The sequence below is a fragment of the Porites lutea genome, chromosome 11, assembly GCF_958299795.1.
Source record: "Porites lutea chromosome 11, jaPorLute2.1, whole genome shotgun sequence".
Classification (NCBI taxonomy): Eukaryota; Metazoa; Cnidaria; class Anthozoa; order Scleractinia; family Poritidae; genus Porites; species Porites lutea.
Genome location: NC_133211.1, coordinates 23,321,453 through 23,380,687, shown reverse-complemented (window position 1 = coordinate 23,380,687; position 59,235 = coordinate 23,321,453). Strand labels below are relative to the sequence as shown.

At 38.9% G+C, this 59,235-nt stretch overlaps 2 protein-coding genes across 2 annotated transcripts; one reads left to right on the top strand and one right to left on the bottom strand.

Moving 5' to 3' along the window:
- The first annotated feature begins 18,321 nt into the window (after positions 1–18,321).
- Positions 18,322–23,781, top strand: LOC140953351 (nucleolar protein 10-like). Its single transcript, XM_073402838.1, has 10 exons — positions 18,322–18,447; positions 18,677–18,826; positions 19,369–19,435; positions 19,978–20,175; positions 20,887–20,979; positions 21,399–21,478; positions 21,635–21,733; positions 21,883–21,960; positions 22,684–22,770; positions 23,593–23,781. Exons 1-10 carry the CDS (start codon positions 18,322–18,324, stop codon positions 23,779–23,781), a joined length of 1,167 nt encoding a protein of 388 aa, XP_073258939.1.
- Positions 23,782–29,296: 5,515 nt separating this feature from the next.
- Positions 29,297–44,992, bottom strand: LOC140953350 (uncharacterized). The gene is made up of 8 exons (XM_073402836.1): positions 44,657–44,992; positions 39,742–39,790; positions 38,212–38,460; positions 37,347–37,619; positions 35,860–36,135; positions 33,563–33,835; positions 32,869–33,045; positions 29,297–29,917 (listed from the first exon to the last, which is right to left on the bottom strand). The coding sequence occupies exons 1-8, from the start codon at positions 44,990–44,992 to the stop codon at positions 29,523–29,525; spliced, it is 2,028 nt and encodes a 675-aa protein (XP_073258937.1). The 3' UTR covers positions 29,297–29,522.
- Between the last annotated feature and the right edge of the window lie 14,243 nt (positions 44,993–59,235).

Below are 59,235 nucleotides of genomic sequence, written 5' to 3'. Positions count from 1 at the left end.
GCCCAGCCGGCCTCAGACGTACAACACACTATAAAATATAAAGCAATTGGATACTCTGTGGTTGGGTTTGATCGGCAGGGAGAACATCAAAAAGGCAACAGGTTTTACTCCGCCGTCGCCGTCGTCGTTGCTAAAGCTCCCAGTATCAGGGACTTTAAGATCCAACGACGCGGACGGCAAAAAGAACGTTTAATGAGCAAAACAACAACTTTGCACGTGTATCACACTTTTTTGTACATTTCTTTCCCGTTTTTGCACGACTACGGCGTGAAAATGCCTAATTTCGCGTTTAACAGAGAACTTCGACTTCAACTTTATTTAATAAAAATATTGATTACAATAGACTGGCCCGCAAAATAGCAATTGCTAATCTAGTTGGATCAGTTAAAAGAAAAATAAAGTGTAAGGAGGAAAGGAAAGGAAAGAAAAGAGAACGTAAACAAGCAACGACGAAATTTTATTTCTGTCATGAGGGGACACAAAGGGCTTGCACTGTAAGTATCCCGGAGAGCTCCATACAATTCCTTATAATTTTGTTATAAGGAATTGTATGGAGCTTTCGAGGAGACTTTTCTTAATTAGCTTAGGCGCGGCGGATTTTGTCACGTATGATCAGCGCGAGGTGTTTTTCCCGACACCCTTCTGTCAGGAAAATGTCATCATATGAAAGCAAAACAGACACGATCGCGTCGGTAGGCCGAAGCCGGCAAAAGTAAAAGGCTTTTCTTCTTTCATTTCAGAGGTCAGTTTTGTTTCGATCTGGTCAAAAATCAGGTTTTTAGGTTGTAGGTAATAAAATATTGTCTTATTCTGTTCTCAAGGACCTTTAGAAAACGAGACAAACGAGATAACTAACTAGAGAAAGAAGCGTGAAAACGCTTTTTTGGAAGAAAATATTTTTTTAATTCCCGCAGCGATTTTGCGAAATCGCGAAGCGCAATATATTCAGTTTCTTCTAAAGCCGTCATGATTAAGCAGTGTAATGCCATCACAACTAAAAATGAATTTAGTTTGTATCGCAAAAGCTGTGAAAATAGAGATGAAAAAAAAATGGATCGGAAAAATTAATTAAATCACCAAGAAACTGTCTCGCGGGAGCTTTGTTAAACAAACCGTTGGTACGGTTTATTTAACCTAACCTGGAAAAGGAGACGTCTGCACGCAAAATACATTTCATCCTACGTGTAGTTGTGATTTCCAGAACGGACTTCGGGAGCCTCATTGCCGTAATATCTTCCACACTACAGAAACCACAGCAGAATCGCCCTCCTCGCGTGCTAACTTTCCGCTCCAATTATGACTATACAGTACCAGTGAAATGTTTCAAAATTTAAAGCGGCCGAAACTTATTTCCATTAGCGCGTAGTTAGTTAAGCAATAATAATGCACAGCACTGTAAATAACACGGTTCTAGAATATCTGACCGCTTCGCATCGGCTTTGTTCGTCGCTGCATGCGATTTAATCGCTTATAACCTAACAGAAAATGTAAATGTACCTGAAGGAAATACCGTGTATTACCTTACCTTAACGCTGTGATGTGTGTTAATTTGTCTTTTGCAATGGTTTTAGACAATACGACTTCTCCTGGCTATCAATTGTGCGTCAAAACAAGCGCAATAATGAAATAGTCGAAGTGCCATGGTATAGTACTTTATGACAAAGTTTTAACTGGAAAACTTGTTACCATCTGATGTACACCTGTATAGTCTATGTTTGTAAGCTCTGCCTAAAGAATCCCTGGGTTACACTGCACCCATGGGTGTGCCACCTAAAGTGCAGCCGATGTTTGTTAGCTCTACCTAAAGAATCACTGGGTTACACTGCACCCATGGGTGTGCCACCTAAAGTGCAGCCGATGTTTGTTAGCTCTACCTAAAGAATCACTGGGTTACACTGCACCCATGGGTGTGCCACCTAAAGTGCAGCCTATGTTTGTTAGCTCTACCTAAAGAATCACTGGGTTACACTGCACCCATGGGTGTGCCACCTAAAGTGCAGCCGATGTTTGTTAGCTCTACCTAAAGAATCACTGGCTTACACTGTACTCACGGGTGTGCCACCTAAAGTGCAGCCTATGTTTGTTAGCTCTACCTAAAGAATCACTGGGTTACACTGCACCCATGGGTGGCCACCTAAAGTGCAGCCTATGTTTGTTAGCTCTACCTAAAGAATCACTGGGTTACACTGCACCCATGGGTGGCCACCTAAAGTGCAGCCTATGTTTGTTAGCTCTACCTAAAGAATCACTGGGTTACACTGCACCCATGGGTGTGCCACCTAAAGTGCAGCCGATGTTTGTTAGCTCTACCTAAAGAATCACTGGGTTACACTGCACCCATGGGTGTGCCACCTAAAGTGCAGCCTATGTTTGTTAGCTCTGCCTAAACAATCACTGGGTTACACTGCACCCACGGGTGTGCCACCTAAAGTGCAGCCTATGTTTGTTAGTTCTACCTAAAGAATCACTTGGTTACACTGCACCCATGGGTGTGCCACCTAAAGTGCAGCCTATGTTTGTTAGCTCTACCTAAAGAATCACTGGCTTACACTGTACTCACGGACGTTTGCCTCGCCCTCCCTTCCCCTAAAAATTTGACACCATATTAGGGCCCCGAAAGACGTTAAAAGTTCCTCCATAACAGAAGAGTGTTTTGCTAGAGTTAATAAACGTTTGGTTTTACATGAGTTTCAATATAAAGGTGCAAAAACTTATCAGCATAATTATAGCACACAAACATTGTCATCAAACTCCTGGCATGTAGCCTAAATAAGCCAAGCAAAAATGAATAAAGCATAAAACAAGAAATATTCGTCAAATGGTCTCGTTAAGTAAATTATACTTCACTTTGCGAAGGAAATTTATCGCTTGTATCCGTGTTACGCATCGAAAAAGCGAGGAGTCATCGCATGACATTAGGTAACAGAGGTAATACTCACGAGTTTCACGAATTCCAATTCCACGATTTTTCGCCGAGTAACAAATTCAAAACTTCAATTCTTACCTTACAGTGGTCGGTTCATTTACCTTACATTTGCCAACACTAATAAACATGAACAAAACGATGAAATCCGGCACTCTTCTTTCAGAAGTAGCAAGCCGCATGAAGTAAAATCCATCGATATGCGCTGCATTCTCACTACAAATATAAACATTTGTCGTGAAGAAAACACGACGAGGAGGAAAAAATGCCAGATCTTCGCCTCGGCAATGTATTCCAGCTACCAAGCCGGCGTATCTCCAGAAGGTGGACTCGAAGTGGGACAAACCTTGTGATTTTTTTAGGAGCCCTTTGCGCGCAAACTAATTTATTCTGGCGCGAAATGAAGATTAAGAAAATGTATCTGAAATCTAATACACGACAAGAAAATTTTCGCACTTTCGAGGAGCGCGACATATTAAATGGGATTAAGTCGGATTAGCTGCCCGCCGAGAAAACATCGCTGCGTGGGATGGTACTTCCAGTAAAAAGCCTCTGTGTCCTCTCATGTCTGAGCTTAAATATGGTCCCTTGAAATTCAGCTTTAGGAGGGTTCGTCTCCAATTGACAAAGTAAGTGGGTAGGAATAATCGCCATAAAGACTGAAAGAACGCAAATTGACTTTTTAAGCGACGTTCTTGTTGCCGTTGCGTCGTTGGACCTTAAAGTCCCTATTATCATTGCTGATGATCCGTTTTCGGACTTTCCGTTTAGTCACCGAAACTAATCCAATGAAATCTAGACAATACAAATTATCTCATCTTGGATTCCCCCAAAGAACTAACACATCCGTATAATCAAAAGGACTCAGATGGATAAAGTATGTTTCGCTGATTGAATAAGCCCGTTTTTCTATCTTTTCTCCTTTTCGTATATTCTTGCATCATCAAATTCACTTACAAGTTGGTACATATCCACTCCATTTACCGCTGGGCAAGCATCTTCTGACCGCAGGACCAACCATAGTATATCCCGGATTGCATAGGTACCTAACGTATTCTCCTGCCCAGTAATTCTTGCTTTGGCTGACAACAGTTGCATTGTCTGGTTTGCCTGGGTTACCGCACCTGATCAAAGCTTCAAAAAGGATATTACAATGAAGGAACGTTTATAATGCTGATGGCCTACACTTGTAATAATTTAAACATTCCTGGATGCTTGGATATTTAAGGCAATAAAGAGAGAAAAAATATTGAGGTCTCTTTGTCCCACCAAGAAAAAAAAAGGATATATTTAATAGGCAAGAAAGAGTGTAGAAAGTCTTATATGAGTTTAAATATTTATTTTGAAAGTATTCGAGAGAGAGCGGCGGCATTTTCTGAAGGGTGATATACTTCTGGAAGATTTGATTAAACCTACGTTCTTTGGTTTATTTTTATTTGTGTGAATACCGCTTCAACAGTGGAAATTAAAAGAAGTTATTTTAGTCTAGCCTGCGTTAGCAAGCGTTTCCGTTCTTCGAGAAAGTTGGATAATCAGCGTCTACTGTGTTTTTTAAATAATAGGGCCAAATTAATTGCCGGTTTTTGGAGATTCTCTAGACCCGAAGGTTGAAATGAGTCCCAGAGCCTGGGGTGAAATAGATGAATTGATAAACGCATTACCTATATTTGTGCTTGTCTTCTCTTCATCGTTGTACATGTTACGAGCAACGCACGTATACGTAGCCTGGTCTGAGGGCTTGAACTGACCAATCACAAGCTCGCTAGTTACTTCATCTGTGGTGACGTTATTGAAGACGGGTATGCTGACGTTATTCTTATACCAAAGGATTTTAGGTAATGGCGACCCTGTAGCTGAACAGTTAACACGGATCGAAGCCCCAATACTTGATACCTTAAACGAAGCGGAGGGTTTTGATACAAATGAAGGTGATTCTAAGTCAAGGAAGAATTAAAAAAAACATCGTGTTAATGTCCGTGTTCACACCAGAAATTATTTTACTTTAATTAGTACATATATGTCGCGTTGCACAGTTTTAACTTACGAGTTTTTTTTCCCCCAAACGTTACGTTAGTCCGGGATGCTCAATCCTAAAAGAATTGTAAACTCGTGACATTCTCCCAACCTTTGCCTTGGAAAAGAAGGTCACCTTCCCAGCCGAGTTCGCCTAATCCTTTAAATCCTAAGATCAAAATTTGAATTCTCATTTTGTTGCCCCTATTCATTTCCTAGAAAAGTAACTGGAAGAAGTTGATAAAATATCTAGCAAATTCATCCTGTGTGATAATGTCCGTAATTCTCATGACCACTCTGTTTTACAAAGCATTGATATTAGAAGGAGAAATTTGATGATGGTCACTCTTCGGGTTAATGGAGGGTTAAGAAAAAACAGTTGACTTTTTGCCCTTTGCCCACGCGAACACGGCTCGCGCATACTCTGATTTTCTCGCCTGGACCTGAGTTTACCCGACTGGTATAAAGAAGAGTTAGCCCGGCCAGGAGGGTGACTCTACCATCTAGAAAAAGTAAATAACAATTAGGGAACTCATGCATATTCAGTATATTGTAAAAATTATTTAAAGACTGAAATCGATTTGGTGTGTGACCTAATAGGGTAGGCTTAAGTAGCTATTTCAGCTGGAAAGCATGCGTACTGAGGTTACGCAAAATACTTTCATCTGTCAAAATTCTATTGTTTTTAACGATTGGATTTCTCTGTCATGTTCAGAGCAACAGAGCGCCGAAACTTACGTACAGCCGTGTTAACAAGAGCAGAGGGTTTGGATAAGGGATATTTTGATAGAAATTTACCATAGGGAACGCTTCTTCTCAGGTTATGCTAGATCAAGTTCCCTCAATTTCGTCCTGTCGTCGTCCAGAATAAACAGTGTTAAGATAATTTTATTTCTAGTTTTCAATTAAAACGTATGCCATTCCAAAGAATAGCGCGCAAACAAAAATCAAACAACACAGTAGTAACAAATCAAAGTTTTAGTTTAAAAACGACTTACAAAAAAACTACCAAGCCTGTTTCAAATCTTTAACACTAAAACTAATGTTTGTCGCCACCTATTTTAAAATTAACTTTTATGCTGACAAAACAAAGACAAAACAAAAGCGACGGGGTTTTTGATGTCTTTGTTTTGATCCTTGGGTTAAACACCCTGTAAACATGGGTTAAAAAACGGGTGTATACGAAACCTGGGCTAGGCCATGGCCCACCCTTAATTTTGTACTTTTGGGGATTGAAATAACACATACAATGCAAAATGAATGCGAAAAGCCAGAGAAAAGAGAAAAAAAAATACAAAACATACAAAAATAAGCAGAGAGTTTGACAGATACTATACCCAGTGGATACTAGACATTCTACCAAGGGTAAAACTGAGGTAAAAGCATGGAACCTAATTCCTTCTGACATGAGAGATACTACTAACAACACTCTAATTCAAAGACAACACATGGAATGCCATCATCACTGTTATTAGCACACAGGTAATCGCTCGGGGGTTATGTTTCAGAGAATAAGAAAGCCCGCGAAGAGCAGAATATATAATGCCAAAGGATTAACTCTATTAATAACAACTCAATTCCCATAATTCCTTCCTAATGTGCTTAAACAAATTTATTTGAAATCAGCGCGCGCGATAGAAGTTGTTTTCCGCGGTCGGGTAATTTTTTTGGCCGCCTGGAGCAAAGTTTTCCAAAGATTTTTTTGGCAAAGTCTGCCGTCGTTCAATACGTTACCTGACGTATCATTTGTAGTAGGCGAACAGCAGTGCAAAACAAGACAATCGCTCGTTAAACTGTTAAGTATACATACTCAAGTGAGTACTGAATTTTAACGGGATTTCTCAAAGCCAACTACAAGTTACAACAGTAGATTTACTGGAAACTGTTTTTGCTTCAGCGGAAGTAGTGGATTAATTGAACAAACTTCCTTACCTATACCTACCTACGGATTTCACTTTAAGAAAAGTTCCATGAAGTTTAATTCCATAATCATTCCTTGCAAAGCAACTGTAAACACCTCCGTCTTCTCCTCCAGTGCTGTTGATATACAGTCCGTCTTTTCTCACTTCACTGCGTCCCTGAGGGAGAGGTTTTGCAGGAGATCTTGTCCATGTTACCTCAGGGGTTGGGTTTCCAAGGAAATCACATCGTACCTTTGTTTCTTTACCCAAAAAACCAGTCATTTCCCCTGGAGGAGACTTGGAAAATCTCGGTGCACCTGCAAAATAAAATAACTGAAACTGTAGTATTGCTATTAATGATCCTTGATAGATTGATGGTCTTTTGTTATGGTGCAATACGCTTTAAAAGCAAAGAAAAGTTTTCATTTTTACAGAGAGAATGTATAACAACAGTTTGAGAAATAGAATATTGTTTTTTTTTTTTAAACTCTGATCATTCTGATCATTGTAAAAGGGCATTCCTTGTGATTAAAGCTACTAACCATGCAATCATAACAGTTTCAAACAATAGCCAAGAAAAGATGGTCAGAGTTTCACATGTTCCTTGCACACGTAGGATTTCTTTGATTATGAACCGGAACATTACTAAAAAGCTTTTCAAGCTACAACCACCAAACTAAGCGACTAAAATTTATCTGGAAACATTTTAAAGTCTTCGTGACGTGTACGTCAACGTTAGCACGCCAACCAAGTTTTGAAAGCAATTTTTTTCAAAATTTGCCTTTTTTCTAAAAAAAAAAGGTTTTATTTCCTTTTCTACTTAATTTGATATTAATTTGAGGAGGACTCGGAAAAAAAATCCGAGTCCCAGATGAGATTTGAACCCACGACTCTCCGTGATCTAGTCCGATGCTCTAACCACTTGAGCTACTGGAGACTCTATGGTGAGCAAGGGCCAATTTGTGGGTCTCGACTGGAACCGCATCACGCGGCTACACAGCCAAGTAATGATAGGCACACAAGAAGTGAAGTACTCACTAACAGCATCGCGCTGTCACCTTAAAGCATATCCAAGATGCGGCCAACCAACCTCCAAAGTGAGTATATTAAAGATGAAACAACAACAACATGATATTAATTTGAGGAGGACTCGGAAAAAAAATCCGAGTCCCAGATGGGATTTGAACCCACGACCCTCCGTGATCTAGTCGGATGCTCTAACCACTTGAGCTACTGGAGACTCTATGGTGAGCAAGGGCCAATTTGTGGGTCTCGACTGGAACCGCATCACGCGGCTACACAGCCAAGTAATGATAGGCACACAAGAAGTGAAGAACTCACTAACAGCATCGCGCTGTCACCTTAAAGCATATCCAAGATGCGGCCAACCAACCTCCAAAGTGAGTATATTAAAGATGAAACAACAACAACATGATATTAATTTGAGGAGGACTCGGAAAAAAAATCCGAGTCCCAGATGGGATTTGAACCCACGACCCTCCGTGATCTAGTCGGATGCTCTAACCACAAATTGGCCCTTGCTCACCATAGAGTCTCCAGTAGCTCAAGTGGTTAGAGCATCCGACTAGATCACGGAGGGTCGTGGGTTCAAATCCCATCTGGGACTCGGATTTTTTTTCCGAGTCCTCCTCAAATTAATATCATGTTGTTGTTGTTTCATCTTTAATATACTCACTTTGGAGGTTGGTTGGCCGCATCTTGGATATGCTTTAAGGTGACAGCGCGATGCTGTTAGTGAGTTCTTCACTTCTTGTGTGCCTATCATTACTTGGCTGTGTAGCCGCGTGATGCGGTTCCAGTCGAGACCCACAAATTGGCCCTTGCTCACCATAGAGTCTCCAGTAGCTCAAGTGGTTAGAGCATCGGACTAGATCACGGAGAGTCGTGGGTTCAAATCCCATCTGGGACTCGGATTTTTTTTTCCGAGTCCTCCTCAAATTAATATCATGTTGTTGTTGTTTCATCTTTAATATTGTACTTAATTGAATTTTTAGTCCACTCCATTAAACATTATTTTATCAACACTTTGAGGGGTAGTTTGGTCTCACCGTGGCTTCGGTCTTGCGCTTAGCAAAACTTTTGTCGTCACGTCTTCTTCGGACCTGACTCCTGAACCTTCGGGGAAGTAATTCTTATTCATTTTCAACTGCACTTATTTCAAGAATATCTGGACGGGATTTTCTTTTGGAATTTTGCTGAGAAGTTCTAGAACAGAACAATAGAGAGGAATACCGCATATTTACTCCAAACCCCTAAACACACCGTCCTCGATAAAGAGGTTCTCTTCGTCTCGCCCGTTGGGACGAGTGTGGAAGACCCCTGAAACGCCAATATAACTACAACATTTCAAAACTAAAGAGGCCAATAGAGTTCGCTAAACAAAAACTTAGACGGATTTAATGGTGGATTCATTTAATAAGTACCCCCGAGCCAATGGAACTATGAAAAAAAAAAAAGTGGCAAAAAGACAAAGACTATAAAATAAGGTAAAAATGCAGCATCAGTAAACTTAAAATTATGACAAAAGAGGGAAATGATTTTAAAAATATAAATAATAACAAACACAACAGATATAATAGAATAATATAATAACGAGTTTTCGTTTAGCCTGCGAAACTAAATGAATGTTCTCTTTACTTAAATGACACATTCTGCCGGAAAAAAATATTAATAATAATAAACTTACCTAATACTATAAGTTCTACTTCGGTCTCTTGAACACCAAACACATTCTCGGCGCGGCACGTGATCACTCCCTCGTTTTCAAACCGAATATAATTTAGCTCAAACTTCTCGTCACCGGTACTGTTGACTCTACTTTCGTTTTCGTGTATTTTAAGACGTACAGACCAAGTGATTTTAGGTTGTGGATTCCCAGATACGGAAATACTTAGTGTCAGATTACCGCCTTCCTTAATGAAGATGAGTGGTGGGGGCTTGCTTGTGAATCGAGGAGGGGCTGTTGAACAATTGCATTCATTATAATAAGCTATTAAATACTAATGTGATATCCAACTAAAATAAAATAATAATAACAATAATAATAATAATAATGTTAAAACTAACGAGATAATGTTCCGACGTTTCGTAACCTCATCTGTGTCAGCTGTGTTGTGAGACCAAACCACAGCTAGTAGTGCGATGATGTACCAGTCTTAATGTAACCTGCGCATGACTTTACACGCGCGTCTACTGGATGGCCACAACAGTACGCTACTGTTCTGAAAGTAAACACCACGCGGGCAACATCCCTGACGAACTCCTGAGATGCTTTAAAGCAGCGCAAGTGTTGAAAAAATACAGGAACAACTTTTACTGTCTTGTCAAAGAAATGCTGTTCATGGAACAATTCTGAAGATCTCGCTTGACTGCGCAAACGGATTCAATCCCTGCTGCTTAAGTCTTAGTCTAGCTTTTTCATTTTTTAAACGCAAATTAAGAGTTCTTTCAAATCTTTTTGATCTCGCATTTATTTCCAAAAAAAAAAAACTACAACAACAGTCATACGATTAATTTAGTATAGTGTAATGACAGTAGATATCACAATTTTACTCACCAAACATTGCTACATCTGCTTGATTAGATGTTTGTAATTGTTCCACAAGGTTTTGAAGCACTGTAACATTAACGTCTGGGTTCTTTCCTGGTTTTCCTCGAGGGCCCTTTCTACCTGCAGCGCCGTTTTTTCCTGGTGTTCCTGGACGACCTCGACGGCCACGAGGTCCCGGTGCTCCTGTTTGTCCTCGCGGACCCGGTGCCCCTGGCTGCCCAGGGGGTCCTGGTTGTCCTGGTGGACCCTGTGGACCTGAAGTATGGATATTTTCATCGGCTGATCATTAGTCATTCACTTACCGTTAAAAATGCGAACTACGATCGAATTTTATTCTACCCTTTTTATTAACAGCTTATTCATGGTAGTCAGTCATTTACATAAGAGGCAGCTTGACCAAGCGCTAAGAGCGCTGGAGAATGTCCAATATGCCCCGCCATGAAAGCTAGCCGAATTTGTTCTCGGTGGCCATGGTCCCGAGTTTTTCTAACTCTTAGTTCACCCAAGCCCTGATGTAAATAGCGAACAGGTTTGCCTCCGGTTTAGTGGGATCATGACCTTGTGGGGCACAATGAAAATTCATGTGCCGCATTCTCATTAGGACGTTCACCCGCATACCAGCTTTCTTGCAAGCTACTCCTGCCGAGATGGCTTATCTATAAGAATAGTGCCTTTGTAGAATGGGCTGTGCCAAGACGACGTGTTCTTATTTCTTTTGGCAGACTGTATCTGCATGTATATTGCACTTTGTTTGTCAAGTCCGTGACTTCGGGTATCAATTTTTAAAAATACCCCGCAAACAGTATTTAAAATCTGTTTGAAAATAAATTTGGTTGACTTTTTTTCCTTAGAAGTATATTTTTTACCATTGAGGACAGCCGGGTTTTTCCAAAACAGCCTGTTTAAATTAGGTTTGGAAACAGGTTTCCATTTAAATACCTTTTAAATGAGGATAGTTTGTGAAAATACTGTAAAAACAGCTAGTTTTAATCCTGTTTGGAGAGATTTCAAGGTGTTCGTCATTTCAAATCACAATTTAAATTGAACTGCCTCTTACACCTTCTTCAAACATGTTTTAACTGTGCTATTTATGAGCTGTTTAAGGTCGTAGACGAGGAAGTATATTCAAAATAGTCTTTAAACATCATAATTAAAACCTGATTTTAAACTTTACTTGTACAAACTACTTTTTAAATCTTTGATTTTAGGTTCTTCTTTTCAAAATGCAGTTTAAATACGGTATTTAAAAAATTTTTAGCAACTCGTCAGTACTCTTTTTCCGAAAATATAGTTTAAATAGTGTATTTAAAATGTAGTTTTGATAGCAAATATGTTTCAAATACAAGGAAAACCTGGGAAAATGTTATATATATATTTTAAATAGATGTCAAATACAATTCAAACTTCTAACGCTATTTTGGTTTTAGTCGTAGAATATGATAAAAATAGTTTTTAAATCGTTTAAATTGGTGCGGGTGGTTACTAAACAACAAGTTCCTGTCAATTAAAACGCCTAAAAGATTAAGTTCATCCATTGGCTGTACTATGAAAGTGTCAATTCCGACATCACGCCGAGTGGAGTCGGTCGATATAATCAGTTGCTTGATATTTCCTTGGGTTTCCCGGCAGGAAATTCTCACTGTACCATCTCGACGCTTGTCTTCCATCACCTGTTGATCACCATTACCGCCTCATAAGGGCTTTTAAGTGCGTAGTAACATTATGGTCATCTTCGTATACTGATAAGTGACTGTCGCGCTGAATATAGAACAGATCATTCTGGTAGATATTCCATAGCATGGGCCCTAGTGAGGATCCCTGAGGACATCGAATTGTCAAAGATAGTTTCGAACTTATCCCTAAATTGATAGCAGAGCAATTGCTCAAAGATCTTATCCAGTGCCGGTAACAAAGTCACTGGTCTGTAATTGGCTACATTTTGCGGATCCTCTTTCTTGTACACTGGTACCCATTCTCCCCTTTTCCACTCCTTTATAGGCCATTCGCTCTCCTGAATTACCTTATTAAATATCACCGTTAGAGGTTCTGCAATCTCATCTGCTACCGGCTTAAGCAATTCTTAGGGACAGCCCATCAAACTCTGTTGCTTTATGAGGGTTAATAGCCCGAAGGGCGTCCAAAGCGTCTATATTTATTTGATCCAAGATTATGGATCATTTTGGTAAACAAACAGTAGTCATTAACCAAATTACGCAGCAATTAAGTAAGAAACTACCCTTACCAAATTCAACACTGTTTAACTAATTATGAAAGATTATATTACAATAACAATTAGAACAGTTATATTTCCCCGTTCCAAACTATTCAGCTAAACAATTACTAAAAGCTAATAGCTATTAATAGCTGTAAGTTTCCGTGACGGAACTGAGCAAAGCTAACACATCTAGGTCAAGAGAAAAGAAAAACAATTTAAGCCCAACATGCAGGCACTGACCTTTCATACAGATGACTTTTCCACTTCCATTGACCACGTCATTAGAAACCTTACAAAAGATTAGGTAAGAAAAAAAAAGAAAGAATGAAAGAAAGAAACAACACGTGAAAAAAAAAAATGATGTAGCTTCTTACAAATTATAATCAATTCGACGAGTCTTTTCTCCCCGCACCAGCCCCCACGCAAGTAAACCATTTTGTTTTCCATCCCTTCCTTATCATGAAGAAATAAACGACATGTCAAGCCAGTTGCTAAACTGAAGCATGGAGTTAACAACTTAACACCAAGAGCACAATATAACCTTTGATCAAACTAAGAAATAGGCAAAACAACAACAAACAAAATGAATTCCCAAGATTCTAAAACAGAAACTTCCAGTATAAGGTATATACCGTTCTCTTATGCTACGAGTGCGCGTAAAAATTCCCAGCTGCCGGTGACCCTCTCCTAACCCGAGGCGAATTTCCCAATCTCTCTAAAGACCATCAAATTCCTCCTCAACTACAAGAGAATGGATTGAGGAAAGTAAAGTAAGTAGTAAGGAGTTGTGTTGACGTCTATGCCAGCATTACTGGATTCTCGGACTGCTTGCGTACTAGGCACTTCTCTTCGAATTAATGAAAGTTCATTCTCCAAGTAAAAAACTTTGTAGGAGAGAAAAGTGACTGATGTGAGTGTAAAAATCAGATGAAGTCCTGAAATAACGGTGGAGAGGTTCGTCGAATCACGACCTGACGCCATACTCGCACCAGCGAGACTCGACTGATAAGCGGTGGGATAACTGCTAGTTTTAACACATCAATTTGACAGCATGACACGAAATCCTAGATGTGTTTTTTAGCCTTGTTTATCAGGCTGTAAAATGTCTGCAACATTTTTTTACATCCATGCTACCCAAACTGATATCTTTAATTTGCATAAGCAATAAAAGCAGTCAAGCGACATTTTTGCCCTTTTATACATTTCCGAAAACATTATGAACTGCTTTTAGTTTGGCCAAGGTTGCGCTAAACTTATGTTATTTTATTAAGGATTATTCTAGAAACTGACCTTTAGGGCCAACTCTCTAAGATTTGGATCGGAATCGAATACTTTGATCTCATGCAGTTACTATTTTTAAATTTAAATAGCAATGTAGGAGTTTTGTGACCGGTACCGTACGGGAGAGCGGGAGGTCAGTGCCGTATCTGCGAGAGTTGGCATATATGTGTTACAATAATCTATAATTGATACTGAATAATATTTCCTGAAGCCGGAGTCACCACAGTATCAAATGGTGGCCACATGCTCTCCTCTTCCATCCGGCTGGAATTAATGGGCCAATGCTCCCACTTGAAAGTTTGCCTTTCTTTTACATGTACATAATGTCATTACCTCTTTTTGAACCAGGAATTTCTATTTTCATTTAACGGTTAAGCAGTCCGTTTATTTAGTAAAAACCGTAAATTAAAATTGCAATCTATTTTTAAATGGTCTCATCCTCAAAGATGTTCTATCACCCTAGACCTGGTTAATGTCCGCAGGCCTCTCTCCAGCTCTCTGTGCTCTCTTTATTATGATTCTCATGACAATACTGCAATAGACATTTTTAGCTTGTATTTTTGGCATGTGATGTGCCTGTCACTCTAGAGATTTTGCCTTATTCGAGGGTCCACAATAGGGTTCTCAAAGCCCGCCTTCCCGCTTAAGCTTGTTTTTCCTTCTCAATCCCGTTATCCCGCCTGTTTTTACGTCCGAATCCCGATACTGCCCTAATTTTTTTTACGAGTTTCTTGCTTTCATTATTGAAATATTTAAAATGTCATACAATGTACTGAAGACTTGCCTTCTTGCAATAGGCAGCTTTGATGTTTAAGATTCTTGACTTAACCATTAATATTAACCATTAACCATTAATAGCCCATTTACCCCCCATGTGGAGCCCGTGGTCCTAGGCTAACCCATTAACTGTAACTTTATTTTCTTCTTTTTTTTTTTCGTGTAAGCGCATCAGTGCAAAAAAAAAGGTTTACTTCGATCTGAGTTCTGGCCATTTGGAAACAGCCAGTTGAGTTGGGTAGATGGATGTTTCTATTGTTTTACTGCTAGATTGCATTAGGCGATGAAGCCACACTGAATTGTCTACGCTGACTACGGGTCATGGCAAATGTGTATGAACACACTGGTTGTACAATTGATAAAATGTTCTCTCTTATCGAAACACAAACCTCTTACGGAATCGAACAACACAATCAAATGCAGACAACCCCCAAAAGTTTACTTTTCCACCCTTCTTGGACTTGGTCCCCGATTTCTTCCTCTTTTGTACTGCTACTTGTACTCATTCCTGTTTAAAATTTTTTTATTTTCTTCCATTCTTGAATCCGCACAAAAATAGGTGCACTTGACCTGGAATAGTTTGCAAAACAGTCTTTTTTTTCTCACAATAGGTTTTAAAAGATGCGAAGTACGGGCGAAGACTATAAAATTACGCGCGTATTTTTCGCGTCTCAGTGCATAGTCTAATTCGTTTTTTGGCCTCACTCCGGACCTCTCCTTTGACCGTTTGCGCACGCCGTCTTTACAAAGTACCGGAATAAGACGAAAACACGCAAAGGTAATAATGGATAAATTTGACAGGCTTCATTTCCTTGACGACAAATAGATCCTCGCACAAGGGCTGTGTACAAAAAAGAGTCAAAATGTGGTCACGACAAAACTTAATTCCCGTATTCCGCTACTTTTCCCTTACGATTCCCGCATCCCAACCCAATAAAAATAGGAGATCCCGCTCCCGCTTGTTATTAAAATTCCTGCTTCCCGATCTCTTTTTTAGCTTGCATCCCGAGTATCGCCACAAAAAATAGCCAAATCCCGTATCCCGCCAAACCTATTGTGAACCCTCGGATGCCGAGCGATTTTACAAACGAAACGCTGCACGTCACCAAAATCAATTTATCTTTATTAATTACAGCTAAAGTCCCTCATGAAAAGTTCCTTAGAATGAGGGACTATCGAGCTTCTTCAAACCCGCGAATTCGTTTTGTTTTTTTGCAACAATGCACCACTAAGCAAAGCTGTCACAGTATAACAAAAGACAAATCTTTTCCCTCCTGACCCTTCCGAGCTGACGCGTCCATTTCGTCAGTTTCGCGTCTGCGTTGTTCACTTAGTTCTGGCGTGCACTGTATTGGCTGAAAATCGATATCGGTCAATTATTTACCAATCAGACTGTCCATACCAACAGCTCTCTTCCTCCCCTAGTTTCTAGGTCTACAGTCAAGTTTGTACTTGCATGACTCTACATGACTGTACATATGTATTAGCGGAGCTCTGGCGCGCGAAGCGCGCCTGCGGAGCACCATGGGTAAGTAAATCTACCCATCCCAGAAAATTTGGTAATCACGTGACCGTACACCGCCCTCAGCCCGCCCGCCCGTCCGTCCGCACCACAGGGCAACCACTGTTCAGTCTCACACTTTCTAGCTAGTTTGGGAGCACAGGAAGACTGATATTGCAGACATATTACACATCAATCTTGTGATCAACTGACAGCTGTCAAAACAGGGTATCCGCTGACCGGTATCACCTGATCGTATCGCGGGCTCAGGTGTCGACCCATCGAGGTCGAGTATCTTTTTGAAGTTATCCGCTGACAAGTTACTAATTTTCAAATGATTGCAGGCTCAAGTTTAATTTTTAAATTCATATGAATTATGTTGTGTTTTATATGTGCCGCACAATTAAAATTTTGATTTCAAACTGACCTCGGAAGCTAAAAATTAAGCCAGTTTTTACAGGCAGGGAGGACATGCTAGTTGCTTTTGACTTTTCTCACCAAGGTCACGCGTTGGTCACGCTCTACGTCCAATTTTTATACTCTGATTGGTCAAAATTTGACAGGTGAGTTCACGCGGAAAATTTATGCAGCATCTTGAAACTTGTTTACTTTGACAGCTGAAGCTGACAGAGTTTTGTGTCAACTTGTGATGTTTTTAACTGTCTTTTTCCACTGAATGTACAAAGTGAAATTCAGCTGCTATCAAGAGTCTTCTGTTATTCATGGCTAGTTTGTTTATCGGGTTTTTGGTTGAGAAATACGTCGCTTTGGCAAAGTCGGAAATCCGATTTCGGATGGCATCGTTTTCGTTTTTCACCTTGCTTGATGCGTGAGAGGGTTGAAAAGTCTGAAGCGATTCTGGCCTTACTTGATAGTTTTTAGTGCATCTCGAAAGGTAAGCCTGAGTAATTATTGAATTTGATGTTTGTTTTTTATATCTAATTTAATGAAGTCGAGCGTAGTTTACGCGGCTATTTGGTTTATGCACGTTTGTAAGATTTAAGACAATGATCTGACCGAGAGTGACCGAGTATCAGGGTTGATTATGAGCTTATGGAACTTTAAAAAGCCTTTAGACATTTTCTCACCGCAAATAGAAAGAAAACGTTCCAAAGAATATTTGGTTATAATCTGGCTGCAAAAGTAAGCTTTGAGCGATTTTCTTGCCTCGAGTTCATCTTTGAAAAAAGCAAACACCGGGAAGCCGGCTTAAAACGTAAACAAGGATTTTCAGAGACACTTTAATACTTGTCTTTGTGAATGAAAATTGTTGTCTCTGTATATGTTTCACCGAATTATTTTCCCTTTCTTTATTGATTGTTAGTAGTCTCTTTTGCAATTTTAATCGCTGTGCCGTTTGTTTTCAGTCGCTCATGAACATCGCTTGCAGGAGTAGTCAAAATGCCGCGCGTATCAAACGCTTTTGAAGATTACAGATCGTTATAGAATCATTAAATCAAAAATAATTACATAATAAATTCTTTATTGTGTTGAAGCGTATAACTATATTAATCTTAATTTAAACAGTCAACTTGTCAAAAGTGAGAACCGGCTAGCCGTATAGGTGATTTTGGAAATTTTTTTTGACGGTTTCGCTAAAAGCCCACGCGTGCTTCGATCGTCCTGAATATTGAATGAGTGCAATTTGTATTGCAAAAGTGTGAAACACTGCATTCTGTCCGAGGTCTGCTGTACGATGAAAACGGCGCCTCATGGTACTGTTTCACCTCAGATGTGATGTACAAAAAGTATAAAAGGTTGGTTTACACGTCCCCAGACTTGTTGGCAAGATTTTGTAAAGTAAACATGTCGAACGCAAAAAATTCGGCCTGATTTGTTTTCCAGGCCTAATCTACTGTGATCAAGAGCCACTATGGCTCTTAAATGTGATCGAAGATGATTGCTATTTTTGGGTGTACGTATAAAGGCTATCAACTCGATGTAAGATTAAGTTCACTCTTAGCTTGGACTGTTTGCAAATTATTTTTCTCGAAAGTCACGTAGTCTTCCCTCAAAAGTCACATGAATGTGCTCTAAAGTTAACTGATTTGTGGAAGACAAGTTTACTATTTGATTTGAATTATAAATTCGAGTTAATAGGAGCTTCGCTTTTAGCCCTGGCTAAATCTATATATTACAATGTGTAACTGTAGTTATAACAGAACTTTTTCTAATGATTATTTCAGTTTGGACAATGTTCCTGCTGTGACGGCACTCTTTTTCAGGGATGGTCTGACCATGGGATTAGGAACCAGTACAGGACATGTGAGTTCTAAAACCACACACTGCTTTCTGTTATTGTACCAGGCTTGGACAAAATTATGCCTTTGTTTTAATTTCTTGTTTAATTTTTGGCTGGGATCATGGTGGCCTAGCTTCTACCAAAAAGCACTCCCACAATCTTATCCTGCCAGCTTTGCGGCAGGCGATTTGAAGCGTGTAAAAGAAATGTTTTGCCTTTTGTCATCACACAAACATCTGTTATTTTTGGCAGGTTCTGCTGTATGATCTTCGCTCCACCAAGCCTTTGTTAATTAAAGATCACCAATACGGTCTGCCGATTAACAGCATTGCATTTCAAGACAAGCTTGGCGTTGTCTTGTCAGCTGATTCTAAGATTCTAAAAATCTGGGACAGAGAAACAGTGAGTATAGTTTCATATCAAAACTAAAACGGTTGAAGCTAACCATAACGGCCACCTTGGGGACAGACAAAAGTGGCCCTTTTGGAGAGGTGGCCGTTATGGGGAGTTAGGGGGTGTAAATAAGAATTTTGTTTTAGGGAGCACAACATGTTTATTGCGACAAAACTTTGCTTAAAAACATTTTAAGAAATTAAAAAGAAAAAAAACATGACGACGTTACGACGTTCTCAGAGGTCATTATCAAGTCAAAAGAAAATAGCGTACATACTCAGAGTGAGTCCATTAGTGCGAAACTCTTTGTTTAACTTGTAGCATATTTTGACTCGTTACTTTTCTTTTCTTTTCTTTTTCTTTTCTTTTCTTTTTCTTTGATCTATTATACTTTCTTGTATGCGAGAACGTCGAAACGACGTTTTCTCCAAATGTTTTTAAGCAAAGTGTTATCGCAATTTTTTATAGCCAGGGGCTGAAGGTGTTTTGCTTTTTATTTTTTTATTTTGACATGAACAACACTCTTATCCCTTGGTTTTTGTATGTCATAGGGGAAACCATTCACATCAATAGAACCATCTACAGACAAAAACAATTTGTGTCTTTATCCTGATTCAGGTGAGAACTGCCATAACTTTAACATAAGTACATGTAAAGGGAATAGTTAGATGGTATCATTTGTCTTGTAGTGGTTATGTTGTACATGTACGTAAAATCGATTTAATATAAGGTTCAATCAGTTTTCAGCCTAGTTTGATTTCAAATTTCCCTTGTTTCCTAGCCCTAATTATTCATAGGAGAGAAAGGAAATCCTGGTTTAACCTGAAAAAAGATTTTACCCAGAACAGTTACGCTTTAAATTTACCAGTATGAGATTCATAACTGCCGTGGCAGTTTTGATGTTTTCCGGTTTTTCTTGGTCAAGAAAGTTTGCTTTAAAGTAATATCTCTCATATCTCTCTAAGTGAATTTATAACTCATAGTTCTATCCTTCCAATTAAGATACTTTTCCTTGCGTCTCTGTCTAGTTTTTTGTCCATTTAATGCATATACATCCTTCATGGCCATGTATTATGGCCGTACATCAATATGTACCATGTGCGTTGTCACTATGACTTGTTTTTTAGCTCATGGTATATTGCATCGTACTTTTTCAATAGGTTTAGTGTTCATGGCAACTGAATCGCCCAAAATGTTGGTCTACTATATCCCAGTAAGTCTAAACTATAGTCCATGTAAATACTCAAGCTTTTTTTATTTTCGATACTGTTTCAGTGTAGCTCAGTCTTCAAATTTTTATTGCCCTAACAGGGCAGTTTCAACTACACACTATATATTAAAAATCCAACGGAAATTTTGTTTAAACCTCTGGGTCCTGTTTAAGTGTGTCTTTGACTAAGGACAGTTTGAAAAGGAGGTTACTAAAATCGGAAATCTGGGTTTCAGAACCATTTTTCCCTCGTTCTTTACGCTTCTTGCCGCTGCTTGTGAGCGAGAAGACCTCTATCTAGCATCCAGGATATGGCTGGTACGGTCGAAAACTTGACCGGCGCGGTGTGAACACCATAACCGAATAAATTTTTACACGAACAAGGTGCGGATAAAGTAGCTCCGACAAAAAGGACAACATAAGCTTACGTCTTGTTTTGTTTTTTCCCTTCCGTTGTTTTTTCGCCGGCTCTCCACAGTTTTCTTTATCGACAGTGAAACAAACGAAACTATTCCGCTCCATTTCTGAAATGTTTCTCACTTTTTTAACGAGAAAAAACTCTTTGGGAAAAACTTTTCTCCTCGAATGTGTGCGAAGCGGCGCTCAGCAAGCTGCAAGAAAATGCGGAAATTTTGGCGCGAAACTCACACACCTCTGTGGCTTCTGATTGGACGTATCATTTTTCTCACATGTGAAAAAACATCGTTCGCGATTCTGATTGGACGTATCATTTTTTTGACGTGTGAAAACCATCGTTCACTCCTCTGATTGGCTAGAACTCATTTGCGTATCAAAATTCACAACACAACTTTTCTGTCCTGTACTAATTTTCTGCACATACACGTTAATCGCCCACAAGGCCGAATTTTATGCCTTAATGTTTGTTCTTTATGTTTCTTTACAGTTTATGATGACTACAAGTTTGTGACTAAGCAAGACCTGGAGAGTTTAGGTACAGTGAAGCTATAGTATGGGATATATAGTTCTGAACTACTGACCGATCGTTACGTCTGTTTACTTAGCTCTATCGTTTCAATTTTTATTGTTATTCACATGGTACATGTATTTCATTAGGCATTGCGACACAGCTGTTAGCAGCTATCATTTCCAGTTTTGCCTAACAACAGCCGTGGCTAAATGACACCCTGTAAAACAATTAAATCACCTTTCTTCCGCCTCTTAATGACGTTCTTGAGTGCGCACGTGTCGATTGGAATATTGCTTTCCTTGGCCGTCACCTGCACTTTATTGGGGAGCCAACCACATCATAGGTATCAGCTACAATTAGGGTCATCAGCCGAGAAAAGCTGAGTTTCACTCAATAAGATTGCATTGTAATCTTTTAACTTTTAATCTTTTTGTATCCCTTAGGTCTGGCACATTTGATGGGTACCAACCTATTGCGGGCCTACATGCACGGATACTTTATAGACATGCGTCTCTATCACAAGGTAACCATGGTAATTCGTACTCGGAAAGTTTGAGTGTAGTTGTACACATTCTAGAGTATAGTCGTATATACTGTCAGTTATTTACTGACAGCACTTGGTTGAAGTTGATGTTGACGTGGACTGGATGTTGATGTTTCTTTTTAAATTTCTTCCCAGGCCAAATCTATTGCCGAACCTTTTGCATTTGAAGAATATCGCAAGAAACGCATCCAGGATAAGATTGAGGAGGAACGCGCCAACAGGGTCAAGCTAAAGGTAGGCAAAATTAAGGTGTCATTTACTAGTATGTTTGTTTGAAAACGATGCTATATTCGCATTATCTTGGGCGTTGGACACAGGTGGAAATGAGGTACATTTAATCAGATTGGAAACTAACACTTACACTGCTTTTTGTCTTTTGCTAGAAACTTCCCAAAGTAAACAGAAACTTGGCGGAAAAACTGATAGAAGAGAAGAGGGATACTAAGAAACATACGGTTTCGGTATGTTATTGTAATCTGCACTCTATGTCTTCTTCTTCTTCTTTCAAGAAACCCCCACCTCCTTCAAAAATGAAGATTCTTGTGTCAAAGAGTGTGAGAGTATATGTAGAGTCATTCACGTAGACTTGTGGGATTACATGTAGATGTAGATTACATGTTTTTCGTTTTCAGTTCATATTTAAAAGGTAATTTTTAATTGATTTAAAACGTTGACACCCTTTTCGGCATAGTTTTTAATATTTTCGAAGTCGTTTGCATTGCTGACTCGGGCCCCGTCCACAAGTATCCGTTTTTGTCTGAAAACTACGGAGACTTTTTTCCCTCCGTTTTCAAAAAAATGCGCGTCCACACGAGGCGTATTCGAACCGTTTTAGCCCGTCCATACGAAAACACTAAACAATGGAAATACGATAGCACTCCTCACAGAGTATGCATTATGCTAGTAGTATGTATAACATCATCGTATTCGAAAACCTCTGTTTTCATCCGTCCACACGTAAACGAGTGGCCAGCGTTTTCAAAAATCTTCACTGTGGAGAGCGTTTTTGAAAAGATGCGTTTTCGGTGACCGTTTTCCCCGAATGCGTGTGGATGGTAGGTACAACCGGAGAAAGAATCTCCATTTTTAAACAAAAACGGATACGTGTAGTCGGGGCCTCAGACTTCAAGTATTTGCCTTGATTATTCCGCCTTGTTTACTTGTCGCTTTGCTTTGTTTTTCAGTCTTCTGACGTCAGCAATCCTTTGGGAGATGACAGATTCTCGGCCATGTTTTTGAACCCAGACTTCCAGGTGGACGAGGAAAGCGAGGTAAAGCAGAGTTACATTGCTCAAGTGTTGTATAATATTTATCAAGATGCTGTCAACGTAAAAATGTTTTTGCGCTCTAGAAACTGAAAAGCTCTGAAAAGAACGGTCGATTATGGCCGGCGCTAAATTACCGTCCGACTATGGTACGATAATGGATAAGAAATTAGGAAAACCAGGAAATATTTCTTCCAAGAATAGCCCAATTCTGAGTTTTCTTAATCCTCTGTAAAAACGTGGCCTGTTGCACAACCTTTCATGGCACACATGTATGAAAATGAATGTGAATGAAAACTCATCTTCATATAGAAGAGTGAGTACCACGAGAGGCTTTTGAAAATCAATGAGGCCAAAGATATATATCGGCGATATCCTTTTGCTTGATGTCTCTTTCATGGGCCCAAGATTCTACTCTGTTCAGAAAGGTCAAAATAACTGAACACTCCTCCTTAACTAAGTAAGCTAACAAACGTCCCACACTTAAAAGGGCTGACCTTTTCAACATTACCTTAGAGTCCTGATTTTGTAAGACCTTCTTGATCTTTTATGTTACCTCTCATCCCGGTAGCCTGCGCGTAGATGTCTCATATTTCGTCTTTGCACGCGTTTGCACCCGGGAAGTCAATAAAACCCGTTACGTTCATGGTAAAGTGGTAAAAAACACGTAAAACGTTTTCGTCACTCCTTATTTTGTTTGGAGGGTGAAGCGAGACAGATATTTTGTCTCTTTAATCTTACGTATGTTATTTGTCAAGGTAAATTGAGACCCTTGAAGAATTTTATGTAACTGCCAGTGAAATTGTCCTTACATTTTTTTTTTTGAAGGAATACAAACTTCTTCATCCAGTGGTTTCCAAGCATGAGAGAGAAAAACAAAAGCGGCAGAAGGAAAAGCAGAAGTTACTGGAGCAGTTCGATGAAATAGAGGTGAAGGCTGGAAAAAATAAATATCTTGAGTCCGAAATATCAACTCACTTCCTTGTATTAAGGAAGAGTAAAAATTATTCTGCCTAACTATTTTAAAGCATTCTTAAATGTTTCTGTGAACATTACAAAATTGAAAGTTTTGACAAAAAATGACAGCTGAAGATTTGTTAGATTTTTTTGCAACCATTACCCTTGAAGCAGCTCTAATACCAGCGTTTATGTTCTCCGCACCATTCTCCATATTTTAAATGTAGACATTTTGTCTGATTAAGCTGTTTTAGTGAAAGGAGAAATTAGATTCTGGTCACTATTAGGTTTACTAACTAAATAATCCTGGAACTCTCACTACTGGTTACTGGACTTCATGCTTCGAAACTACAATTAGATTTTCTTATTATATAGGCGAATCTTGTTGCGTTTCATTTTTGCTGATAAGAATGCGAAATATTGAGACGTCGTCCTATATAAAAGTAAAGGTCAAAAGTTGAAAGAGCTCGTCAACTTGAGCAATTTGTGTAATTTTCAGCTCTTCCAAGCAATATCAAAGGAAATAGCACCTATCGAAAACTTCGAAATTGCTGTTTGGTAAAAACATTAAAGAGCTCATATATTTTTGTAAAATTTCGAGTTTTAAAGAGAGTATCTCCAAACTATTCGGTTTTTTGGGCTAAAATTTTCAGAGACAACTTGTATGGTTATGCCCTTTAAATATTTAATCTTATTTTTGTAATAACTTGATCAGAGAATGATAAGATTATATGTAAATGAGCCAAGGAATGTAAACAAATTTTCACCCATAGGAACAGGAGGGTATCCCTAGCCTCCCCGCAGACGTCCTTTGGGGTTCGTTCGTCACGCATTCATTTCTCCCCCACGGACGTCTGCTAAACACAGCCGACATTTACGTTCTGGATTGTTTGAATAAGCCAATAAGCGTTTAGTTATTGTGTCACGATCAGCCAATCACGCGCTGTGTGATATAAGTGAAAACGGCACCTACGAATTAATTCTCGCTTTTTTAGAGGAATATTTATTCCATGGATGAGACTCCGAAGAAAGTTATAACAAGCGAATTATTTTGTTTTCTTTGCAGCTGTAATATAGGAAAGGACCAAGTTCGTGTTTAGAAAAAGCGCAGTCGACATTGCAAGGCTCATCAAACGTGCTCTGGACGTTGATGTGTCTTTGTATTCTTCAAGAGAATTATTTATTTGCACAGCTATCTTCTACCTGAGACGACTCAAACGTTTTGAAAAAATCACAGAAATGATGCAATAAAGTTGCAGTCAGCTGAATAATTTTTTCGGAAGTTGTGGTAGGTATAAAGAAGAAGATTTTCAAAGCATTCTTCGAAAACAAAGGCCGTTTCCTTTTTTGCGAAATGTAATTCCACCAAGGTCATGGGTCGCGGACCAAGGACCACTACGCGAAATTTGGTTATATTTTTTCAAGAGTCGGTAAAACAAAAAATTCGAAGTCTACAGCAATGTGCTTCCAACGGCAGAAAAAGGTTTCTCCGAAAACTTGTTCTGCAAAAAGGCACGTCTTCCCGGTGCGTTTTATTTATTCACAAGCTAAGTAAACATGACCACGGTGCCGCCGAAGTCCAAACTTCAAGCTAGAACGACAAATTAACCTACCTGTCAACAAACTTTAATCTCGCTCCTTCAAAGAAAGAAAGAATGCTTATAATCAATAAATCATTGAACCTTTCATTGTTCATTGTATTTTATTTCTCGACGAAATATTTAACCATAACCGGGAAAGTCGCGGACCAAGGACCACATACTAACTGTACAAGTCACTCGCGAACATTTCCTCCACCGATCGATCTTCAACCAAGCTTCTGGGCTTCCGTAAACAACAGAGAAAGTCCCTCTCTCGACAACCGTCATATTCTCTTGCTAATATAACTGAGCGTTACAGCAGGAATACCAATATTTTCCAGCTTTGTAGATTGATCTTTCAAGATTTACCAGGGGCGAAACAACAACAACAATAATGTCCAGTAGCTCCACGCACTGTGTCGCAAACAAGCAGCAAAGCTTGATAGATAAGGGATTTGCCAAATCCCGTCGGCAAATTTATGAACTCATCGGTCTTCGCTATAAAATTTGCAGGATAGCTTCTCTCTGATACACGTTTAACTCTGTATTAATTACAAATTTCTCGCACACTCGATCAAAAGCCCACTGATCGTGCGAACGGCTCGGGTTACGTTTTACAAAAAACCGTAAACGGCTTGTGATTGGTGAACATAAATGTCGGCTCTGTTTAGCAGACGTCCGTGGGGGAGAAATGAATGCGTGACAAAAGAAACCCCAAAGGACGTCTGCGGGGAGGCTAGGGTATCCCTAGTGAGGAGGAAGAAAGCAGCAGCTCAGAAGACGAGAGGGAATGGCGCGAGGAACTCAAAAGACAGCGTAAAGAAGCTAGAATAAATGAAGAGAAACAAGTTACCAGCAAACCAAAGTTTTACGAATTAAAATCAGGCGAAAACTTTAAAACCATAAAGTCTACCAAAGACGTGTTGACCTCGAAACAAAAGAAATAAGTATGACACAAGAATCTTTGGCCAAATCGCGGATCCCGGGTGGAAGACCCTGATTAGAGGATCCTGCCTCCCAATAAATGGCGGACGAATATATTTTTCACCTGATCAATCAATTAATCAATCAATTTGTTTAAAATCATTGCATGGGATTGAGGTTGCCCGCAGCATCCGATCCAAGGGCTCATGTATGAAACGCATGACAAAATGTCGTACCCGGAACCCGTCTTAGTGATAAAGTCTGGGTACGAGATTTATTTTTCACGTCGCGTTTTGTGATCTTGCCGTCCCGGTTAACATGTGTGAAATGCAAACGAAAACTCAAATCTAGTGCAACTGGGAGAAAGCAGTAACGGAAGAACCGGAAAAAAATTCCATTTTCTTACGTTTGTTGTCTTGACCTTGAGTTTTGGACTCGCGTGTGAACCACTTACTTATGAACAGTTACGATACTTAATTTATTTGCATTAGGAGCAATTATTTATCATCTGTTTCCCTTTTAATCGAAATAGCAATCTGATACTAAGGTCGCTGTGAACACTTAGTTACACTATAATCAAGTCAAGTTAGCCCTTTCATATTATGTTCGGTATTAATTCTTACTGCATAAAATTCAATTTCCTACAAAGTCAAAACGGGTGCGTTTGTTTTTTGTGTGTAGGGTTTCCCTTGGTGAACGTCTTCAGCATGAAGAGAGTTCGGGTGTGATCCGGTCAACAGGTTCATCCTCGGGTGAAAAGGAAATTACTTTTCAAGTAGAGAAGGTAAAAAAAGGACATCTGTCTCAATTTAACGTTACTGGTTTAACCAATTTTTAAAACGATTCTCTTAAAGATTGAAATGTACTTGCTTAACCTTGTACCTATTGAAAAAAGTCATTTTAAATTATTGTTTTGTATGGAAAAGACAAATACAAATTGCAGCAGTATTTTAGGATACTGTAGGAGTTTATTGCCCTTAAATGAAGAAGGGTGTAATTGATTTTCTGTTAATTCACTGGTATTTTGTACTGTCGTTCTTGAGTTTATTGTGGCGTGGGGTAATAGTGTGAACGTAATATCCTGAGCGATCATGGTTACTTTTTGATAAAGGCCAGAGTTTAAGCGAGACTTGGCCTGAAACAGCTTTTAATGCGGAATTTTAATTAGAAATAATAATTGCTTTCTAACTTCATGCAACCAAGTTTTCTTTTTCCCGCCATGCATCACGCGTCGAAATAAGCGACTCTATTGCATTCATCACAATTTTTGTTTCCTTTGTAGAGTAACAAAGAGACAAAGAGAGATGAAGAAATTCGTGCTCATGTTAAGGAAAGGAAAAAGCTTCGTCGATCAGCCAGCAATGTCCTGGGGAATGAGAAACGAAAACCGGTGTTCTGGAGAGGGAGGAGGGTTAGATGACACGAAGCTGCGGCCACAGTGGAGCTTGTACTTCTGGGAAAAGAAAACCGGTCGGGTGTTCTGGAGAACGAAGAGAGTTCGATGACGGCGTACTCGAATTGCAGCAGTTTTCCTGGGAACGAAAACGGAGTAGTGGTGTTTTTGAAAAGTATAGTTCGTTGATGCGAACATGACTTTTTGTTAATAACTCGACGTAAAGATCTGATCAACCGCTGCCTCAATCGTCGCAGAGCATCAAAGTGTGTATACGGATCATAATGAAAAGTGGTTTTGAACTGTGCATGCAATTGGATTGAGTGCGAAAAAAAAGAAAGAAAGAGACAAGGAAAGAAACAAGGGGGAAAAAGGAAGAGCACCCTTCGTTAATTACTGGTCGTTTTAATCCTCCTAGACACTAAGACACCTAAAACCTCACATCTGTGGCTTTTTATCAGAGACCACAATGCAAAACTGCAGTGCAATGAGAAACTTTAGGTTGTGAAAGTGATAGATTTTCTCAGTCTTATTTTAATACCGATTGTAGCACTCATTGAGAAACTAGATTAATAGATTGTACAAAGTGTGAGCATGCGTTTCTTGAAGACAAATAGATGACATACAGACTAAACACACCCACCTTACGTCATTTCTGTTGAACCCCTTTAATACGAACGCTGAGGGGACCGTAGAAAGTGTCCGAATATTATCGGGGTATCCGTAATAAGTAGACTACGAGTAGTCCCCCATTTATCCTCAGGGATAGTAGGGCGAGCAAAACGCGAACACGCGTGAAAATCATCCCACGCGAGAAAAGGCGACACGCGGCGGGGAGACAGAAAAATTTTTCTCTCTCCCCGCCGCGTGTCGCCTTTTCTCGCGTGGGGTGATTTTCACGCGTGCTCGCGTTTTGCTAGACTATCCCTGAGGAAAAATGGGGGACTACTCGTAGTCTACGTAATAAGAGGGTCGTGAACACCTTTTATTGGAACAAAATACTAAAGAACTAAAAAATGACATAAGCATCGTTAAACTAGTCTCTAACTTATACAAAGCGATTATTCTATGGAGAGCTTAAGCAACGACGACGCGACGACGGTGAGGGTAAAAGGAAAAATGAGTTTTGAGTAACGGGTCTGGTTTCTAGGTCCGGGTTTGACCCTGGGTTGCGATCTTTCTTCTATTTAATGGAAACACTCTGTGTTTCTAAAAGTGTCCCAAAAAATGGCAGCGACCATTTACGAAAGGGAAATCCCGACGGCGAAAGAGCATGACAACCGTGCAAAGTTGTTGATCTGGATTGCTCTTTTGCCGTATCCCTTGCCGTTGATGTGATAGTGATTACCTCATAGTCGATTAATTTGCAGAATTTTTGAAAGTATTTTGGTTGGATTTTTCTAATAAGTAATAGAGGGGGTAGACCTTTCCACAGTGTTTTTTTTTTCAACTTTTGACATGGCAAGTTCGTTCCCCCACCATACAAACGTCTGTAAATTTTCGTAACTTTGCGGAGCTATTTTTACTGATATCTTCGCTCGCTTATAAGATGTAGCACCTTCAAACTTGGCAATTTTACCAGTTTTAAGGCGCTCTTTCCAGTGGTACCAACGGATTTTCCCTAAATGGTCCATGTTAAGAGTTGAAAAAACAAAAACAAAAAACAAAAACAAAAACGTGGAAGGGTGTACAGTGTATTTTAATACACATTAAAATAACTACATATTAAAATAACTACTTTCAGTAAATCTTATATTCATTAACCTTACCTCCCTTCATTTAGAACTAGGTACATGTGTCTCGTTATTTATGCGAGGCGGCAGTCAACTTAAGTATATCCATTTCAGCTGTAGTATTTTTCACGAAAATGGATCTTCCTCTGTGTTTTGTTATCGTTGACTCTGTTACTGGTAATCGGTACAATAACGAGTATTAGCTGACGCTGGCGTGGGTTTCAGTTTGTAGACGTAGAAAGGACCACAGTTACGCACCTTTATGTAAATACTATAGATATATTTATAATATTTTCCATTGTACGTGTTGTAATAGCCGAAGTGCACTTGCCGGCTGACTATCCCGTCGTCAACTGTTGGGTGACTTCCCGTTAACCATCCCTGATACGAAGTATCGCAATAACCGGTTTGATGACAGCAAGTTGTGTACATTTGTTTGCCTGTTATGAATGCGTACCATCCCTCAGGTAGATAGTGATCATTCGTGTATTTTCCTGACTTGAAACCCCAATATCTCGTGGGGTCATCTATCGCCTTGTGACGTTTGCACTCCGGCTTATCCGTACCTAAAAGGAATTCAAAGGAAGCAGCGTAGGGCTGGTTAATTTGTATTAAACTTACAACTGCAAAATGTAAAAATAGGGCCTTCAATCACCCAGTCACAAAACTCAGATCATTATGTACGTCCGTCCTAAAGGTAATTCCCTTTAAACGTCGACTATCCGGATTTTTTTCAAGCTTGGCATAATTAAAAGTGATGAATAAATTTACCTGCAATACCGGTGCAGCTTTTTGTCTTACCAATAAAGGTGGCCCGAACCTATTTATATGCGTGTAGCCCATGTTACAGACGCCCCCTCTATATGCGTGCATGTTGGTTATGTTTTGGGATTGCTTTTTTCAGCAGAAACGATTTAACTGATTTCTATGAGTTTTGGCACCCTTAATAAAGAATGATCGAACTTTAAGAAAATTTTATAAATACCTGCATGATTTTTGAAAACCGGGTTAGCAAAAATATCAACTCATTCTACTACTTGGCAATTTAAAACAACAAAACTCATTCAAAGGCCGATTAAAAGCTTTTAACTGACGCCGGGCAGTAAGTTAATGGTCCCTAGAAGCATTCCAACGAGTCCAAATTTAAAAGAGTTAAATGGTCGGCCCCTTAAGGCTTACATAGCAACTTAAATAGTAAGCAAAACACTAATTTTTTTCGCGGTCTGATAAACAACAGGATTCTGCACGGAATAGACAACAAACTGAATGAAACATAGTGCACAAATTGTCACCTTCTTATCTGCAAAAACCGGCCTATGGTGCAATGCCATTAGAGCCCGCTGAAACTAGACATAGATCCAATTTTCCTGAGTCGAGAGTTACTTTTCCAAGGTACAATGAGCTAAGCTAAACACCGACGAAACAATATTATTTTGGCGAAACCGCAGTTTAACCACGCTATCATATACCTGTCAACACCATGCGGAAATCACACAATCACACACTTTCGCGGCACTGATAAGACTATCCACAACCACGCATAATCTTCTCACGTTTAAATAAGCGAAACATCATCGAATAACTCGGAAAAACTCAGCCTATTGCCAGAGAAACACCTCTGGACTTTTCTCTTACACTCGTCTTATTCAAGTTCCAGTGAAGTTCCCGCATGTAGAGTCACACGGTCGGTGGATCACCTTAGCTTTGTTTTCACACCAGGCCCGGATCAAAGTTCACCTGCAATTTTGCTCTCACCTAATTCATTTGACTCCTAAGAGGCTAAAGACTTAGTGGTCACCTTAGAAAAGCGAACAATATCGTACCTTTCTGTCTCAGCCCGGATCAGGATGATTGATCCGGGTAGCCAAATGAAACGAGAATATAATACGATATTGGACGATGTAGACTCTGCGAATCGTAATAACTTTGTCCCATCTCAGAGCTTTACATGAGACTCTCCGGAAAACTTTTCTCAAGGTGACCAATTTATAAAACTAAGCTGCCCTAAACGGCACCGAAGCCTTAGGAGCGCGCTGATTTCAAATAACTGTCACTTGTGTTAAAAGAAAGAATTGTGGGTAGGGAAAAAAATACGGAGAGGGGGGAGGGTAAGAAAGTAATTCTGTCTAATTCCACTTCTACACAAATCCCTAACCACAAAACAAGCAAAAAAAAAAAAAGAAAAGAAAAAACGACATCAGCAAACAACACAGTAAACAAGCAATTAGACAGGGGAAGTTGAGAAAAATTACAAAATGTTTGCTTACCCGGTTTTCATAACTCCAGGTAGATATATTTTTGGGTATTCTTACCCAAAGCTTTGTTACAAACAACTGAAATGCAAGGTTTGCTTGGTATAGCAATAAATTTGTTATGATAATGTTTTGAAGGCAGTTTTTAGTAGAGGTGTTTCGTCAAGTCGAAAAGTGCAGTCAGAGTCAGTGGGATATCGATTTGTGTGGTGGAGTATTTTGAAAGTTATTTTTAAAAGACAAGATAAATCTGTCTTAAAAATAACTTAATAAAACAACTTAATAAAAGACAAGATAGATCTGTCTTAAAAATAATTAAACTTTCAAAATACTCCACAACATTTGTATGAATAAATCCTGACAACCGCGCGATTGGCTGAATATGAAGCTCAAAACCTTAAGAGATCTCATGCAGGCTTAGGCCAAACGTTGAACTTTTCATGAGACGAACCAAACTCTAATTTGGGTCGACCTAAAATAAGTTAAGATCGTCTGTTGGGTCAAACGTCGAGCTTGGGACGCTTCGAACAAATCAGCTGAATCAGATCAGTAATAAATTTCCTCCCGAACGAGGATAAACTAACATTATCATACACATTTTTAATTAATTAGTTTAGTTCGTCGCATGTGAATGTCGACGTTTGAGACGATCTTCAGACGTACGTTGTATCGGCCTGAAGCACACGGAAAGAACATGTTGGACGATCCAAACTCATTCAGACGAACTTAACTGAGCCAGATGTCGAACTTTTCATGAACTTAACTCACTAAGCTGGGGTTTAGTTCGTGCTAATCAAAAGTTCAACGTCTGGCCTAGGTCTCGACAGTTCCGCGACAGTTCAGCCATTTTGTTCTAACCACCAAAAGAACTCAGCCTCGTCCCCAGATTTTCAAACGGTTCAATAACCTGCAACAAGGCTGCACTTGTGACGTCATTTTGGCGTCATCAGTTCAATATGACAAAAATTCTTTCCAAATTTGGTAAACAGCAGCTGGTTATGGTGAATTATGCGTGTGGTTTTAACCAATCAGAAACGGGGAAATATTTTGAATGAATAATAAGATAAATTATCCCATCTTGGATTCCCCCAAAGAACTAACACATTCGTAAAATCAAAAGGCCTCATGATCAGATGGATGAAGTATGTTATCATATACGCAAATCTTATTCCTGTTGTTTTACGCGCATTCCGGTTTCTTAGATTAAATAAGCCCGTGTTTCTACTTTTTTCCTAGTCGTATATTCTTGCATCAAACGCACTTACAAGTTGGTACATATCCACTCCATTTACCGCTGGGCAAGCATCTTCTGACCGCAGGACCAACCATAGTATATCCCGGATTGCAGAGGTACCTAACATATTCTCCTGCCCAGTAATTCTTACTTTGGCTGACAACAGTTGCATCGTCTGGTTTGCCTGGGTTACCGCACCTGATCAAAGCTACAAAAAGGATATTACAATGAAGGAACGTTTATAATGCTGATGCCATACACTTGTAATTAATTATTAAAACTTTCCTGGATGCTTAGATATTTAAGGCAATAAAGAGAGAAAAATACTGAGGTCTCATTGTCACTCCAAGAAAAAAGGATCTATTTGATAGGCAAGAAAGAGTGTAGAAAGCCTTATGTGAGTCTGAATATTTTATTTTGAAAGTATTCGAGAGAGAGCGGCCGCATTTTACGGGTGGTATTCGTTCCTCTGGAAGATTTGTTTCTCGGTAGAAAGATGTTAACACAGTTGCCCCCTTCCTGATTAAAACCTAAGTTCTTTCAAACGCGGGTTAGTTTCATCAGCCCCGATTTTGGGACAGTACACAACATCAGGGTCTACTGTGTTTTTTTTTTAATAGGGCCAAATTAACTATTGCCAGTGTTTGGAGATTTTCTAGACCCGAAGTTTGAAATAAGTCCCAGACCGGGCTTGGCTGAAATAGATGAATTGATAAACGCATTACCTATATTTGTGCTTGTCTTCTCTTCATCGTTGTAAATGTTACGAGCAACGCACTTATACGTAGCCTGGTCTGAGGGCTTGAACTGACCAATCACAAGCTCGCTAGTGACTTCATCTGTGGTGACGTTATTGAAGACGGGTAGGCTGACGTTATTTTTGTACCAAAGGATTTTGGGTAATGGCGACCCTGTAGCTGAACAGTTAAGACGGATCGAAGCCCCAATACTTGATACCGTAAACGAAGCGGGAGGTTTTGATACAAATGAAGGTGATTCTAAGTCGTGGAAGAATTAAAAAAAAATATCGTGTTAATGTCCGTGTTCTCACCAGAAATTATTTTACTTTAATGAGTACATATATGTCGCGTTGCACAGTTTTAACTTACAAGCTTTTTTTTGCCCCAAACGTTACATTAGTCCGGCGTGCTCAATCCTAAAAGAATCGTAAAATCGAAGCATTATCCCAACCTTTGCCCTGGAAAAGAGGGTGACCTTCCCAGCCGAGTCTACTTAATCCTTTAAATCCTAAGATCAAAATTTGAATTCTCATTTGTTGCCCCTATTCATTTCCTACAAAAGTAACTGGGAGAAGTTGATAAAATATCTAGCAAATTCATCCTGTGTGATAATGTCCGTAGTTCTCATGATCACTCTGTTTTACAAAGCATTGATATTAGAAGGAGTAATTTGATGCTGGTTACTCTTACGGTTAAAGGAGGGTTAAGAGAAAAGAGTTGATTTGCCCTTTCCCCTTTGCCCACGCGAACATGGGTCTCGCACGCTCTGATTTTCTCGCCTTGACCCGAGTTTAGCCGACTGGTATAAAGAAGAGTTAGCCCGGCCAGGAGGGTGACTCTACCATCTAGAAAAAGTAAATAACAATTAAGGAACGCATGCATATTCAGTATATTGCAAAATTATTAAAAGACTGAAAACGATTTGGTGAGTGACCTAATAGGGTAGAGGGTTAAGTAGCTATTTCAGCTGGAAAGCATGCGTACTGAAGTTATGCAAAATGCTTTCATCTGTCAAAATTATATTGTTTTTAACGATTGGATTTCTCTGTCATGTTCGGAGCAACAGAGCGCCAAAACTTACGTACAGCCATGTTAACAAGAGCAGAGGGTTTGGATAAGGGATGTTTTGATAAAATTTACCATACGGAACTTTTCTTCTCAGGTTATGCTAGATCAAGTTCCCTCAATATCCTCCTGTCGTCGTCCAGAATAAAAAGTGTTAGGATAATTTTACTTCTAGTCTTCAATTAAAAACGCATGCCATTCAAAAAAATAGCGTCCAAACAAAATTAAACAACACAGTTGTTGTAGTAACAAATCAAAGTTTTATTTTATAAACGACTTACAAAAGACTACCAAGCCTGTTTCAAATCTTTAACACTGAAGCTATTGTCTGTCGCCACTTATTTTAAAATTAACTTTTATGCTGACAACAAAGACAACACAAAAGCGACGGGGTTTTTGATGTCTTTGTTTTGATCCTTGGGTTAAACACCTTGTAAACATGGGTTAAAACACGGGTGTATACAAAACCTGGGCTAGGCCATGGCCCACCCTTAATTTTGTACTTTTGGGGATTGAAATAACACAAACAATGCAAAATGAATGCGAAAAGCCAGAGAAAAGAGAAAAAAAATACAAACCATACAAAAATAAGCAGAGAGTTTGACAGATACTATACCTAGTGGATACTAGACATTCTACCAAGGGTAAAACTGAGGTAAAAGCATGGAACCTAATTCCTTCTGACATGAGAGATACTACTAACAACACTCTAATTCAAAGACAACACATGGAATGCCATCATCACTGTTATTAGCACACAGGTAATCGCTCGGGGGTTATGTTTCAGAGAATAAGAAAGCCCGCGAAGAGCAGAATATATAATGCCGAAGGAATAACTCTATAACAACTCAATTCCCATAATTCCTTCCTAATGTGCTTAAACAAATTTATTTGAAATCAGCGCGCGCGATAGAAGTTGTTTTCCGCGGTCGGGTAATTTTTTTGGCCGCCTGGAGCAAAGTTTTCCAAAGATTTTTTTGGCAAAGTCTGCCGTCGTCCAATACGTTACCTGACGTATCATGTGTAGTAGGCGAACAGCAGTGCAAAACAAGACAATCGCTCGTTAAACTGTTAAGTATACATACTCAAGTGAGTACTGAATTTTAACGGGATTTCTCAAAGCCAACTACAAGTTACAACAGTAGATTTACTGGAAACTGTTTTTGCTTCAGCGGAAGTAGTGGATTAATTGAACAAACTTCCTTACCTATACCTACCTACTGATTTGACTTTAAGAAAAGTTCCATGAAGTTTAATTCCATAATCATTCCTTGCAAAGCAACTGTAAACACCTCCGTCTTCTCCTTCAGTGCTGTTGATATACAGTCCGTCTTTTCTCACTTCACTGCGTCCCTGAGGGAGAGGTTTTGCAGGAGATCTTGTCCATGTTACCTCAGGGGTTGGGTTTCCAAGGAAATCACATCGTACCTTTGTTTCTTTACCCAAAAAACCAGTCATTTCCCCTGGAGGAGACTTGGAAAATCTCGGTGCACCTGCAAAATAAAATAACTGGAACTGTAGTATTGCTATTAATGATCCTTGATGGATCGATGGTCTTCGTTTGTTATGGTGCAATGCGCTTTAAAAGCAAAGAAAAGTTTTCATTTTTACAGAGAGAATGTATAACAACAGTTTGAGAAATAGAATATTGTTTTTTTTTTTAAACTCTAATCATTCTGATCATTGTAAAAGGGCATTCCTTGTGATTAAAGATACTAACCATGCAATCATAACAGTTTCAAACAATAGCCAAGAAAAGATGGTCAGAGTTTCACATGTTCCTTGCACACGTAGGATTTCTTTGATTATGAACCGGACCATTACTAAAAAACTTTTCAAGCTACAACCACCAAACTTAGCGACTAAAATTTATCTGGAAACATTTTAAAGTCTTCGTGACGTGTACGTCAACGTTAGCACGGCAACCAAGTTTTGAAAGCAATTTTTTTCAAAATTTGCATTTTTTCTAAAAAAAGGTTTTATTTCCTTTTCTACTTAACTGAATTTTTAGTCCACTACATTAAACATTATTTTATCAACACTTTGAGGGGTAGTTTGGTCCCACCGTGGCTTCGGTCTTGCGCTTAGCAAAACTTTTGTCGTCACGTCTTCTTCGGACCTGACTCCTGAACCTTCGGGGAAGTAATTCCTATTCATTTTCAACTGCACTTATTTCAAGAATATCTGGACGGGATTTTCTTTGGAATTTTGCTGAGAAGTTCTAGAACAGAACAATAGAGAGGAATACCGCATATTTACTCCAAACCCCTAAACACACCGTCCTCGATAAAGAGGTTCCCTTAGTCTCGCCCGTTGGGACGAGTGTGGAAGACCCCTGAAACGCCAATATAACTACAACATTTCAAAACTAAAGAGGCCAATAGAGTTCGCTAAACAAAAACTTAGACGGATTTAATGGTGGATTCATTTAATAAGTACACCCGAGCCAATGGAACTATGAAAAAAAAAAAGGCAAAAAGGGAAAGCCTATAAAATAAGGTAAAAATGCAGCATCAGTAAACTTAAAATTATGACAAAAGAGGGAAATGATTTTAAAAATATAAATAATAACAAATTAACACAACAGATATAATAGAATAAGATAATAACGAGCTTTCGTTCAGCCTGCGAAACTAAATGAATGTTCTCTTTACTTAAATGACACATTCTGCCGGAAAAAAAATATTAATAATAATAAACTTACCTAATACGGTAAGTTCTACTTCGGTCTCTTGAACACCAAACACATTCTCGGCGCGGCACGTGATCACTCCCTCGTCTTCAAACCGAATATAATTTAGCTCAAACTTCTCGTCACCGGTACTGTTGACTCTACTTTCGTTTTCGTGTATTTTAAGACGTACAGACCAAGTGATTTTAGGTTGTGGATTCCCAGATACGGAAATACTTAGTGTCAGATTACCGCCTTCCTTAATGAAGATGAGTGGTGGGGGCTTGCTTGTGAATCGAGGAGGGGCTGTTGAATAATTACATTCATTATAATAAGCTATTAAATACTAATGTGATATCCAACTAAAATAAAAAAAATAATAACAATAATAATAATAATGTTAAAACTAACGAGATAATGTTCCGACGTTTCGTAACCTCATGACGTCAGCTGTGTTGTGAGACCAAACCACAGCTAGTAGTGCGATGATGTACCAGTCTTAATGTAACCTGCGCATGACTTTACACGCGCGTCCACTGGATGGCCACAACAGTACGCTACTGTTCTGAAAGTAAACACCACACGGGCAACATCCCTGACGAACTCCTAAGATGCTTTAAAGCAGCGCAAGTGTTGAAAAAATACAGGAACAACTTTTACTGTCTTGTCAAAGAAATGCTGTACATGGAGCAATTCTGAAGATCTCGCTTGACTGCGTAGACGGATTCAATCCCTACTGCTTAAGTCTTTGTCTAGCTTTTTCATTTTTAAATGCCAATTAAGAGTTCTTTCAAATCTTTTTGATCTCGCATTTATTTCCAAAAAAAACTACTACAACAACAGTCATACGATTAATTTAGTATAGTGTAATGACAGTAGATATAACAATTTTACTCACCAAACATTGCTACATCTGCTTGATTAGACGTTTGCAATTGTTCGACAAGGTTTTGAAGCACTGTAACATTAACGTCTGGGTTCTTTCCTGCTTTTCCTCGAGGGCCCTTTCTACCTGGAGCGCCGTTTTTTCCAGGTGTTCCTGGACGACCTCGACGACCACGAGGTCCTGGTGCTCCTGATTGTCCTCGCGGACCCGGTGCCCCTTGTTGCCCAGGGGGTCCTGGTTGTCCTGGTGGACCCTGCGGACCTGCAGTATAGATATTTTCATCGGCTGATTATTAGTCATTCACTTTAATTACCATCTAAGAAAGCGAAACAATCGAATTTTATTTTACCCGATTCATTAAAGGCTCATTCATGGTGGTCAGTCATTTACAGCAAAGGAGGCAGCTTGGCCAAGCGCTTAGAGCGCTGTATCGGCGCCCCCATGACCGCCAGGTGAATTTGTTCTCGGTGGTCCCAAGTTTTACTCCGATTTCGTTCACCCTTTATAGGGAGTTTTAGCAACGACGATGGCGACGGCGAAAAAGCAGGTTTATTAAGCAAAAAGTCAAGTTTCCATGTGCATCACCCTTTTTTTGTACATTTTTTGAAACTGCTGCACGACTACGACGTCAAAATGCCTAATTTCACGTTTTATGGAGGACGTAAACAAGCGACGACTAAATTTTCTTTTTCTTTGACTGCAGTCTCCAAGAAATCAACTCCAGGGAAATTTAACTATGTTAGACATTTTCAGCGGATTGGAATAAACGCGGCAAAGTCTGAAAAAACGCTAAGTTATTTTAAAAGTAACGTTTTCACTGCCGTTGCCATCGTCGATTCTAAAACTCTCTATTGTGGGCCACAATGGAACTTCAGTAATTGTGTTACCCCTATAAAGTTAGTTTTTTATATAACAGAAAAACGTCAACCTGAAGTTTTGACAAATTACATACAACTGTTTGTTGGACTTGTAATAGGATGGTCAATGTTTGGAACTGAATGGCCCTGTTCCAACATCTGGCCGAAATGAAACAGTTTTTTGTGTATGGTTGCTGATGACTTCAACTCATTAATCTTGCTAGTAGTATAATAAATCAGATATTTAATAAATAAGAGCTATTAGTATGAAGATATGTGAATGTAAAAAGGGGACTGCTCCTTCTCAAGTTCCTCCAAATAGTGGTCCGTTTTACACGCTCTCTATATTTTATTTGCCTCAAGATTATGGATCATTTTGGGTTAACAAACAGTCAGTTAATCAACCTGACTCAATTACGGCAGCAATTAAGTTAAGAGACTACACTTACCAAATCCAGCACACACTGTTCAACCAATTATAAACAATATAATAAATGAATATATAACAATAATAATTACAATTATATATGCAGTGTATATAACAATTATATTTCCCAGTTCCAAACTATTTAGCTAATCAATTGCTAATAGCTGAAGTTGAAAGTTTCCGTGACCGAACTGAGTCACTGAGCAATAGCCAACACATCAAGAAAAGAAAACAATTTAAGCCTATCACGGCACTGACCTTTCATACAGATGACTTTTCCAGTTCCATTGACCACGTCATTAGCAACCTTATAAAAGGATTTAGTAAGCAAAAAAATAGAAAAAGAAACAAAGAAAAAACACATGAAAAAATGATGCAACTTCATACAAATTATAGTCAATTCGGCGAGTCCTTTCTCCCCCACCAGCTCCAGTTTGTTTTCCATCCTTTCTGGTCATGAACAAATAAACGACGTGTCAAGCCAGTTACTAAACTGAAGCATGGAGTTAACACCTCCACAACAGCACAATAAAACCTTCACGCAAACAACGAAATAGCCACAACAAACAAAATAAATTCCCAAGATGTTAAAAAAGAAACCTCCAGAATATATGCCGTTCTTTTATACTTAGAGTGCGCGTAAAAATTTCCAGCCGCCGGTGACTCTCTCCTAACCTGAGGCGAATTTCCCGGAGGAAAGTAACCCCTGGGGGATTCCCATATGAAAGGGGCGGGTATCAGGCTCGTCAGAAATTTTGAATTAAACCCCCAAAAGAGACCAATCTAGGCGTGGCCCAACCTTTTTTTCACCCCTAAAAGAGACAACTTGATGAAAACTAGAAAATTTTGATGACATGAATCGGATAAATAATTAAAAAATAAATTGAAAAAATATATATTTCGTATATTTCTTCGCTTGCAACCCTAAAAGAGACCTTTACGGCTAAATATAATGGCGTTTTGCCCAAAACACCTTAAATATGAGTGAGACCAAAAACCGAAATTTACACCCCTAAGCGAGACGACGAGCATCCCCTCTACTTTCAAATGGGAGTTCCCTGGGAAAGTAACTTATAATTAATACCAACGATAAAATCAGCTTTTATTTCAAGCCTAGTCTGCTGGTTTATTTGGTTTCGCAACACTTTTAACTAAGGGTTTTTTTATGCCTTTATTTTTTGGCAGAGTCGATCCTGCCCTTTTATCTTATTAAATATATATCTTTTTTATATACATACTGAGAAATACTCTCCAAAAAGCTATGTCGTAAATTTTCGTACGCAAATTAGTTCTAGCCAATCAGAGGAGCGAACGATGGTTTTCACACGTGAAACAAACGATACGTCCAATCAGAATCGCGAACGATGTTTTTTAACGTGTGAGAAAAATGATACGTCCAATCAGAAGCCACAGAGGTGTGTGAATTTCGCGCCAAAATTCCCGCCTTTTATTGCAGCTTGCAGCGCCGCTTCGCACACATTCAACCAGAAAAGTTTTACTCAAAGAGTTTTTCTCGCTAAAAACGTGAAAAACATTTCGGAAATGGAGTGGAATAGTTTGGTTTGTTTCACTGTGGATAAAGAAAATGGTAGAGAGCCGGCGAAACAACAGCGGAAAGGGAAAAACAGAACGAGACGTAAGCTATTGAAACCGGCCATTTTACTTAAATTCACTCATTTTCAATTGTGCATTGAGAACAAACAGTTAAGATTACTTATAGTTCTTGGATTACCTCACGTCCTTACCGTCATTTACGTTTTTACTAAAAAGCTGATACTTCGTTTTCATGGTCATTTTGCGGTGAGTGTATAGCGACAAATTTTAGCATTTTTGAAAGATTTAAAATAAAAAAAGGCCGCCAAAATGATGAATGTCTCAGTATGTATATAATAAACTCAATACCACATGGAAAGTACTTTGTACGGTATTTACGCAGTCGTTGTTTTTGTATCAGAAATCTTACTCGTTCACTGCGCTCACTCGTTTGATTTCTGATACGTCAGCAACTCGTGCGTAAATACCGTACGCCAGCACTTTCCATGAAGTATTCTCTGTATATATATTTTTATACATCCGAGGGGCTCATTTTACAATTGCCCTTTTTACTGACCCAACGTTTAATCGAGAAAATAGAAGGGTACTCGTCGTTTCTTTTCTGAAAAATTAAAGTCATTAAATAATTGTTTATTTATTTTTCAGGCATTGGAAAGATAGTTTCTTGAAAACAAACTAAAATCAGTTGAAGAACATCTAAGACAAAGAGGTGCAGAAAAGCAAATAGAAGGCTACACTTGAAATTCAAGTATTTGTGTGGCATCAGAAATTAGCAAATCAAACATAAACACAAAGGTGGTTTTTGGGGTTCTAGCTTTTTGTTATTCTTGTGACGATTACTTATGTGGAATACGTTTTTTTTTGTAAATATTAAGCTCTTAGATCCTTGAGCGAGAGTTTTCTTCAAAAAATCTTGCCCTATACTAACAACAATTCATTATATTCTGACAGCAATAGGCTGTTGATTCTGACTGGTGATAACATCAACCCACTAACCGCCATAAACCCCTACATTGTAAATTGGATTGTCAGTTTTTCTAATTAGTGGGCAACAAAGAGTTATAACTGTTAGTAAAATGACCCCTTTTTGCCCATAAACAGGGGTGCATCTCAGGGCACTATATTAGGGCCTATTCCGTTTTCTGTAATGTGTTGAACGATACACAAGCTGTTCAGATTCTGACACATCCACTTTGGTTTAGTTTAAGTTTAAGTTTAAGTTTAAGTTTAAGTGTTTTGGTTAAGGAACCCAGGACCAAACTCCCCGGCAAGAAGTGGAAAACATACTTATTTGGGCCGAGAGCAATCTTGTAACTATAAACCTTACTAAAACTAAGGAGATGGTTGCTAAGGGTAAAGCGAAAGACCTCCCCCCCACCCTCCCACTCTTTCCTTTGATATTAAACAGGAAGTGTTTCTTAAGCTTAAAGTTTTAGGAGTTTACTTTCATAGTAATCTTACAACAAGTGGGACAAGCAAATCGATTCTCTTCTCAGCAAAGCGCAAATATATTATATAGTCTTATATATGTATTTAGTATATACACCCTCAGTGATCTTGGTAATTCAAGCAATCTGATTGGTTAGCTATCTCGGACTATGACGTTATATTCACCGCGCTAGGCGGTGAATATAAAGCAGACTGAACAAAATCGCTGTCGTGAACTGGGTGTTTTGTTTTGCCAAAGTTTCATAGTAAAGCCTTTTTGAAAATACACGAATATCCAAGTGCTGATGACTTTGAAGGCAAGAAAAGACTTCATGGTGTTTAAACAGCGTGATTTATCATGAAGGGGTTTATTGTAGCTGACTTTTTGTACGCTCGAAGCTATGTTTACCACTTCAGAGGAAAACGAGGTCGCTTTGTCACTGTTTTGTGATTTCGGGATTTTCTCGCAAGACCAATTTTGCCAATAAAAAGAAGTCAATTTATGGACAAAAGAGGAAGACAAATATTTTCGAAAATTGTACGCGCCAGCAAATTAACAAGGGCAAGAACTTTGGACATAAACAACGCTCACCCTGATTGTAGCCGCTGTTGACAGAATTTGCAAGAAGCGACAAAGAAAAACAAATAAAGCTCGGATCACTCACCGTTTCTGGGCAACGTGTCGTAAAGTATTCGATAGAAATCGTCTCGATTTTAAGACCTCTCGATTACGTATTCGCCAGTCCAACCGAAAACGTGAAATCGAGACTCGTTCCCACCTGTCTTCGATGACTCGTTTCAGAAACGAGACACGTTAAAACGGGGCCCAAAACGGGATCACTTTCCGTTTCCACGTTTTCGATTCGACTGCCGGAAACGTAATCGAGAGGCCATTAAATCGAGACGATTTTTATCGAGTACTTTACGATACGTTGCCCAGAAACGATTAGTGATCCTACAGCTCTACTTTTCTTCTCAGAATTGGGTAGTAATTTAAATTTTCGGCGTTTTCTTTTAAACCGTTGATACTAAAGCTTACAAAACTAGATACAAAAAGTTTAAAACTATCATTTGCCATGTTTGAAGATACTGTAAAGATCTAACTTTTGCGCATCTACTGTTTACGGCTTCGTGTTCACGTAGGAATTCACCCGTCAATCAAACTAATCGTTTTTTAATGGTTGACTTTCTGATTCTGTTGAGATCACTTCGTGTGAATATACTAAAACAATTATTCACCTCAGGCTCAGTTAATATTGTTGAATAATCCCCCCGACTTCGTCTCGGGGATTATTCAACAATATTAACTTCGCCTTCGGCGAATAATTGTTAAATATTATAGTCCAGACTCTTTACACTATATCTTCAATAGTCTGTATTTCTGATTATGCCTCCTTTTACTTTTGGCATTTTAGTATGGGGTGTTGTAAGTTATGATAAGTATCGTTCTAAAATTGATAAGTTTCAGGGGAGAGCAGTTCGCTTTGGCTTTGTAAAGGAAGCCATGCCCGTTTTAAGCCTTCTAGATGCTTAATTGAGATAATAAGTTGTGGAAGAGCGTCACAAATTCTGTCGAGATCTTCTCCCTCCCTGTAATTATAAACCAAGATGGCTAAGGAATCGTGGCCAATCCTATCTCCTTCTTCAAATCAGAACTCAACGTCTTAAACGCTGTTTTATTAATAGAGGTCTTTTCAGTTTTAGCTATTTGTCAATTGTAATCCGGAACGGCTGTTTTTGGAATTAATAAAAGAGCTTATTATTCTTTTTATTTTAATTTTGAAGTTGCTGACGAAAATCGCATCACACCATCAAGCGCCGCTTCATGGAGGCCATCGCAATCAAACAAAGAAATCCCTCTGTGAATAGAGACGAGAGATTGGATATCCTTGTCATTTATAATCCTCTCTTGGGAATACGAAACCTACTACAATCTCATTTTACATCGGGGTCGTATCTATCATGCAGATTCAGTCATTAATTTATGGACGCTCAAGCGTAGTTTAACTATTGGCTTTTCTATTAATGAGTAATCGTCAACGTAAAATCTAAGAAACGAGAGCGCGACTCCATTCTTAAATGTGCTATCGGTTTAGTGACAAGTTCGATAATCACGTTGCCAGACCTCAGTTGGCGATTTGGATTCTCTTTCGCCATCTCAAAATATGAAAAACAAAGGAACGCAACAAACCTGAAGATTGCTGAGCAATTTCTGAACACATGCTGTCTTGAGTTTGTCGGATGTTGATGATTCGGATTTCCTCTTTCCGGTCCTGCGGTTTCGTCCACTTCTTTGCTCTTGATCTTCCATACCCTGAAATTTGGTTAAAGGAGTTGCGTTGAAGTCTATGCCAACATTACTGGATTTTCGGGCTGCTTGAGTAGGTACTTCTCTTTGAATTATGGAAAGTTCATTTTCCAAGTTATAAACTTTGTAGGAGAGAAAAGCGACTGATACGAGTGTAAAAATCAGATGAAGGCCTGACACAACAGTCGAGAGGTTCGGTGAATCGCGACCTGACACCATATTTGCACGAGCGAGACTGATTCGCGACGGATCGAAGAGCTGCTTAATATATCGATTACAGCAAGAGATTAAATCCTAGATGTTTTTCTTAGTCTTGTTTATCAGGTCATGTGGCTACCACATCCAATTGCTACCCAGGCTTAATTCTTTAATAACTGACACGAGCAATAACTGAAAAGCAGTCAAGCCACATTTTTGCCCTTTTTTATAGTTTCTGAAAACATTTGTCAATTCCTTTTTCGCTTAACTTATTTTGTTATACTTTGCCGATCTCCGGGGGACTACTTAAATATTTATACGAGGAAGCTTCTCCCCAAAGACGAAACCCATTATCCTTCTGATAGAAAAGGTACCCCTTTGGTATACCTTTCATTGGGAAATGATTACCCTATAACAACGAGTATGTACTCTTGTCATTTTATACAGCCTTTAACAAGTTCTAAAAATTGATACAACAATAATTTGCGTCGGTTCGAATTATTTCCGTAAAAGACCCTTTTAATACCTAAATCACGAATTTTCCCACCCTCAACTCGAGAAATCTCTCCCCTTTTAAATACCTAAAGTCTGAAAATGATACCCTTGTTCCAGGCGTAGCCTCACCATATAGGCCATTATAGGCCAGGGAGCACTTCCCTGGATTGATGGTTCTCAATCGGCTATTTAATGCTTTTGCCATTTGACAGCAGTAAACCTTGTTTAAAGCCTTCCGTTGCCTAACTTGCTATTAGGAAAAACCTGTTAGCAAATTTACTAAGTGAACCCAAAGTTTATTCGTTAAAATACTTCTCAAAACCGGACTGATTATTAAGTAAGTTTTAAGTGCCCCCCTCTCCCCCGCTGAATAGAGTACCAATTGAATTTTGATGGCCCCCCTAAATGTTTTGGATGAAAATTAATGGCCCCCCTTTCAAATCCCCATAGCCCCCCAAGGCATAAATTATAAAACAAAAGAAGCAGGGCTGATTTTACAGTCGGAAATATATAAAAATTTTTACCAATATTTTGGAAGGCTTTCCTTCTTCAGGCCTAGGGTCTTACATACAATGAAGAGGTTGAGCTAAGACTTTACAATTTGAAATGAAGAATAGCGTGCTATATGATACTATAATAACACGTGAAAATTTAAATGAGAAAAAAGTGAACTTGAAAACAAAAACCGTTGAAGTAGTGATTGGAAAGAAATTTGAAATGTACAAAAAGTATATATGAATAAATGATAACAAATAGAAGAAATAAAGACTGGATTACATTTCATCTTTCTTATTCATACCTAATGGTTCAAGAGTTTTACCTCTCTGGATGAGGTATTCTTCTCTAGCTTTTCGTACACTGCCTCAATTATGAACGGTCCCTAAAATATATAAAGAGAGTAAGTAAAAGGGCGTGGAAAAAATACACTGGAACAACATAGAGCACAGTGTCCAGAGGAGATGTGTTTGTCGTTAGAACATCAAAACCCGTCGAAAACCTCTGAAAAAATGGGTTATTTTGATCGCGTTACAGTTTCGTTACACATTCCATAGACCGCAAACCAAGGGAATGAGGGCTCACAAGATCGGCTAACAGTATATTCGGTCGACAGGGCTGAATAACGTCTGCGCATGTGCAGAGAAGGGAGAGGTCTGGGATCTAAACTAGTATCGTTAACAAAAGGATTTTCAAAACATTCTCACATTTTGGCGATTTTTAAGGTGGATTCTGAATATTTAAGGTCCCCATTCAAAGCAAAGGTAGATTATTTCATACTTCATTCAATTCTCGTTTATAGTTTTGTAGTTTTTCTTATATTTTTTGCTATGAACAAAAGAAGACGCACGAACGAAGTGTCTCTCCTAAATTAGTATCGTTTGCAAAAGGATTTCCTAAACATCCTTACATTTTGGCGATTTTTAAGGTGGATTCTGAATATCTAAGGTTCCCATTTGAAGCAACGGTAGATTATTTCATACTTCATTCAATTCTCGTTTATAGTTTTGTAATTTTCCTTATATTTTTTGCTATGAACAAAAGAAGATGCACGTTCGAAGCAGAACAGTTCTTTCATTCGAATGTTTACCTGTTCAAGCGTAAACAGAAATGAACGACGGCTTTTCAACATGTGATCAGCAGTGCATCTCATATCAGTATCAGCATTAAAGAAACATTTTGATATTTATCTTTATTTTTCCTTGAATGATCGACTATTAATTTCTGTTATTCCTCTCGCTTTGTTTCGCTAGGTTTCACTATAAGAACTGTAAGAACACAAAAAAAAATTCACTGAGGTTTCTCTTCTTTCTTCCACTATCCAGCTATTGCAATCAGATTTACTAATAAAGTACATACTAGACTACAAATCTTGGCCACCAAAATTTCGTGCTGAATCTAAATAGTTTAATTCAGTCTTGCTCTGGAGAATGGAGCGTATGAAAAACCATCTTCCGCAGTTGCTCAGTCTCTGAACAAGAGCAAGCCTAACCTGCCATTTTTAACTGTCACCGACTCATTTGTGAAACTGAAGTGTGTCAACCCGTCTTAGTATGTTAGACCATCGAAGTAATTCAAGCTAGCTGTAATCCTTGAGTTAGCTTCATTTTACCTTACTTTTGACTATAAAGAAATTAATTCATGAAAAAGATGCAAGTAGTTGACAATTGCAACTGCCATTGATCAACAGCTAAGTTCTTTTTCAAGATTTTTAATTATAGTATGAACATGTAGTGGGGCACTTCACTTTGTTTAATTGTGTTCTTGAGTTTGGCTTCCTGATATCCTCCTCTTTCACCAGCCAACTGATAATGCCTCCAAAACTAAAACCTCATTTATGTTTGTTAAAATTGTTACCCAGTGCCCAACTGATCAAGAATTTATACTGTAATAATACCCGGTTAACAAGAATAATAAATAATCACTGAACCAATATAAGTGGGTCTTATCCAAGAAAAAAATCTTCCAAATTCAGCTCAATGTAATGTCATTAAAATAATAAACTGATTTTGAGTACATTTTACACATTGGGCTTAAAAAGTGAAATGGTTCTTTTAATATAAGAAATAATTTAATTAATGTACGGTCTCCCTCTTGCCAAAGAGCGAAATTACTGTTCATCTCAAATTACAAACTGTCTTCAAACTGACATTTAAATTAAAGAAGTGAGAACTAAAGGGGTAGCAATTTTACTGTCAAGTGATGGCAAGACTTGGAAGCTGTTAGATGAGATAAATGATTGGCTAATAAGACCCTTTACCAAAGAGCCAAAGAAAACTCACATACAGTGCAATACAGAGTCTTATCAGAGGTCCAAACCCTCTTCACTCTCTAATAAAAGGCAGCTTTTATTATTTTGGACCTTTGAAAGCTTGACCCATTCTCATCTCAGCTCACAAGAGCTATTTTATTGCATTTACCAGTATACAACAACAATCAAAATTAATGTGAAAAGAGAAAATAGGTAAGTAACACAATCGATGGCTGCTGGTAAAAAAGTATCAATGACTTGAAGTTTTCTCAAAGCTTCATTACCAAGAGAAGCACAATCTGACTCTTTGTAAACTCTCTTTATCCCTTTTTTTATATTCTTTTTCTTCTTTACTCTTTCTTAATTTTTCTCTTTGAAGTCTAGATCTTCATTCCTTGATTCTTCTGCTTCAGTCAAACCTGTTATAAATATTAAACCTATAGTTAATACAAAAACTCACATGGAATTCAGTCAACTTGTGTTTTCTTTTCTCAAAACTTCACACGCTTTAAACTTTAAAAGTGCAAAAAGTTAAACAAATGAACAAGCTTAACTAAATGAATAAATTCTGCAGTTCGGCCAGTACCTTTTTGTTCTAGAACAAGCCAGTACATAAAATTAAGTGCTGAAGCTTAGTGTAAGAAAAGGCTTCTTTGATCGCACTAACATTTGTGTATGTTTAAAAGCTCCGCTTTCGTGCCACCAAGAAACGACCCACAAGAGTCATCGCTTGGTTATATTACAAAGATTTGCTCTTCTTCAAACGTAATAAGGTAATTTAATTTTAAAGTAAATCGTTTACGTACCAGTGAAGAAAAGTCGCCAAAACTCCGGCAATGTTCTTTTTCTCTCTGTCATCTTTGTGATAAAACTTAGGATCAAAACAATGAAAAACCTCGCCGAGAGGGTCAAAAGCGTTTTCCTTGATCCCTGGTTTACTTAAAAATTCCTTAACAAGACTTGCACTCCTAACGTATTCGCAGAATTTCTCCTTCGTGAGTTTATCAGATGATTTTCACGTCGTAAAGGTGTATCCCCCGTGCGGCTGGCCCGTGCGGCTACGCTGTGTAAACAAGTGATGTCACGGACATGCGCAGTACGTTATTCAGCCCTGTCTATTCGGTCTCCCTTCGGGCGACGTTCTGTGCGCCAGCGAGGATATGGCTTGCGGTTATTGATTTTCAAAATGGCGAACAACAAAGTCGATCTGGTCAGATAAGAAGCGAAGAAATCGTTTACAGTAGATTCATTAAGATCCCATTGGGCTAATTAATCGTGCTAAGCGACAGGTATAGACATTTTTCAAGGTGAGACTTTAAATGAGTAATTCATTTATTCACACGAAACTCCTCTGGACCCTGTGCACAGAGCTGAGAACCCTTCCTTCGTTTTTTAATTCACTAATTTACAGGGCGTGATGGCTTGGATGAAAACATATAATATTGTTCTACTTGGAGACTTTAATTGTAACTTTCTTGGAGTGAACGAATGTTCTTCATTCTCTGACTTACAAACCAAAACAAGAAATTTACTGCATATTTTTGATGTGTTTAATATGCAAAATGTGATAAAGGAAGCAACACGCATCACACCTTCGACGAGACCTTGATTAGCGTGATTGCCACAAATAAGCCGGAATTGGTTAGGAGAACTGGAGTATTGCCGCAGAGTATCACAGATCAAAGCGTAGCGTATATGCAACCCTCTGGCATGGCTAAGAGACTATCTATCTGAATGGGAACAGTATACTGTAATTAATGGCGTACCCCCTGAGAATACCAAAGTTGCACACGGTATATCACAGGGCTTCGTACTCGGGCCCATACTCTTCGCCTTGTACACAAACGATCTACCCAAAGCAGCTAACACTGCAACGACGTTCCTGTATGCCGATGATACTACCACGTACTGTGTTGGAGAATCTGTAGACCGGGTCACAACAAAGCTGAACAAAGCTCTAGAAAAACTCGCCCTTTGGTGGTGGTGTGTGTGTGTCTGTGTGGAGGAAATGATCCTTAAAAGAAATCATTTTATCGGTCCCTTAGGTAGTTTAAAAATTAACCAGCATCTCATTCAGTAAATGGTCCTCAAGTTCTAAGCTTACAAGCTTACGTGGACAAAACACATATCAGAGCTCAAGAGTGGGTTCGTTAACAAGCTCAATCTGATCAAACGCAGCCGCTTTTTACTCAGAAATTTGCTTTTAGATCTATATTTTAAAGTCATTTTACCCTCGGTTACATATGCGCTACCAATTTGGGAGTGTTATACAAATAAAAACGAATTTAATTATTTGGAATCCATACATTGTAGGGCCGCTGGAGTTTTATATAACCTCCCGTGCGACATGCGCTCTGAGGATTTAAGAAAAACAGCTAAGTGGGACTCTTTATTCGACTCTTATAAGGTCAAAATAACCACCTTAATTTATAATATCTACAAGTTAAGAGCATAACTCCTTCATGCTTGGAATATTTAATCCAAAGGAAAGAGTCTAAGTATGACCTACGTCATCAAAAACTTGAACATCGTGTTAGCGTACAACGTTTTGAAACTTATTATATGAAAAACTCTATATCTTACGGGGGATCCATTGTTCGGAATCTTTTAGAACCATCTGCTGTCAGCGCCAGGGATTATCCTAAAAGGGCAAAAAAGTCTCACGCCCTCAGAAACTTGAACTTTGATGAAGAGTCACCGCAACCCGCCATCCCCAAATTGACAGTGACTTCGTCTTTTATTGATTCTCTTCATATCTTTTATAATTGTACATATTTCACCTTTTATTGACCACACTCATTTTTTTTTTGTAAGTAATTGTTATTATCACAACTAGTCCAAATTGAACTGACATAATGCAATACAGATCTTATCATTAGTATTATAATACAATAGCCCTTGTTTCGTCGTGATCTTATCTTTTTTAATACGCTAATTCGCTGAGACTAATTATATCAATGACTTGCCCAATTGTCTGTCTCACTCTGTGCCAAGAATGTTATCAGATGATACCCATCTGACTTATTCGAATGGTAATGTCCACTCCGTTCAGTATTCCCTAAACGAGGACTTGCTCGACATAAATCGCTGGCTTACCGCAAATAAATTAAAGCTAAATATGTCTAAAACTGAGTTCATGTTAATCGGCTTAAGCCAAAAGCTTAATAATCTCCCTTCTCTGCCTTCCTTGAATATAAATAACGTTTCTATCAAGCATTCTCATTGTTCTATTTCTCTTGGCGTGCTTATTGACGAAAATCTAACATGGGAAAACCATGTTGACGCTTTATCTAAGAAAATTGCATCTGGTATTGGTGCCATAAAACGCATCGATCATTGTTTGCCCCGGCGCCTTGCATGATGCATGTATATTATGGCCTTGTCCAATCGCACTTTGACTATTGCAGCATAGTATGGGGTACTTGTGGTAAAACTTTACGTGATAAATTGTAGCGAATCCAGAACGGTGCGGCACGCGTTCTCCCCAACTTGAATTATGGTGCAGATGCGAGTATACTTTTAAATGACTTGGTGTGGCAAAGCCTTGAAACTCAGCGGCAAATTCAGAAGGCAGTGATGGTGTATAAATCTTTGAATTGCCTTGCACCTTATTATATGTCTTCAAAATACATTCTACGTAGCGATCTATTTCATTCTCATAACCTTAGAGATTCTGAAAGCAAGCTTGCTGTTCCCTTGCCACGAACCAATTCACTCAATGAGAGGCTTAGGCCGGTTCACGAATTCACAGCAGGCATTTACCCAAGGCGTTAAAATCCCAACGCCATTTGCCTTCCTTGCGGTTAGGCATATGGCAATCTGCGGTAAGATAGGTGATTACATATCCGGTCACAAACAATTTGATGTTGCGTCTGCTATTTCCAATTTTAAAAAAATTCTCTCCAAAAATATTTCTCCGTTTGGAACAGTTAAAACAGAATCAGAGAACATTTAAATCTGTTGACGGTGACTTTATAAAAAGCAACAGAACAAAGAACACAAGCAAGATGCTGCGTTACTTATTGAGGTAAATTTATTACAGCAATACCATATTCGGAAATATTAGCGGTAAAATGAAGTAATCTCGCTCTATACTGCGCGCTCAAATGCCATGGCGCTCAAGACGAATCTTTTTCTCGTTTAATGTTCGCTTGTGCGCATGCTGGCCATCTTGTGATCTTCACTGAAACAGGTAAATAATTACTATCACGGCCGTAAGGTGAGTAATTACAAATCTTTACATAAAGAAAACGTTTTGGCTATAAATTCGAACGGACTGTTATGTCGACGTGGCGCTATAAAGATCCTAATCGAGCTTGATCTCGCTAATGAAACTATTAAACATTATGGCGTTACTATCAATAAAGCCGAGGGGCTTCGAACAGGACAGTCATTTTACTCGTAGAAATGCTAAGCTTTGTGTGTTATAAACCCGATACATGTAAATATAGGCCGGCCTACAAAAAATCTGGAACTTTCCTCCGGAAATATCTATAACTGCTTGAGCATTAAATATATAGGCATGCTGAATGATATTTCAAGCAAAGAATTGATCCTTATTAACCTGGGTCTAACAAATACACTGGGGCATTAATTTACCCGTGGTTAACAATTACAGCAAATACGCTGGGGTGTTAATTTGCCTGTGTCTAACAAATACCGTAATTCGCGTATGTTTAACAAATACACTGGGCCATTAATTTGCCTGTGTCTTACAAATACACCGGGCCATTAATTTGCCCGTGTCTAATAGATACACTAGAGCATTAATTTGCCTGTGCCTAACAAAATACACTGGGGCATTAATTTGCCTGTGTTTAACAAAATACACTGGGGCATTAATTTGCCTGTGTCTCACAAAATACACTGGGGCATTAATTTGCCTGTGTTTAACAAAATACAGTAAGACATTAATTTGCCTGTGTCTCAAAAAATACACTGGAGCATTAATTTGCCTGTGTTTAACAAATACACTGGGTATTAATTTGCCTGTGTTTAACAAATACACTGGGGCATTAATTTGTCTGTGTCTAGCAAAATACACTGGGGCATTAATTTGCCTGTGTCTTACAAATACACTGGGGCATTAATTTGCCTGTGTCTAACAACGACACTGGGGCATTAATTTGCCTGTGTCTAACAACAACACTGGGGCATTAACTTGTCTGTGTCTAACAAAATACACTGGGGCATTAATTTGCCTGTGTCTTACAAATACACTGGGGCATTAATTTGCCTTTGTGTAACAAAATACACTAGGGCATTAATTTGCCTGTGTTTAAGAAATACACTGGGGCATTAATTTGTCTGTGTCTTACAAAATACACTGGGGCATTAATTTCCCTGTGTCAAACAACAACACTGGCGCATTTATTTTCCTGTGTCTAACGAATAAACGTTTGAAGTATTTACTTCTCTCTAACAAATTTATTTATGTAATCCTTTACCAATACAATGGCAATTAACATAAAGGCGTTTTAAAACTGGAAATTTCGGAGATGTATATTTTTTAACCAAGCCGGCACGAAACCGCTAGCTACGAAAAATATAACAGCAAAGAAAGAGTAGTCCTCTCCCACTTTTTTTATTGTATTACATATAAGGCGTTCAATAAGACTATACCTTAATGAGGAAAATTTGCCGCTAAAACGTGTCAGGATTAATCCGTCTTATAACACCTTCGTAAGGTTTGTTTTCTTTTTAGTGTGGTTCCTCTTTCAGCTCCTACTGTGATTTAGGTAAAAAAAATTTACCTAAGCAGCGGGGACCCAAATTTCTGAACCGGCCTAAGCCTAATAGAAATAGCTTCTGCAGAGTAACCGTTGTAAATGAGCGTTTAACCCTTAAAAGCACGTAATCCCAATCCGTAAAAACCTGTTTAACCCTAAACAGCGTTCAACCCTATTTTTCCTATGGCTTGCATGGCTCACAGCGTTTAACCCTAATCCGTAAAGCGAGTGCTTTATAAACCCAGTAAGTAAAATGAGCGTTTAACCCAGTTATTATACATCGAACTCACTATCTCTTTTCTGATTGGCCGAAAGCGTACAGTGAATTTTCGAAATCAGTGCCTGGGACACGGGTAATCATGTCATGTATGACCGCGGTGGATGTTTCTAAAGGTAATCATGCATGTCAAGGTCGCGCGCTTTGTGTTGCTAGCCGTCAGTGAAGAAGCAAAAACATGACTTCCAGGTTTGCTTCGTTGCAAGTCATCAAAAAAATAGTTGAAGACACGGACTCACAAAACACAAAAAGGTCGACGAAGGTGGCAAAGGAGTTGTTTGTCGCAGTTACGTGAATGAGAAAAAACTGAGAGAACCTGAGGAAATAAGGAAAGAGTTGGAACAAACTTTGAAAACACGCATTTTATGTCGAAGCGAAAAAGAAAGAATTCGTTCAATGTATAATAAAAAAATTATTGGATGAGGTTTTTGTGTTATAAAGAATAATCAAGGTCTCAGGTTTACAATCAAATATTCCAGCAGCAAAACCTCACTTATCATGCAATAGGGAACTAACAAGGAAACATATTTAAAATTTTATAAGACTCTATTTTTTCCCATGGCTCGCAGATTGCCCGGACCCGATTTCTTTGCCGTCGCGGCACGACTAAGACGACTAATTCCTGATGGGAAGTTTTTCTTAGGAAGCAAACAAGCGACGAAAAATTTGTCTTTCTCTCTGTGCACGACACACATTAGCACAGAAGCGAAAATAATTTCTTCGAGGGATTAAACTTTTAGCTCTTTACACAGAAATCTCATTTTGGTTTCGAAGTTTAAATTATGCCTATAGAAAATATACAGGAATTTAGGTGGTGGCGCCTAGAACATTCCTTTTTGCGCACTTTTGATGCCGGCTTATAAAGAGGCCAAAGAGGCCAGACCAAGGAACCACTGGCCGGACCCAAGGGCCTTCACAGGGAGCGGAAATTCATGCAGGAATTTCGGCCGAGCTCAGAAGCTGTCGGTTTGTCACAAGTAAATAAAATGTTATGTCAGCTTACAGGACAAATTTCAGCGCACTACTCTTCTTCTGCTGAGATAAGAAATACTCATTTAGAATACATATTACATCACATACTGTAATGACCATTCAAATAGAAGGAAGAGGGGTTTTCATACGTATTATGAAAAGCAAAGGAAGGATTGCACTATAAATAATATAAATAATCAATAAAAAGGGTTTCCCTTTTTAAACATCCTGGCGACCTACCTGAATAATTTCAGCATGGGGCTTCGCAGTAGGAAAAATTGCTACACAGCAATAAATTTATAGCCTCTTCCACTGCAGGTCTCTCAGATGTAGATAGTGGGGAAGACACGAAAGTTGAAGAAACCCGAAAAGGCCAGGGGTGCGGGGCGGGAAAAAGGAAGGGAGAGAGAGTAAATCATTTCTTTTACGACCCTCCTTCGCCCACTTTTGGCACGTTTGAGATATAATTAGATTTCCGGCTGTCAAACATTTGAAGTGTCAATGAGTGGGAATATTACTCAAATTTCTCGCCCGAGTATTTCGTGCGGGGCTAATCCCTTCAGGGTGAAAATGACGTCGATCATTATACGATTCGGCCCATGAGATTATGAAGCTAGATGACTTAGAGGTGGTCGCTCGCTTGTTCTTTCCGCCGGCAAAAGCATTATAACGGTTATGTCAATGAACTACTCTTACTCTTACAATTTTGGGGTGATCACTAGTTCCTGTTACACTCTTTCATAGTCCAAAAATCTAACTGACCTGACGGCGTGATCTGTCATACCAAAAAAACAGCTCAGTTAAATAGACAGTCTGATCTTGTTGAAGGTAAAATCTGAATCATGAGGAAAAAACAATGATCATTACAATAGCTAGCTAATCTTATAAATGGCCCTCCAACCAACAGGGAAGAGGGATGGGGCGAGTCAGCAACCATGCAACACCATGTATATAGCCTTGCTAGGACTTCATTTAACTTGAAAACCACCAGCTGGCTAGATCATAGCCTGCGAACGGCAGACGTTTCTCCTCCGCTCATCGCCGCTGAGGGACGTTTCGCGAGGAGGAACGTCTGCGACTCAGCGACAGAAATTCCATACTGATGACGTAAATCAATGTTTACATAATAAATCCGGTAGTCATGGGGTTCCAAATGCAGATTTGTTCAATTTTATGTTCCTCCTGGTCGATTTTGGCAAAGTGTTGTGTTTCTCTGCGAATGAGCTTCAGCAAAACTTAAATGCTTCTAGAGAAGACTATATTCCACAAATATTGGCTGTTTTGTTAGAGATTCATGGCGTTTACATTTGACCTTTGCGGCCTTTTGTCTTTTGTCTGTCATTCGTAAACAATAGCTAAGACAATGAAACTACTCTGTCGACCAATTAGCTCTTCTGACCGGATTCCGGACAGATTTTGCGTCATCAGTATAGAATTTCTGTCGCTGAGACGCAGACGTTCCTCCTCTCGAAACGTCCCTCAGCAGCGATGAGCGAGGAGAAACTTCGGCCATTCGCAGGCTAGCTAGATCATAAGTCGGGCCGAGACACACACGGTGGTACCGTCTGCGTACATGTGATGTTTTGGGTCGCCATATTTTCCCTCAGTGATGTTTGGCAAGTCATTACAAAAGAGGGAAAACAGGGTGGGACCCAGCACAGACCCTTGTGGTACATTAAACGTAACTGGCGTAGCTTGAGATTGACATCCATTATGATGATCATCACTAGGTATTAGTGTCGTCACCCGGCAAATCACGCACGCATTGCCCATCGGGGATTAAGCAGACAGTCGTGAAAACACCAACCAGGACTTGGCCTGTTATTCATTTGTTTTGGAGTGTTTTTTTTTGCTATAGAAAGCTCATACAGATCATCTTACACTCCTCCTATAAAAAGCTGAGATGTTAGGAACGTCTTGAAAAACTATTTTACAAGACGTTTGGGTCGTTGTGGGTCCTTTGTCGATTAGCCTTGGTTGTTGTGGGTAGTTGTGTTAATCACTGTTTGGGTCGTTTTGGCTCGTTTTGACTAATTTCACGTTTTAACAACTATGGTCAAATAAACCAAATCACAACACCACAAAGGGTCAGCAAGTCTGAGTTATTTCGTTTCCCCGAATGCCGTAGCTTTAAATCAGAAATACCGCACACCGTACCTTTTAAGATCACCGCAATACAGTGCAAAAAATATTGGCGACACCGCAACACCGCAAATCCACATGTGCCCGCTCTGAAAGTTTCTGTCCGACGGGCTAATATAGTTACTTCATGCTAGTCTGTGAACAGGTTACTTTATGCCGCCAATTATCCCTTGCATGATGCCTATTTAAAATTTTTCCCAAAAGGGTGACGCATTATGTTAGGCCGCTGTATTGAAAACAAAACAAACAAACAAACAAGCAAGAAATAGGAAACACTGATAGGACTAGTGTTGCCAGCATTTTTTCATTCCGTTTATTTTATAGTTTATGAAAAAGTTGATGAAATACAATCATGCCTTGGAGGAGACTCACACTTGAAATTTATGGGGATGCTGATGAGTCAGTTTATAAAAACTGACGCCCTGGGCGTATAGCTTACTTAAGTTTTATTTGACTCCTCAAAGATACCATGCTAAAGCAGACCGATCAGCCAAGTAAGTAAAGGGCTATATTGTTTTTAAACGCGAGACAATGTCATTGACTTCTATCTCCTGCTTTATTTTTATCTATATTAAATTCCCTTTTTATTATTTGTTAAACTAGAGCCCTAGGCGAAAACCTCTTAAAATATTGCCGTCCCGTCCTGACATCCTAGGTGATACTAACATCCGCAATAGGCATCATCCCGCTTGTTTTATTCCCCCCGGAACTATACAGACATTCAACTAAAGCTGGCATAGTATCCATAATTCTAAACATTCTCCACCTGACTTCCTCTGAATCCCTAACACAATACATTCTTGACACTGAACTAGTACATTTCTAGTCTACGACTTTGTTCATTTTTATGTTTTAACTCACTTAAAATAAAAATTAATGCTCAAAATAGCGCCTGCACTTAAGTTTAAGTTTAAGTTTAATAATACTTTGTCATGCTAATATAAAAGTAAAAAAAATCACAGAAAATACAAAAAGCGCATGACCGGAGACTAATTGTGGGAAACTAAATTCCCATACAAAGAATATTCTCCAATATTAAACATACTAAAAATTAAGAAGTAAAATTTAAATGCGGCCCAAAACTAACCTAATTAAATTGCATACTAAAATTGACACTAAAATTAAGAAGTAAAATTTAAATACGGCCCAAAACTAACCTGATTAAATTGCATCAGTACTTGTCACTCACGAGATACACCTTATTTAAATTGACACAAATGATCAAATAGATAGGACTTAAAACTGCTTAATGAAGGTGCGTGCATAATGATCGATGGAATACTATTCCACTTCCACTTCCACTTCCACTTCCACTTCTCCAATGCGCAATTCCCAATGCCCAAAGCAACCTTTATTGAATCAGCTATATGTGTACCTGGAAAACTTTATCTATTCTGATCAATAGAGTTTTATTGTAGAGGTAAGTGAGATTACACAGCACCCGTGCAGGAAATCAAGTTTTTATACACGAGGTTAGAGGAACTGTAATACTAAAGGTGGTCACCAACATCGTGCGCATGTTCTGCACTTTTTGGAAGAAAGGCGCTACTTCGAGCATTTACGGTGGTTCAGAATCAGTATCATCCTATTCGTTTGAAGTAGACAGGGAAGTTGTCTAGTGTGTACTAAGAGTAATTCTTAATGTTTCAACTCGTACTTGTCAATACAGTGTGCAGTATCTACAGCTACCGCATGTTGGTTTCAGTTGGTAGACATAGAAAGAACCACAGTCGCGTACATAAATGTATTTGTAATAGTTACAACAACTGGCCCCAGAATAGCCAAAACACACTTTGCTTTGACGCAGTTGACCACTTGAGGGGTGACTTCCTATTAACACTCCGTGATAACGAGTGTCACAATATCCATAACCATAGCCGCAATATGAACCCGAACTCGAACT

Excerpts from the sequence above, each read along its gene's own strand:
- LOC140953351 (XM_073402838.1), top strand. The coding sequence starts at position 18,322 with ATGTGTAACTGTAGTTATAACAGAACTTTTTCTAATGATTATTTCAGT. Across the intron at positions 20,176-20,886 it reads AAAAATCCAACGGAAATTTT|GCCGAATTTTATGCCTTAAT; the intron begins GTTTAAACCTCT and ends ATCGCCCACAAG. Across the intron at positions 21,961-22,683 it reads CTAAGAAACATACGGTTTCG|TCTTCTGACGTCAGCAATCC; the intron begins GTATGTTATTGT and ends TTTGTTTTTCAG.
- LOC140953350 (XM_073402836.1), bottom strand. The coding sequence starts at position 44,992 with ATGGTGTCAGGTCGCGATTCACCGAACCTCTCGACTGTTGTGTCAGGC. Across the intron at positions 38,461-39,741 it reads AAAAGTCATCTGTATGAAAG|GTCCGCAGGGTCCACCAGGA; the intron begins GTCAGTGCCGTG and ends TCTATACTGCAG. Across the intron at positions 33,046-33,562 it reads GAAGACAAGCACAAATATAG|CTTTGATCAGGTGCGGTAAC; the intron begins GTAATGCGTTTA and ends TCCTTTTTGTAG.